Here is a 71,533-nt window from a genome sequence, read left to right on the forward strand (position 1 = left end):
GGTGTGGTGAGAACTGGGCTTTCAAAAATCTCACTTTTCCCCAAGGCAGGCCTTGGGCATTTTAGCTGACCATCAAACAAGGCATACTCTGAACAGGGTAGAAACGGCCCTATCAGGTTTTCCCCCAAGGGTTGGTCTCGCTTATGTTCTCCATGATTGCCAGGTCAATAATGAAACTTCATTTGAACAATAGGCAGCATTTTTAAAGACGGAGTATGGTCAGAGTGCTGATACCTGACCTTACAACGGAGATGTCTTAAAAGTTCGATGGAAGTAACAGTACACTAATATTCAAAGATAATGAGATGTGAGAAAGATCCAAGCAGAACTAGTCATACAGAAGTGTCAATAAAAAACAAATATCATTTTAGTTTTGTTCCATAGCATTTTTTGGCTGCAGTTTGTGTGCACATCATTTGTTTAAAAATAACATTGACAATCAAAAGAAAAAATAAACCATGAATAATTCGTTTTATTCCCTGTGTCTTTGGATGTAAATATCACATCTTTTTTAGGATCCTTAACTGTTCTATAAAGGCACTGTGACCTCATTAGAAAAAGTCAGGCTAAGAGGCACGGCCGCAGGAGGTGCAAGAAGTTGCTGTTAAAGGCATGTGCACTAGTGGGGTTTTTAAGTGAAAGGTTAAATGAAAACTAAAAATAACCTACAGGTAGCTGGACGGATTTGTGCATTAAAAGTGGTTAATTATGTAACACAGTGGAGAGGGGGGTTATACCAAGGCCTCTTGGTAAGTAAAAGTGTGTGTAAGCCTTTTCTGTTGGGATTTTATCATGTGTGGGTCCTGGGGGGGAGCTCAGCTAATCTTGGATACAATTGTGTGTGTGTGAGAGTGTGCGCGTGTGTGGGGGGGCAGATCTTTTTATGGGTATTTACTGGAGGAATTTTATAAATTAAATTCTCTAGATAACACACCACCGTACTATATTTGGGCTTGGGCCGGAAAGGATAGATCACTGTGTCAGTGCAGAGAGCTTGCTCATGCTTCAGAGTGAAATGAGGTGACTCTTCAAAGTGCCCTTTAGCCGACATTTAGTTTATTTATTCATGTGCTTGAGGGCTGTGTTGGTCTACATCAGAGGAGGTCCGAGGAGACCCTGTAATAAAGCTAAAGACCCCACTAACTAATCAACAATCGTTAATTATATCACACATCATTTCTGAATGTGAAAAAAAAAAAGATACAAGTCTAATGACTCATTTCTGACATTTCTTATTAATTTAAATACTTAAACTCTCATCCCATTGTGAGATGTAGAATCACTATTTTAAAGCTGAAAGTGTTGCGCAGTCCTAAATCTAGAAAAACTTGACTTGAGCTGTAAGGATTCTGGCAAATCTAACCTAGGGTGAGAAAGGCAGAAGGGTTGGTGAATGAAAATGAAAAGCCCCTTAAACTCTAATCAATAACTTCAAGGCAGCCTAAAAATGCATTTTGACAGAGGAGATCCACTGTATATGCACACATATTAGTCTTTTCCTACATTATTCTCAGGACCACAATCCTGGTAGTGTTTTAGCTGTTATTTGTATGAGAATGCCAGCAAAATGTTATATAACTGTATAACTGTTTTCTTTTAGATATCTAACATAACAGCAGTGTGGTCACTTCAACAGTAATTGCTGAAAGAAAGAGAATAGTAAAGGAACAAAGTATAGTATACAGGTGGATAGTTTGGAAAAAATGTTGGAGGTACACACCATTCTTGGGTTTTATCAAGCGGACAGCTTAGAGCAAGAAGAAATAATTAAGGATCTGATCCACAGTGACCTGCTTTCGATGGTCCTCTTCAGACCATTCGGGGGCAGGGAGAGGGCACACTCCCACTAATACAGGTAACAGAGGGTAGAGAACTGGGGAAAATGACAATTCGAATAACAGAGAAAATGGCGCAAACAAGCACTATGACAAAATGTGACACAAAGAGATTCAAGATAAGATGTTGAGGTTTCAGAAGATGTCCAGTGGTACAAGGTGTGAGAAGGTTTTTAATTTTCAAAAGCTCCTACTGACAAATCAGACTGAAAACTATTACATGAACCTTTTGCCACACATGTTTTTATGCAATTAATTAAGAGTGATTTTTTTTCTTATCCAAAAACTAATAACACATGCATGTATTAAGTTGTCTTTTACATAATTGATTTTTTGATGTATGAACTTTGGTGCTTGAGTAAAACTTGTTTTGGATGTTTGAGTAACTCAATCCTCAAACCAGGTTTCATGAAGGTTGTTTTGTAAATTAATAAAAAAAAGCAATAGGCAGAAATAGCTTCAGGCCATTAAACCTTTATTATTCACCAGAAATAATGTCCAATATATAAAGATTTCCACAAAAACAAATTATATTTTTCACAAGAATGCTCCCCTGAATTTCTAGCTTTTCTTTTATAAACAATAGAATTTAATGTAAACATCAACACATTTGCTTATCAAAAAAAACACACAAAAGAAAACATGAAAATATGCCCATTGTCCCTCCCTCTGCATTGCCCAGCAGAGCTCTGCACTTGAGACAGTAGCGAGTCTGTCTGCTTAAGTTGTGTCTGTATGAAGGGACTTAGAGGAGGGGCCTTATTGATCTTCTTCTATGAGTGAAGTCCAGGCATTAGTTCCAGCAGGGTGAGTAGACAGCTGTCTGTGAGCCACTCTACTGGGCCTACATAGCAGGGCTGAGTGGAGCTGGGATGTGCACTTTTGATTTTGATCTCTCCAACATCACTTCTATTGACCGACGCACTGTCCTGTGCTTTACTTGCTGAGAGAAGCACTTGCTGTGGACTAGCTGGAAGCCCAGGCACAAGCCACCATTGCATTATCCTGGTTTCTGTTGACAACCTTTGGATGATGAATCTTCCATGGTCTGCTGAGGCCTAGCCCTAATCATTGCTGTCATCTACTAGCAACTTCAGTATCCACTGACCAAGGCAATCACGAGTCGAGTTATCGTGGTACACAGGGCTGAGAATCCCGTCGTATGTTATCTAAGTGTTGATGGGTGGACTGGGCTCTCAGAAGTTAGACACAAAGGTCAATCTGTTCAGAGAGCAGCCCACTTTCCCATCTGTGGTCAATTCTCTCAAACATTTTTAAAGAACAGAAACTTTTTTGGCAGATTACTTTGTCCTTTAAATGAGTTGAAATAAAGTCAGTGCAAGTTAGCATTATTCCTGAAGTCCAACATGAAAACCAAGAAACTGTACAGCTGTGAAGCATTAATCCTCATCTGTAATGGTCTGTTTGTATTTAAGAATTTTAAGTGCCATGTTGGAACAGTTTATGCACAATTTTAGACAAAAGTTTGATTAATGCTTAATTAGGAGACAAGTCTTATCCTGGCCCACTAAGTCTATTTACATGTGTATGTTTTGAAAACACATCCTTGTCTATGAGGACATGTGCCAATTATTTGTGGAAGCCCAACACTTTAAACCTTATTTGTTTAAAATTGTTAATGTTATGAAAGGCTTACCACTTGATCTTTAGGTACAGGCTTGCTCACTCTTGTTCTCACTGAGACTAAGAAGAAAACTTGCTACATCCTGTCTCATCCTGGTCTCCTAAAAAGTAGCACCTGTGCATGAATCCAAAAAGGAAAACACATTGATACATACATTTTTTTTTTTACATTACAAATATTGGTAACGTTTGAACAAAGGAATGACAATTTCTGAAATTGTAAGGCCTGTTATGAACACAAAGAACATATGGTAAGTGCTGACACCTAGTGGTTATTGTATGGATTGCAAATACAAAAAGTGGCTTAAAAAATCCAAATTTGCATGCAACCATGAAAATGAATAGCATTGACTACTATTGCATTATTCTAATTTAATATAATACAAAATCACAGAGAGTCTTATAAGCCTATAAAGCCCAGTAAGTCTCTGTGCGCCCACCATTACAGGATGACATCGTTCTCCCTGTTCTCAGTAGCCTCCGGCCCTCCTCATAGTCATCCTGGTCCACACTGATCAGGAGCCGGACACCCTCCATGCCTGCTGCCATCCTCAGGGAGTCGGTGATAAAGACTCCCTTCAGGGCCTCCAGCAGATTCCCGCTCAGGTAGTCCCCCCAGAAGGCTTCCAGGTTGTCCAGCTCTGTGAACTTGATGTCGCAGACGATAGAACCCAGGTCTCTCGCACGAAGCAGCGAGTTGGCTTGGCTGAATAACTCAAACTGCCGCTCCAGGGGCTGCTGTTTGTCGGAGGAGACACCATCACGGAGGGCCGACTCATGCTCCAGGTACTCAGCCCGGACACGCAGGCGGATATCTGATAAAAAGTAGGGGGGGGGAGGAAGCAATGGTGGGGCGGTGAAGGGTGGGGTGAGGTGTAACATAATGGAAGGGAGAATAGGGCAGTGAGTGAATGATAAGGGAAAGAAATAGTGGAGGGTTAGGAAAAGGAGGAAAGGTTAAAGAAAATTAGAAAGAAGTGAAAAGGTAAATTGGAGAGGCCCACGTAACAGACAGAAAGGGAGGGGTCATGAGGTCAAAAGAAAGGGGAAAAGAAAAAAATACAAGACAACGGCATTAAAACACTGTTCATTTAGCTCATCTAAGCAAGTGCATTATATTAAGAAGGAATTCTCAAAAGGAGTTCAAGAGGAAAGAGCTTTAAAGGAAAATGTGATCCAGTAGACGGAGTACTTGGTCTGGAAATAGGACAGTGAAATACTTCTGGACCCCTCTCTTGATAGAAGAGGAAATACAATGTTGCAGCAGACCAGGGACACTGTTATTAAGTGGGGAACTTGCGTTGGACAAACAAAGATTTTTGTGTGTGCATTTTCTGTGTAGAAAACTGCTGCAACCTCTTAAGTCCGATTGAAATTGCTATTTTTGAGCATCAAGAGAAATACGAGTTATCAAGCAGTATCGTTCTTTTTCTTCCAAGGTAATACCAGAGGTTTAAAATGAACATTGACGGTTAACTTCGTGAACGCAAATAAGAAGTGAGCAAATACTGTGGTGGCAGTAATAAAAAGCAACATAGCAGTACGTAGTCGTGGAGAGGCTTGTCGTTCCGGCCTTGTGTTTAAAAACGGCACATGTATTCTAATCAACGGGCTTTATGGTGGCAATAGATAGCTGCTGGAATTCCACAGTAACAGGATTGGCGGTCATGCAACAGCACAGCGAGAAAGATCAGAGGATACATACTGTACTTAGCAAAAGCACTGCTGAGATCGTCCCCCATGTCATAATTCCAGAGCTTCGAATGGAAACAGCTGCTGACGACTTTTGCTGCAACAAAAATTCATCTCTGCCACTCAAACCCCCTTTAGCAGAGGTAAACAGTATTCACTATTAGTGACATCCATTTTACTAGAACATTCTACTCAGTGACTCAACACAAAAGGGGATTTTTTTTTTGCACTCCAATGTTCAGAAAGGGACTTAAAACAGGAAATATTAATATGGAAAAAAATGAAGCCAACACATGATTTATTCAATCATTTTCCAGTAAAATTAAGTTTTTTTTCATACTAGGGTTGACTGGAATTCGTTCGCAGAACTGGTAAGCATGATTACACAAGAGAAAATGTTTCCATATGGTTCAGACCCAGATTTAATTGGGTAGAGCTCATTAATGGTGAATCAAATTTGAAGACAAAGATTGGAGTCCAGCCATGTGTGGATAAAGTCTCAGAATCATTACAAGAAAACATCAAGGAACAAATTTAAATACATTACAAGAGCTATGACTTCACAGATAAGTTTTCCAACTCAAGGGTCACATTTACCCTCTTTGTATTCAGATTTTGTTTGGGCCTATTGGGAGTGGCGCTAGACTCAAGGGGGATGATGTTTTGAAAATGCCAACAATAGAAATGCAAATGTTGGATCAGGACATTGATTTTGCATGTCTTTAACATTTGTAAGAGAGCAGTGACCCAACATTGTTCTTTGCATTCAGGCTTCATCAGGCTGTAATTAGATTACTATAGAAACACAGTGGATCAAAGGGGACAATTAATCAATGAGCTCAGAGAGACCTTTGAAATATGCAGGGACAAAAATAAGATCCATTCATAAATATTTAAGCTTTCACTTTTAACGTGGGTTGTTTACACAAAAACAAAACAATGTTTTTTTTTTGTAAGGCCATAATTTACACACATATGAAACACATTTAAAATGAATTAGACATTCGATTATGACAAATAATCAACCTATGTCTCTACAAGTCTCATAAATAAATATAGTAAGCATGTCTTTTGTTTTTTCAACCCATTGACAATACAGATAGATTCAAGATTCATACTGTACTCTATGGTCAGAAAAAACGTTGCCATACTACAGATCATAACTGTCCTCAGAGTGGAGCAAGTGCAAATCCCAATTATTTATGTCATTGTTTTATAACAATGATTAGCAGTGGACTGATGACAAAGGCAATTTTGTTCATGGTAAAAAAAGTTCAGTTGTTTGTTGATTTGAAACAAAATCTTTATGATTGGTTAATGATAATTATTTTGAGTATTGGAGCAACAGCTAGTTAGGAAGGCATCCAAAAGGTCAAAGAAAACTGAATCCAAGTCGGGAGATATTACCCAAGGGCTTAAGCAGCACCATGCTACAGGGGTGCTTCTTTACAGCAGGACCTGTATTGCATGAGAAGGTAGTGGGTAAATTGAGTGTAGCAAAATGCAGAGAAACCCTCAAGGGGAAAAAATGTGCTGCAGCCCACCACAGAACTCTTACAGGTTTATTTTTTCAGCACAATAACTCACTAAGGTGTGCAGAAAAAGTGTTTATCTTTGATCAGTGTCAATAACCATCCACTGTGATTCAATGTTGCAAAAACAATTACACTTAAAAATCTCCAAGGTGTCTGGTTGAAAAACACTTTGTTGTAGAATATCCTTGGAGGTTTAGCGCCATGTCAGCAGCGACAGAAGGTCTCCAAAACATTTATTAATATAATTTTCACAAAATGTTAAACAGGGCAACGATTTTTAAACAAAAGGGAAAACAGAAACTGTCCCTCTATCACTTTGCTGTTACACAATGTGCAGTATGGACTGGTGAAATATGAAGTCAAACCACCGTTAACAGCAGACCTTTGGATCATTACACTGCATGATGGCTGTGGCTATGATAAACACCTGCCCTTCATGCAATTACTGTATTTATGGATAGCCTTCATTTTTGCCTCCCCATTTCATACTAAGAGGGATGGAGGTAGAGATAGGGCCACTGAGGAGGAGGCCATTTAAAACCAGAGGAACACAATGATAGTCATTTTGTTAGGGTTACAGAGCACTTCACGCTTCATCAGACACAGAGACATCCACTTAGACAGGACATTAGGAAGCACAGCTTTCATTTTCTCACTTTGAACACCAAGCCCGTTTGGCTTCCTTCATCCCCCCCCCCTTTAAAAAAGTTTAAGTACCCATTTACGAGGAGTCACTTGGCACGGAGAGCTTCAACTCTTTATCGATCCGTTTTTCTGCTGAATGACTGACCAAGAGAGTGGAGAGTTAGGGGAGTATTGAGAGTCAGTGGACAGAACTCTCTCTCCTCCCCATAGACTCAAATCCCTCTCTCTACCATTTTGCGTGGTTTGAGCATTTAGTGTTCGTTCTCTCCCTCTCATTGTGTGTAAGGATACTGTTTTCCTGACACACAGGTTGGTCTGTTTAGAACTGCGAACATAGAGAAAGGAGAGAAAGAGAGAAAGAGACAAGCACAAGTGGGTTGGATATGTCGACTTGGTCGTTTTTTAACATCAAGCAGGCATGGCACAGCACTCACTTCTCTAAGTTGTAATGCGGTTTGATTCAGGGCAATCGTTTGTACAGACAAGGTAATCAGTCCTGCTATGCCTTAACTTAAGTTCTACTATATTGAAGTGTCTAAGTGGGATGCTTGGGACTTCTCTTACCTTGACCGATCCCCTTACCCTCACCTTCACCAGCCCATTATTTAAGCTCCAACCCTAACATTACTGAGGTACCACCATTTAACCAAGTAAGGCCTTCACAAGCACCCCATTTAGAAAGTAAAAAGAAACTGCTGGTCTGAAGGTATAGATGCCTTATGGGCAGTTGTCAGTGTCAGAATGCAATTGTGACACTTCACTGAAAATGATCTGAGATGAATCATGACAAGAGGAGTATTTGAGGTCTGTTTAAATGCTAGGGGCCAGCGTTGGGCTGAACTGCCCTATCTATCTCTGCCCCCTCTCTTGACAAAACACCCGCCCAGGTTTCATACGGGGCACAGAGATAAGATACAGCAGGAGCTTCCATCATCAGAGCCCTGTTGGGTTATTTTCCTCAGAACTGCTTGAGTAAAGGTTACACTGGCTCTTCTTTTATAGCCATCTGTTGGCAGCCATTTTAGATTCTCTGAAACCAAACTTATGGCCACTCCTTATAAAAGGATGAGTATCTTTGCCAAATCAGCATTTGCATCGTTTTAAACTACAGAGTTGGTCTGAATGAAGTTTTGATTATCCAGATTCAATTAAGGTGACAATCAAAAAACCACTTTCTGAATATTCATCTCCATTACTTTTCATTAAAGTGATCTCTTTGAGATTATTGTTTTGACACGATTGCCATTTACATCAGCTGAAAACTTCTAGAAAACTAAGGACTCGGTGCGAGTGTTTCACAGAACTAACGACCCATTCCAGAATAGAATAAGGAGGACTCTAAAAACATAAAATATCTCTCATCCACAGTGCACAACATTACAGGAAGGTCTTTTAAGAGCAAATCAGGGAATAGGGTAGGGGTCAGCTACATTGTGATACACAAGCATCGAACATAGAGTAAAGTGGCTGCAATAACCCCTGTTGTAACAGGAGGGGAGAGCCTCTTTTACCTTAGGCATCGGCCCAGACTTGTGAGAGAGCGCATGCCTGAGTTGATCGCACACACGGCTGAATGTATGGACAGAGCGGGGTGACACACTTTATTTGTTTTGTTCCTCAGACTCCCCCTGTGTCTCCACGATCCTTTGTGTCTTAGGTTATCCAAACTGAGTCACAATCCTGAGTCAACCTGGTGGAATCAAATGTGCAGTCAAGACAGCAACATGTTTATAGTAACAGGCACATCACTCATCCTGAACAGCTAAGAGGGGCTGTCTTAGTTGTTAGGTCTTGTTTGTTTTGTTTTAATGTCAGAATTGAATTATCATTCGTTTGTTGAAGTACATATTTCTGACCAGAAGGCAATTAGGACATTCAAAAGAAATGTGTGAGAAGCTCTGCATGAATGAAAAAACCAAATGTCACACAAAGGCCAACTGATGTTAGAGTCATCTTAATCTTATTGTGCAGAGAGCATCTAGCCTTGATTGATTAACAGGCAGGCAAGATTTGAAATGTTGAACAGGGCATTGATTTCATAGTGCAGCTTTTAGTGGAGTTAGAAAGTTTTGAACAATTGCTCAAAAAGATATGCAAGGTTTGAAAGTTGACTATTGTGACAACTCTGTATCAAGATTGACAAGAAAGCAAACAGGAGCTGCATCTAGCGTTGGCTGGCCAGCATCTTTCAGTACATAGTGAAAAGAAAAAGAAAAGAAGTACAGGTGAATTCCTACCAGTTGGATTCTTATTCACAGCAGCAGCTGAACCTAGTCCAGTGGGTTAGAGTAGACTTAAGGTGAAATGAAGGGCAAATAATGTGAAAAAGAACACATAGAGAAATGGATAAGACAACAAAATCTCCCTAATGTTTGTTATGTTAAAGAAAGACAGTTAAGGAGCAATTGCATGTCTTCACATAGCGAGACAATGGAAACAAACACCATGAGTGATAAGGAGATACCAGTAAACCCAATTTAGGATGGCATAGTATTTTTTGTCCCACAGTTGAATTGATTGTTGTAAATAACTTTATGTTTAAATTGTTATTAAGACAAAAATGGAACATCAGAACAAGTGCACAGACAGTGAAAGGGGGTTGACATTCTGAAAAAACATAGTTGTATTACCTCTAGCAAGTAAATTTGGTCTATAGTGCATCAAAAAAAAAAAATAGAGCCCAACCGATTAATTGGGCAGCTGAAAATATTGGCCAATATTACAGCATCCAGTGACAATCTGTAATAATAGCACTGGCACAACTAGCAATCATTTCCTTCATATTTATTTTGTGCAGTTTATGAGTGTTTTAACAGTTTTTTTTACATTCTGTGAGCAAATTCCTTCTCTAGTGTTGATGCACTGGTTGCCAGCTGATATTCATTACTTGGGTCAACTGGATTACAGTATTTCTAATAATTGAGTTTTGGATTCATTTATCCTCAAATTTACTTTCTCTGACAATTGAGGTATCTAGTCGGGGATCTTGTCAGGACAATATGTTTGTCTCACATTTTTTGGTAATGTGAGGAGCTTATTAGTTGAGCCCTAAACCTCCCAAATACTCATAGACTCATCTGGGCCTCAAAGAAGAATTACCAGTATGGAGACAAAAAAGGAAATGTGGTCATATTGGACATACCATAAGTATATCAAAACTAAAACTATTATACAGATAAGTAAGAGATGTGAAAATGTTTCACAAACGAAAAGGGCTGAATGAAGATAGAAGGGCAAGAGATGAAAAACTAAAAGGGCAGAAAAGTAAAGAATGCTGTGACTTCACTTACCACATGACACCTTATGCAGAGGTGGTGATGGAGGTAGAGGTAGTGGTTGGTCCTGTCGGTGGGTTTTCTTAGGCCTGCGGCTCCAGCAATTTCCCCTCTTCTTCCTCCTCCTCCTAGCAGGTGTTCCAGGCATGGGAGGGTAGATGCCTGAAAGAATATGCATTGAATTTATTTCAGAGAAATTGCAGATATTTCTGTTCTTATCTTTGGGACATCTGTGATTTGCTCGATGATTGGCAGTTTTTGATAATAGCTGATGAAAAATATACCTATAATTCCCCAAGTGTATAGCATGTAGCAAGGTGCCATTCATCAAGTAAAACTATTGTTTAATGTTTCATAATTATGATAGAGGGAATATGGTTTTGACTGTTGTGAAAAAGAAAAAAAAAGATACTCTACTCAATTGTACATACCGGTTCTCAGTTGCTGTGTGAAAGATGGAAGAGGTATATCTGTCTGTCTGCAGCTGTGTTGTACTCCAGAGATGCACATCAACTCCCTATTCTCAATTCCATACCTCTGTCCACTTCGTTCAGGAGATACTGAAAATCATTAAGACAAGATTATTGGTTATGGTTGACAATTCGGCCAAAGCACCATACATAATTCCAAAAACTCTTAATGAGCTACCGATGGTTCATCCTTACCTGTCCTTCTTTTCTTGTGGGACACTAAAGGAAGCAGATCATGACGAGTGAGGACTCTCAAGAGTTGCAGTAGTGGCTCCAGGTTGCCATCACTGAGGTGACCCTGCTTCTCTAGCTCTAACAAAAGCTCAAGGCCACTCTTGGGCTTAAATGAGGCCTGTATGTGAGCCCTGGAGTTCTTAGGGTTTAACTTCCTCCAGGCCTTTTGCAGTTCGGGGCTTGGGGCTACGCCCGAGTCTTCTGGATCACCCTCACAGGGCTCAACTGTCCAGCCTGCTAGGTCAAGAGGGTGTGAGGCATGACAGGTTTCATTCAGAAGAAATGACAAGACTTCAATGTCAGTCTCTGTCAGCTGAGAACCAACTATTTCAAAGACCTCATGGAGAGACAACATCCCATAGTAGTTGAGACACTCTGCTTCTTCCCAGTACAGAGAGTGTCTTGGTGGGTATCCTGGACAATGCATTGCAGCCACTGGTTTCCCCTAAAGCCACTCTCCACCTGTTTCAAAACAGATTATAAACATCACACTGAACAGAAATGTAAAGCTCAAACTTTGTCACTGTAATAATAAGAAATACCTGAATGTTACCAACTATATTTTAACTAAAGTTTCATCTCAGCTTAACCCATTGTAGGTACTGTAATACAGTTCCATATAGTTAATTGTTAGCTTGGTTATGAGCTCACTTGAAATGCTTACTCTAAAAATTGCATGAAAGACCTTAAACTACATTCCTTTCAAGCTACGAGCTAGCACAACCCGACAGTAGCCCGTGTGTGCTTTAGCCAATGTTATTTTTTATACTTCAGCGTCAAACCTTTTCCCTTAAGTTAACTTTATTTTACCGTGTTTAAAGGGCTTTGTTTGCAGCAGTCCTACCTTGTGGTTGTCAGCTCGACGCTTTAGTGTAAAATGCAAAGCAGAGAAGTCAGCTGTGAGTTTGTGTTGTCGTCGTTTGAAAGCCACAAAGACTTCCTCTCGTTGAGCAAATAACCACCTCGGTACGTTACGTAACGACGTTTCTGTGAGGGGGGGAAAAACACAAGAAGCGTCGCAAAATCAGCAATTCAGACTGTTGTTTTGTTCGCTATTTTGCTCATATGCTAAACCAGCATAATACCTGTCGTGTGTAAAACGTAGTCTGTTCACAACATGTCGCACATAAACATGACTGTGTGTCAACTTTAACAGATATTGACGAATGTTACCAACTACGGTTTAGCTGACATGAGCTGGCTACATACGGGCACCACGACCGAACATATAAAGAGGTGATATCTAACGCGTTTTAAACCTTTACACTGCAGTTTCCAAGCTACAATAAACGTTTAAACGTACCTGTAAGGTCGTTTGCGGAAGGGTGGTATGGGAACTCCCACAGTGCCATGCAGGACAGAAGCACAATAACAAGGAGGAACTGACCAATCACATTCCCCCGCCTGCCCGATGACGCCAGCTCACGTTCTGTATCTACCGACCCAGGGTCAGATTTTCTCAACGAGCTGTTAATAAAGTCGGACGAGCTGTAAATCAGACAACTGATCTGCAGTCTGTATTTTACTGGAACGGTTTCAGTCACATTTGTATCGAGTTTGGTTAATTTTACAAATCGTTTTCCACCACACATTTCACCTATTTTGGGAGCAGACTCTCACCAACGATATACCGACAAAAGAGCATATTATTATTAAACGATTGGGACACGTTTGTTACCAAGAGATTTTTGATGCGTTTGTCTACAAGAAAGGAGATGGAAAGCACTAGAAATATTCGAGAGAAGACAAACACCATAACATCCAACAAATAGGGAAAATGTCATGTTCACAGCATGAATATTTAGCCTTATTTGCTATGAGTATAAACTGTGCTGCCGAGGCACAAAGAAAGTCTGCAAGTTGTGGATGCTGCGAGACGGGTTGTGGATATAACAGAGAGGATTCAGGTCTTCTCAGAGCTTGGGTTGAGGAGCATTGTTAGTGGGAGCATAGACTGTAAAATATGTTTGAGAGGTAGGGAGCTTTTTTTTTCTCATTTATTGTTGAAGTGGCATATAAACTGTAGCTTTACTACAAATCCAGATGTAGGCGGTAATGTAAGTCTTTGGCTGTCAAACACCACCGAAGAAGTAAAGAAGGCATTTCCCTGTGCGGTCATAGGGTGGCGGTGTTTTTGTGTTTTCTGCCTGGACAGGAAGTTAAAAAAAAATCCACATCACATCCGTGAACAAGAACAGCAACAACAAGATCTGAGGCTATCAAAGTTTAACTGTAAGTACATTTTCGACACATATCTGATCAATTCAATTACTTAAACCAGTTTGTAACATCCTCTTATCGGCATGCGCAGTTTTTAGGGTTTCTAAATGATCTGTCTGCCTGAGCCTGTTAGTGAACATGGACGTAAAGCAGAGAAGCTAACTGAGTTACACTCTTCTTAACAACCAGCAAAGTTGTATGAGTAACACATTTTTTTTTTTTTTACTATACAACATTTCCTACCGCTATTTTACGCAAGCTTACTCGATAAACGAGCTCTTAAATGATATTGGATTGCGTAAAATAATTTCCTTGAATTTCCTGTTTGGTGATGTGGCAGGCCTGTTGACTAAATCTTTCCACTTCATAATTACGCCTCTATGGTACTACAACTATGACTTTAGTACTACTCCATCTGTGCTATGCATATGCAGTATTGTCAGCCTGTATGAATATGAATTTAAGAAATCTTTACTGTTTTTATATACAAAATAGTTAAAACACACTTACCTCTGACACTAGCTTAGTTTTGTTTTAAATGTTTGAATTTCCCAGTGAAAAGATGTCGCCCTCTTCTCTTTACATCTCTTGAAATTGCATTTCCAATTAATCATTCATGATTTATGCAATTATCAGTTAAATTATTTATGAAGTATCTACATTTCGAACAACTAGTCGTCACAATTGAACTCATCCAAAAGTGATGTATTTGTATTGTTTTTTTTGTTTTGTTTTGCAGGCAATTAAAATAAACAATATGTATTAGCTACAAATAATTAAATCAACCCTTTATTATTATGCTGAGACTGCAGAATGTTTGTAATCTTTTACAAAAGACAAACTCAACTTTGCATTAATAGACCTGGATGTTTCCCTTCACTCACTGTCTGAAACAGTTTCATTATTACCTTTTTGTAAATAATAATAAAAATGTGTGTTTTTTTGTTTGTTTTATTTACAAACTTTGATGACCAGCGCTATTTGGCTGCATTTAACTTATCTAATGAATCTGTTGGTGTCGGATGACAGCTGATACATCCTCCCCCCATTATGTAGACAAAAAATGAAAATCTACGCACACATTTCTATTTGCAGTTAGAATGCTATAAATGTTTTATGTCTGAACTGTTTTCTTTTGCCCTGCAGCAGGAAGTCTGTAGATGCCATCTGGAGCTCCAAAGGGGGAGAACTGTCTTGTAGACATGGACAGCAAAGCTGGAGATCTGTTCAGCGCCGAGGATGCTCATCCAACCGGAACAGGTGGAGCCGGGGTCCTGGCAAAGTAAGGGTCTAATTTTAACTTTTTAAATTATTAACAGTTTTTTTTTTTTATTGCTTTACATATTCACATTCACAACACTTACACAACCCCACCTCCACCCACCCACTACTTATTATTTTACCCACTACTTTTTATTTGTTTGTCGTGTAACAAGCACTGAATTCTTTACATAGTAGTAAAAAATAATGCAGTCTACAAGTGGGCGGGTGACTCTATGTCGCCCAAATGTACTTTCTTGTACCCTACTCTTCTGCTGCTGTTGTGGATTTATTAGTCTATGTTGCATGCAGCTTATAAGAGGAAGTCCATCCTCTAATATAAAGCACATAATAGTCACGTGCTGTGTAAAGCTAACATTAACACTAGATATCCTCTATGTAAGCCTTTTTGCATTCTTCATTTATTATTGTTATCAAACACTTGTTTACATTTTCTGTTATTCATTTCTTTGTCCAGGCTTTGGCTCCCCAAAGGCTTCTCAGTCAGTATGGCCAAAGAGTGGATGGACAAGCGCAGAGCGTCCATTCGACCTTGGTCCAGCTTTGTAGACCAACGCAAGTTCTCGAAACCACGCAACTTCGGAGAGTTGTGCCAGAGAGTGGTGAAAAATGTGGATACTTACAACAGCAACTATACCTTCATCTTCATGGGTCTCATCCTCTACTGCATGTAAGGCCAACGGAGAGGAACTCATTTTAATGTATATATTTTTCAGTTGGACTGCTCTTCCTGCAGACTAGCTCTTACTCACACAGTCTGTATGTGATGCACACAGGAAGGGTTTGGCCACTGGAACCATTAAAGAATGAGGAACAGAACAAACTGATTATTGACTAAAAAGATACATCATACAGGTGTTACGATTATAACTAAGCCTGAAGATTGATTGGACTCTTGATGTTTCTTCTCCTCAGTATCAGCTCTCCCATGTTACTGATTGCCTTGGCTGTGTTCGTTGGTGCCTTCTACATTATTCACCTCAAGTCCCAGGAGTCCAAACTGGTCGTCCTCGGTGAGAAAAGCTGCCGGCTATGCTTTGCAATCCATCAAATCAGTACCTGCTAAACACAGTGAATCCTTATAATAACCTGTCATACTGAACCCATATTTCTAACCCATAAATTAAGCATTTAATACTCTGAGCATATTTAATGTTGGTATGGGTCTTGTCTTGGAAATTCTTACTGTTTGATTCATTTTGATAAACTATTCCAACCATACTCATAGGTTGGTGCAAGCATGGATATGGATACACACACATTACACAGACAAAAGAACAAAATACAAACATAGAAGCTAATGCAAGAAAACATCTGAAGTGATAAGTGTTGCAGGTAATATTTGTAGTTTGCAACTGTTGAAACTTTACCCATGCACACCATTATTGTGTCCTATAATAATTATAGACTAGGCTGAGCATGTACATATATCCTGTTTATCCTCCACCGTTCTATACTTTTCAATAGTCAAACTTAACCAGACCTGCAAAAGGGAGAACAAGATCCTATCTGTGTAAATAAATCTGTAATTTTCATACAAACCAGGCAAGGAGCTGAATGTCCCTCACCAGATGAGTCTGGCTGGAGCTCTTTCTCTACCTGTGTTCTGGTTGGCCGGAGCCGGTGCTGCCGTCTTTTGGGTCCTGGGTAAGCCTGACAATTTAATGTTTTCCCTCATTCATTTATATTCAGGACATTTAGGAATATATTTTAAAAGACTTTTCATGTCATTTGTGATAAGTGGGTTTTGAAAGCACATCCTGCTGTAAAATTCAGAATTTGTAGCTGCAAACGGACACCGTCTGTTTACAAACCCCCTTCTCTCTTCTTGTTTTTCTCCTCACATTCCCCCTTTTTCATTTGTCACGTCTCCTCTCAGGGGCAACGCTGTTTGTGATTGGCACTCATGCTGGTTTCCGTGAGCTGGAGGGATCTGACATGGAAGAGCTCTTCATGGAGCCTGTGTGAAGAACAGGCTGAACTCTCAGCAGGTGCTGCTCAACTATCAGTCATCACTTTGACCCTGTAATAATGTAAGCTCGGAGGGGTTGAGGAAAAAAACTGCTTCTAGATCTGTTCCTTATCTTTCTGTGCATCCTGTATTCCTAGTATCCTACCTAGTGTTTTAAGAATGCACCTTGTCTTGCCTCTGAAGTCGTGGCTGTTACAGACTGTATAGCTTTTTCAAACTTATTCATACAGTTCACCTCCAATTTGCACAAATGAATTGTTAATGAGTATTTAAGCACATTTTCATGCCTCTCTCTACATATTTTCTAACTTGTATGCCTCTGGTTTGTGTCAAGCAGACTCTTAAACTGTGTCATATCTCTCAGCTTACGACTCTCTGTGCTCTTTCATCTGCTGTAAATCTAAAACCATCTGACTCAATTGCAAACTTGTTATGCAACAATTATATAGGTAATGCAATGTTTGCTATTCTTAACAATTGAAAAAAATAAAGATTTTCCAAAGCAAAAGTGCCATTTAAAGCTTTAAAAATATTCATCTCTGATAATGATTATGTACAAAAAATAAGATTTAATTCAAGGGAATCGACAAAGGAAACCCTTTGGTACTTCAGGAGGGGTCATTAACATAGCTAGCTTGATGGAAGGACATCTTAAAAGGTTAATGTATTATGGGGGATTGCATTGGGGTTTGTACTGTACTTTGCTGACTGTCTGTGTGCATATTTATCAGCTTTCCTTTCTAAAGGTTTTTTTGAAACATTTACTCATTTGTTTACACATCGATGTAAGTTAGGTGTTTTTGTATTTCAATGACATCATGGAAGTGCAATAAACCGCTGATGTTAATTTGTTTGTTTTTTGTTGTACCCAACTTTAAGTCTTAGATTTTACCTTTATTATGCTCTGGACTGAATACACAGTGGAATAGGACAGTTGCAGCCCTCGTCGCTCTTCTTCTCTATCTCCAGCACACCAAACACTGCAGCACTCACCAACCCCCTCTTGTCCGCCCTGTGGTCCCCCCTTTTGTCCCCCTTTTTCATGTGACCCCTGTGACCTCTTGCTCTGTGACAGCACAGTAAGAGGACCCCATGCTCATGTTGCCATGGCGATGACCTTGGAGGGCCCCAGTCAGACACAAACTCGTCCACAGACACACTGCGGCAAAGGCGAGCGATCGATATTCTATTATACGGAGGGTGGCAAGGGGGAGGTGTGGGTGGATGGTGGGTGGGAGGGGGATGTCTCACTGCAGTGAGCTCACTGCAGAGACACAGGGGAAATTAGAGAGGGTGAGAGCGTGTGTGTTGGTCAGTGTGAGAGTGTCAGAAAGTGGGTGTGCATGTGTGTTTATGCGTGTGTGTATGTATGAGTTGGAGACACTGTATTTGTCATTGGTTGATACTAGAGCAGTGAAAGAAAGTTTTTGACTGAAAGGGACGTGTCCTAAATTTTCACAGGAAATGGCAAGGTTAGCTTTTGGAGCATAAAATCTATACCTCTCACATTATAGAGCGGCATCTTTTAGTTATAATATGCTTGATTTGTGTACTAGGTGGGCAATAAGAGGTTCATATAAAATAGATGACCCTTGTGGCACAGAGAGGCAACACAATTACAGTCTGCTCCCTTAAGATTAAAGATATACTACCTTGCTTGATTTCAAGAAATGTTTCTTTTGGAAAATAACTTTAATCAGAAAATCAGTTCCTACTTACTGAACATATGATTGATGCACAATTTATTTTTATTATAAGTGTATATTTATATATATGTTTCCTGCCATCACCATCATCGCCATCAGAACTGACAGTCCTGTGATCCACGTTTATAGAATTGTTGGGAGGAGAGACTGGGGGACGACATGCAGCAAAAGGGCCGCTTTGACTGCAGCTTATGTATATGGGGCCATCCTGGGCTCAAATTGATGTCCAATTTCGGATTTTTTTTTTTTCTTTGAAAGATGCGTTTATGGGCATTTGTTCTCTTTTTCTTCGACTCTTCTCTTTCACAGTGATCCCCACGTCTGTGTCAGACAGGGCTGACATGTTCAGAGTGGTTTGGTGCATCAACATGGGATGCTGCCAACTCTCGCTTCCTGCTGCCTCTTGCTAAAACAGTTAAACATTATGCAGTTTGCAGGTAGGCGTGCTAATAAACTCAACACTAGGTGGCATCCCATCCTCATGTTTCTAATTTGTGTTCTGCTATTGCGCACACTGCTATGTTGAACAAATAAAGCCTCACATATACTGCTAATCAATAGTTTTGGATTCAACTTTAATTTACTTTGACCTGAGTGACTTGGAGCCTACATAGAGATGTCAATGTGCATAATATTCACAGGTGAAATTAAAAAGTGTTGGACGTTGTATCCAACATAGTGTTGAAATGATGGACTGATATGTAAGATCACTGTATGCTGTATACATGAGGTGAGATAGGGCTACATAGTATACAGCTCATTATTTATGTTTTTATAGCTCAACACATACTTAATATTCAAATTTTATCATAGGAATGAATCAACATCTATTGTGTAAAGTATTTAAAATGTAACAGGCTTAGCAAGAGCAGTATTTGTTGCAGTTTATTTTAAGAAATGACAAAGGGTCCTTATATTCTATATATGTTATGTGTATGTAATATTCATGTGGGTAGTGCATATTAATCATGTCCAAGAAGGAGCATTGAAGAAAAAGAAAGACTAAGGCATGTAAAGATTAAATAGAAAAGTATTCTGTTGTCTGATTAAAAAGAGTGAGTCATAAATGAATTGATAAAAACAGAGATAGAAAGACACACAGACGGGTCTAGGTTGTATTAAATGTTCTAGATGTTTTATTAGTGTTGGTTTCATTTATTTGACACACATGTTCTACTAGTCGTGTTTTTTTTCTCTTGGATTTCGACTCTTGCAGCCATCTGAGACGGACCCAGCCAGAGACCGCTGGCCCTTCACTGGTCTCCAACACATACATGCACACAGACCCGGGCCAGACCAGGACCTGGACTGTGCCAGAGCTGGACCTGATCCGGTTATAGACCCCCAGGCACGTGGACTCATCATCACCACTCACCACACCACATCATACCGGCACACCTGCAGTGACAGGAACCTGAAAGCCTTGGTTGGTTTCTTGTGTCTTTAGGTAAAAACACAAGCGAAAAACCTGCTCTGCTGTTACAGTATCAGAGGAGCCTCCCGAAAAACCAGCTAAATAACTGAAACCAAACAAAAAAACAAAAAGAGAGACACACTTTTCTTTTTTTTTTCCCTCTCTCACAAACATTGGTGAAGTTCTTTATGAATGTCTCTGTCGAGCTGTTTTTCCAACATGTGTTTTTTTATTGTTTCATTTAAATTCAGTATAGAATTATATAGATTTCCTAGAGCACACAGAAAGATTGAGTTGTATTTACCAACTTGGGGGAGGGGGATTTGGGGGGTGTACTGTAATAGTTATTAACAAGGACAATGTTTCACACAGTGCACACAAACAGAGACAAACGGGGCAGGAGGGCGGGGAGAGGAGGTGTGTGAGAGACAGGCAGACAGGGGGAGAGAGGGGGGCACAGGACGCCATGGGGTGTGCTTTGTCAGACCTAAATGAGGGAAAAGCAGCTCTCACATTCCCCCCCTCTCATCTTATAAATAAAAAAGACAAGTAAAATCATCGAAACCCCCCCTGTACCCCACATATTAAAAAACAACAACACTGTGGCCGTCGAGAACATAAGAGAAAGAAAATGGTCGCAGCGAGAACGACAGGAAATGACCACTCCACTGGTCCTCCACAGACAGGAGACAGAGGCAAGAGGTGGCAGTCGAAGTGGTGTTGGTGTTGGGATCTCACTGTGTGATCTTTGTTTCTGTGTGTGATTGGAGGACAAGCAAAGGGTTGGCGAAGAGGAGGATGAGGGGGAGAAGAGAGGAACGAAGGTATAGAGAAATACGAGGGGAAGAGAGCAGGGGAGTACCAGGGAGGGTAAGGAGCTGGATGGCCCTTTTTTGCAGAGCATAGACACTCTCTTTGTATCCTTAGCTCATTCAAATCTACATACACAATATGCAGCTGCCGTTTGGTAGATATATTGGTTTATGTACACAGCAGTGAGAGAACACATGCAAGGAGTATCATAGGAGATGGGGGGGGGAGGGAAAGGGGGCGGTCAATGTAGAAAGTTGTAAAGGTGCTTTTGCTGTTTTTAATCTTTGGGGAAGTTGTGATGAAAATTGCTTCAAAGCCATTTTTGTCTTTAAGGGGGCGGGCGTCTGGAGGTGTGTCTTGCCAGGGATGGAGTGACAGGGGGGAGAAATAAGTGGAAGATGGAGGGGGGGTTGAGCAAAGATGCTCCATCGATCAATAATATGTCTCCCTCTCCACCCAACCTGGAGTGCACATGAGAGAAAGAACAACACAGGGAAGTTCACTGTTAGTTCACAAGTCACAATTGCCAAATGATTCAAAATAATAACCATACGTTAAAATAATACGATATAAAGCTGAGGCAGCAGCACGTTTAGCTTGCAACAAAAACTGAATACAGGAGAAAGAGCTAGCCTGGTCCAAAGACAACTAAATCTGACTACCAGCACCTTTAACACTCACTGATAAATGTGTTATAAGTAGATGTAAAATCTACATATTGCATATCTTTAAAAACATTTAAACATTTTCTTAATGATTATTTGCTAATTGGGGGAAAAAAATACAAACCTCCTGGGTGTCTGCGAAGGAGAAGTTTTCGGACTTCATCATAAACAAAGATGAGGAAACTGTATGGGAACGCACAGAACCACCAGCTAGGCCTGTGGGCAAAAACAAGAAAAAGACACGATTAAAATAGTCATGTAAATATGCTACATCACATGTCTTAATATCATGGGGATTCAATATGATACATGTGGTAGAAGCACTCACTTAAGAGGATACATCCTGAGTGCCACGTCCATGCCTGGGCAGTAGGACAGGAAGGCAGCCAGGGCTGTCTCTTCAAACAGGCCGAAGATCAAGATCTTGTTCCTGGGTTGAGAAACACAAGAAATATTGAAAGGGAGAACTGACAGTGCAGAAATAAAAATACTTGAAAGTCATTCAAAATTAAACTTTGCAAATGATTGCCAGCAAAAGGATATTATAGTACCGTATATAGTGTATAGGTTAGTACAATTGTATCGCCGCAGAGATGTTGGACTCACCTCATGCCCTGCTGGAACACAGAGTTACGCCGGGTCTTGCAGATGATGACATCAGCCCACTGCACAACCACAATACTGACAAAGAAGGCTGTGTGGCATGTGAACTCCACTATCTTCCTCTGCTCATATGTCTGAGGTTCAGGAGAGGATGAACAAACAGTTACATAGTGAACAAAGTCAATTCTGAAATACACTTAGAAGGTAACAAAAAAAAACGACACACTTACCCACTGCTGGCCATAGCTGTCTTCCAGGTCGTTGACTGAGCGGTCGTCCCAGTTGAGCCTGATGCCCACAAGTATACTGGGCAGGAAACCATTTTCGGCCAAGATGACAAAGTAGGCGAAAAAGCCTCCAAGAGCCTGGATCATACCTGGAGGAAAAAAACAACAGAGAAACAGATTTTTTGTTTAAATCTCACTTACTGTAGTTGGCCCTAAAACATTGCACATTGGTCCAAACATAATTCTGCTAAAGTTATTTGGGAAACTTCCCAGGGGGATAAAGTTAATTCTACAGCAAAATTACTTCCAGGCAACCAAGATCAAACTTCAATCTGGAACAAAAACAATTCATAGCCTGGCTCAGGGGATGACATCTTCATTTCACCTACCGATTTGTCCATAGGCAATGCTGATAAGCCTCTCATTCACCAGCTTGTCCCTGAATGGGTTCCTGGGCTGACGCTTCATGATGTCGCTCTCAGCTGCTTCATAGGCCAGGGAGATAGCAGGTACCTGAGGGAAGAGCGAGGAAATGTTGCATCTTGTGTCGACAGGAGCTAGTTCAGTTCAGTGTTTGTGGGTGTGAAGCTGTGTTTGGCATAAAAAAAAAGGCAGCAAGAGTTTGATTGACTCTCACCATGTCAGTTCCCAGGTCGATACAGAGGATGGTGATGGTTCCAAGAGGCAGGGGGATGTTGACGATGATGAAAAACAGGAAGGGGGTGATCTCTGGGATGTTGCTGGTCAGAGTGTAGGCAATGGACTTCTTCAGGTTATCAAAGATCAAGCGGCCTGATGGGAGAAAAACAGACAGGTCAGTTCGCAGTTCTACCGTCTGTCTCTTGTGTCAAAGAGTATGTCTCTCTAAAGAAGACATTTGTGTCCCCTTGCTCTTTATGTGTGTCTGAATATTTCTTAAGGTTAATCTTTCTAGGCCCTAATTGTTTGTTCTTGATCCTTCTTGTTGAGGAAATTTACCAAACACCCTTGCAGATATCAGGAAAAACAGTTGACACTCTCTAAGCTGTACTTGGTGTTCTCTGTCAGGTCTGACTGACATTAGAGAACAGTGAATAAACCTAATGACGTCTGTACATTATAATCTAAATAACTACAGAAATTCCACCACACTTCTCTTACTAAATTTTCTGTCATACTCTTTCATCATAAACTGTTATTTGTGTTAAATGTTCTCTGTCCTCTGCTCCTGTCCCCTGGGTCTTCTCACCTTCTTCCACTCCTGTGACAATAGAGGCGAAGTTGTCATCCAACAAGATCATGTCCGCAGCCTGTTTGGACACATCTGAGCCGGAGATCCCCATGGCAACACCGATGTCGGCCTTTTTCAGAGCAGGTGAGTCATTCACACCATCACCTGTCACAGCTACAATGGCACCCTGGGTGAGAAAAAGAAAGAGGTGAGTTTATCGAGCATAAATACACAGAAGAAAGCATCTATTCTTTAGTCAACAATGAATGTATCCACTGTATTGGTGTCATTTAAGAATAATCATGAGAACCATGACAACTAGGATAAATAAACAGCCTCAATGTTTATAAGATGTCTATCTGGGGAAACGGATTTAAGGGGCCTTCTGTCACATTTAAATGACATTAATAAGTATTCAAGTTTTAAAATAAATGAGTTAACCTGTAGTGAATCAAATTTAAAGAAATGTGGTATTTAAAAAACACTCTAAGCAGCTCTTGGAGAAAAGATGTATTTTTTTCTACAAGTCAGGGAATCCTCCTTCAGAAGACAACTAGCGCCATCTGCTGTTCAAAAGGTAAAACAGCTCTTTAGAGTCTCACAGTCCCATATAGAATTTCCAGCAGAATAACCATTTCCTCTATTCAGGGCATCTAAGATGAGAGATTTTTAGTTTACGAGGCATTTCATTCAGACCATCTGAAAATGTTCTCACCAGTCGCTGGCAGCCCTCTACAATGATGAGCTTCTGTTGTGGGGAGGTCCTGGCAAACACGATCTCTGTGTGGTTCCTCAGGATGTCGTCCATCTGATCTTGAGACAGATCTTTCAGGTCTGTACCGTGGATCACACACGCCTTGGCATCCCTGAACAAAAAATTAATAAATTCAATCTTTAGTTACCGTTGTTTGTGAGTGTTCATGTCCTACTTTTGTGTTTGTTTTGGAATGAAGCTTCTTCACCTGGGGTTGACCTGGCTGACAGGAATGTTGAGGCGAGCAGCTATGTCCTCCACTGTCTCGTTGCCCTCGGAGATGATGCCCACGCCCTTGGCAATGGCCTTGGCTGTGATTGGATGATCTCCAGTGACCATAATGACCTATCAGCAATAATAAGAAAAACTGAATTAAGTGAATGATATTACGAAAAGAGAACTTTATTATTAAACAATAAAAGGTATACAGACAATGAATAGTAGGCTTTAAATAAATCTCCCTCACCTTAATACCAGCAGATCTGCATTTACCCACAGCATCAGGCACAGCAGCACGGGGAGGGTCAATCATGGACATGAGGCCAACAAAGCAAAGGTTGTCTGTCTGGAAGTTGACATCATCTGTGTCAAAGGCAAAGCCCTTGGGGTACTGATCCTCTGGCATCATCACATGGCAGAAACCTGGAAGAGAATAAATGAGTGATTTACTTAAAGATTTGAGATGTTTAAACATCAACTCAGATCTTTTACCCCTCTTCCTATCTCACCTCCAACATTCAACGCAAATCACATTTAAATAGCGTCTAGTTTACCTATCAAGCATATATGAAGTTGGAAAAAAAAAATCGGTGTATAGTTATTAGGAAACTATGGTCACCTGCAGTGTAAGTAAGGGATTTTCTAGCTAATGCAACTCATGTATAGTTATTATCCAAGGAAAACTATGTTTTATACAGTACATTTTGATTAAAGTGATGTAAAATCCTCCTACTGAAAGATCTTTGTTTTAGACTTAAGAACATTCTTCACCTCCTATATGAGGCAAACTGTAAAAAAAAACACTAGATACTATGAAATATGCATCATAATGCAGGTGATAGCAGAGCTGTTGTTAGAGACCTTTTAGGAGATATATGATGTTCACAGTGGCAGTTGAAGAATAAAGGCCAAAAGACTATTTAGAAATGAATAAAGGTACTGTTTTCAAGAAGTGAAATGAATGAATGTAATTGTTCTGACATATAAATGTATCAGTGCATGGCGAAGTAAACTTAAACCTCTCTTCATCTATCCTTACCCAAGACTCTCTCTCCCAGTCCTCCCAGCTCCATGTATGCATTCTGGAAAGCTTCTTTCAACTCCTCGTCCATAGGCTGCTCCTTGCCCTGGATCATGATGGTGGAGCATCTGTCAAGGATCCTCTCAGGTGCTCCCTTCATCACCAGCAGGTAACGGTTGTCGTTAGGATCCTCTGTCTCATGTACTGAGAGCTAAAGGAGAAAAACAGTTATGAAAATCAAGTTGATACAGTCACTAGTGTGTGTGGATCTATGGGTGTGTCTTTTGAACACAGCTGTAATCCACCAAGTTTCTTACCTGATATTTGTTGGTGGAGTTAAAGGGAATCTCAGCCACCTTCTTGTTCCTGTCCCTCATAGCTCTGACTGAGCCGCAGGACAGCTCGATACACTTAAGCAGGGCAGACTCTGAGGCATCTCCAGCAACGTCTCGCTTCAGGATGGGCAGTTGGTCTTGTCCTGCTTTGAACTGAGCACGGTTACAAAGACCAGCGATGCGAGCCAGAGACTGCCAGGTCACTGAGCTCTTGTCGAAAGAAGCACCTGCAGAAGGAACAGAAATGTATATATTACTAACCTTTGTCATTTTCAGAAATCATTTGCAGTGGTAAAATATGTCATCAGCACTGTCTGCATCCTCTCCGCTCACTCACCAGACTGGTCCTCTGTGGTGTCGGCCTCGTGGATCTGGTTGTCAAACCACATATGGGCCACGGTCATCCTGTTCTGGGTCAGGGTTCCTGTCTTGTCGGAGCAGATGGTGGAGGTTGAGCCCAGGGTTTCCACAGCCTCTAAGTTCTTCACCAGGCAGTTCTTCTTAGCCATACGCTTGGCAGTCAGGGTCAGACATACCTGCAGAAGAACATTTATGATGTCAGCAAGATTAGTAAACGTTGTGTTTGGATGAATCGACAATAAAGAAACACAAGTCACAGGTTCTACAAAGCTTTTTTATTGGTCGAATAATTAATGAACACCCTGGAGTGCAGGATGAGTCATCAGACATTTGAAACTTTTGACAGGAAGAGGAAATAGAGTTATTTGACGTAGAAATACTCAGATAAGGCTTTATTGAAATATATTTGGCAGAAAAATTAACATTTTAACACAGGAACGCTGGATTAAGATCTGGAAAATGTTTTTTTTTTGTCATTTCATGGGAACTTTAATGCTGAATAGTTAGCCTACATGACAATTAAATCTTTATTTTCACATTATATACAAAATGAATGAGACCAAACAAGCCCTGAAGTGATACTTTGAACAAGATTTGATCAAATGTAGAAACAAACACTATTAGAATACATTTAAACAAGATAAACCCTTAATAAAATAATAAACAAAAAATTCAAAGACAGAAATTAACTTAAAGCATTTTTAACATAAAAAATAAAATGTGCAACAGTGACTGGTTACATAAATACATAGATATTTATGACACCGTAGTATGCTTATTTAGGAGAAAGTATTGAATTGTACTTACGGTGACAGTGGCCAGCAGACCCTCAGGCACATTAGCCACGATGATACCAATGAGGAAGATGACAGCCTCCAGCCAGCTGTAACCCAGGATGATGGCCAGGATGAAGAATGTGACACCAAGAAACACGGCCACACCGGTGATGATATGGATAAAATGCTCGATCTCCTTGGCGATGGGGGTTTTGCCGGTCTCCAGGCCAGAAGTCAGAGTAGCGATGCGACCCATGACTGTGCGGTCTCCGGTGCAGATAACAAGGCCACGAGCGGTGCCTGATTTGGAGAAAAGACCAGAAATATAATGTTGTTCAAATTATTCACAGGTGCGCCTGTGTCAAAAGTTCTCAAGACACATTTTTTTAAAAGATTTAAATTACATTTTAGTCTGAGTGAAACTTTTGTCTCAGTTTGTATCCTTTAAATCCAACCACAGACACAGATGTTAATAATAGCATGTTACACTATTACCATGGTGACCATACCTTCTACACAGTTGGTGGAGAAGAAAGCAACGTTTCGGGTCTCCAAGGGGTTGTCATGGGTACAGTCAGGTGACCTGCTCTGGGGCTCTGACTCGCCTGTTAGGGAGGAGTTATCAACCTACAGGGCAACAAAAAAAATGAACATGATGTTTGGTTAAAGGCTTTGAATGTGTGTGCATACAAAACGTGTGTGTGTGTGTGTGTGTGTGTGTGTGCATACAAAACGTGTGTGTGTGTGTGTGTGTGTGTGTGTGTGTGTGTGTGTGTGTGTGTGTGATTACCTTGCAGCCATGAGCAGAGACCACCCTGATGTCAGCAGGGATCCTGTCTCCTCCCTTCACTTCAATCAGATCTCCAGCTACAACTTCTTCAGCATTGATCTGTACCTTCTCACCCTCACGGATCACCAACGCTTGCTGCAGGAAAATATCAGCGATGGTTAGAACCATTTAGCTCTGCAATGTGTTCATTGATGACAAATACACACATTAGGATGTAAAGGGACACTAGCTGGCTACTTGTAATCTATCATTTGTAGTGTACCTATTTGTAAGTGGTAGAAATATTAGTTTTCAAGGCTATATTGTCAGAGTCCATTTTCAAAGGGGTTTAAAAATAAAGTTTCACAAATTCTGCAAGTAGATGTCTTTCAGGAAAACTATATTTACCTGAGGCACCATGTTCTTAAAAGACTCCATGATTTTGGAGCTCTTGGCCTCTTGAAAGTATGAGAAGCAACCGGTAATGACGACGACAGCTGTGAGCACAATACCTAGGTACAACTAGAGAGACAGAGAAGAGAACATATATTAGACATTGTTATATACGTCTCTTGTCAGAGGTGTTACCACAGTGTAAATGGGCCAGATGTGAATATGTGAGAGTATATGAGTGTAAGGATGGCTTACATTGTCTCCTGCAGGATCGTCCTCAGTGGCTGCCTGGATGGCGTAGGCCAGGAAGCAGAGGATGGCGCCAATCCACAGCAGGACTGAGAATCCACCAAACAGCTGGCGACAGAACTTGACCCACTCTGGGGTAGTGGGAGGAGGGGTGAGAGAATTGGGACCGTCCCTGATCAGAAACTCTGCAGCCTTGGCATTGGTCAGTCCCTGTAGGAAACAGAGAAACGTCAGGAGAGAAACGTGAGGCTGACCTTGTGAATACAAACAAAGACACCATTTTTTTCTTAATTATTTTTCAATTTCTTTTCTATTTTTGTTTTTAAAGACCAGGCAGGGTTGAATCAGCAGAACCTGTACAACCAAAAAAAGTACTCTTATGCCATCTAGTGGCCAACTACTGAAACAGACCCTAACCACAGCTGAACGCAGAGAAATTATCCACCCACCTGGACAATGTCAGTCTGGAATTTCCTGCATACTTCCTCTATAGACATCTTATGTTCCGTCTGAAAAAAAGGTGAAGAAATAATCAGTGCTCTGCATGATTAAATATGTCTTTTAGTTGCCACTATTTGCATGCATAAAACATTTAAGAAAGTAGTTCAAAACTATATAACAATAACTGAGTGATGGAAAAAGAGTTTTGAGAATATAAGCATGTAAAGAACTTTATGAAAGTTGGAAATTTAGTCCATGCATGCAGTTCACCTGAGAGATATGAGTATTAGGTCAGCCAGATTTGGCGACCCAGGTGTCTGTTTCTTGCGCTGGGATGTTCGATCAAGGTGATATCCTTTTTGATAACAAGTCACCACTCTTACCAGCAAAAATACAATTTTGTGGCCTGTATGAGAAAGAATTCCTTTCTCTCCAACAGAGTCTGCATCAATTCACTTTATTTGCTATAAGCTCTAGGAGGTTTTTTTTTTTCTTCCAAAAGTTGAAAAAACTTTATATATCCTTAAACGCATGGAAGGTGAAACAAAAGAAAACTTTTGGAATAGTGCTTGAGATAAATTTGTCAAATTGATCCGTTTTTGCTGATGGAATCAAAAGTGAATTGGCCTCAAACCCATATATGTCCAGATTCAGGTCCACAAGTATTTAGAGATCAAAGAAGACTTTTACTTACAATGGGCACTTCCTTCTTCAGGTCATCCATGTCCTTTCTTCCCTCCGCCCCCTTCTTCTTCTTGGGGGATCGGTCATCTTTGTCCTGTGTGGTGGCAACGCGGTAACTGTCTGACCGCCCATACTATAGACACACACATATGTTTTATACATGCCTTGGACTAGAGTTAAGGAGATAGTAGCCTTAGCGCCCATGTATATTATCCTTACTGTTCTCTAGGCTTTACATTTATAATTATATTACCAAAAGATATACTGCATCTCTGAAAATACTTTTAATTCCTTCATTGTTCAGAGGGCTATCTTGCCAGACATTTTTACAGTATTTACCAGTCACTAACTGTGACAGAAGTAAAGCCTCAGCTTTAGTAAATTATCCTCGAGGGTTCTCTCTTTTATTATACTGTAAATGTTGTTGTAACCTTGTGAAGTGGCCTTGTGAGGTAGCCTGTATTTCTCAGCAACTGATAACATCAAGTATTCTCATTTCATGAGGACCATTACAGAGGAAAAGCAGTGATATATAATGCCTAGCATCAAAAGACCTATAGAAGACTCAAAAGGTAAATGCACTACCCTGGTAGCTTTGTCTTTCCTGCACAGAAACATCAATATTAAGAGTGCACAACATTAAAGCTGCTGCCTGCTCTGATCTTCCTTGATCAAATTACTCCTGCCACAACGGTCTGATGGAAACATCAAACATCACCAAGTGCAAGAGGTTTAACTATTGGCTTAGTGGATTTTGTAATGATCTGGCAGGCAGCATTAAGGACATAAAAGAGGTTGAAGTAACCGACCGAGTTTAGACTCATCAAAGACTTTCTGAATAGATTCTAGTATGTTCCACATATGACAACACAAACCATCATCCTTCCCTTTCAGCCTGGTACCCTTTTTACTACAACTGTCCTCTCACAAATTGGCTTATGTTGTTTAACTAGACATGAGTAGACTATAAATAACGCCCAGAGCTGCACATTCTAGTCTTTCTAGCTCTATAAGTGTAACCCTAGCTTGTTGTCCCAAAGGAGAGCAGCATGACCACTGGGACACATCAATACAAATGTCCCTCATCAAAGGTCAAAGGTGGCATAAAGAGGCAAGAATCCCTCGCAGTAGGTGGTCCGAGGGATGTGCCTCACACTGACACAACCGAGTCATCAAGGAAAATGCACATGGAGGCAGATCAATACAATCAGATAGACGACGATGACTCATGCAGAGGGGCGGAGTCCAGCTGATATGTAAGCCCCATCATATACACTGAATCAGACAGAGACGTCAATACTTATCAACTGAATATAAATGACAACAATGAGGTCTAAGGTTTGGCTTTTATTGATTCATTAAATAAGAAGTACTGGCTGTTTGTTGCTCAAAGCATATCAAAATCCAACTGGGTGCTGAACATTTTTGAAATCAAAACAGCACCCTCTAGTGGTGAAACCATGTAGTTTCATTTTAATAAATGCAAAATGCACATGTAATAAATTCAGACAAAAACTATTTTGGAGTCTCAAATTAAAATACTGATATAAACTTCAAAGATGCAAACTGTTGTGTCCTTGAATATCATTTGTCAAAGTTATTTTACTTTGAACAAAGCTTTTGAGTTCTGTAGTCCTCGCTGTATCTCAGTTGACAAAGTCACTCAGTCAAACCACCCCAAAACACACACACCTGCAGTGCGACAAAATGTGACTACCAACCACAGATCAACTTCCTATTGCATTTCCCACTTCGGCTGCCCTTGTGAAAAACAGTTGTGAAATCACTTGTCTGTACCTGTTGGATTTTAACGTGATAACACAGACCTGTGTTTCTGGTTTTTTGTCATTAAAGGGGGGGAAAAAACGGCCTCGTGAAAGAACATGTGGATGTACAACTCTCACTCACATAATTAAGTGTTGAGTATGGGCGGCTCAACGACCACTTCTGAATTTGAACAATGAAAGCCTTCGCTCAAGCATGTTTAAGAGGGAGGGACTGCAAACACACATGCCTACATACACACAGAGAGAGTTCTGCAGCAAAAGAGCAGGTGAGCAAATTTCCTGCCGCAGCAAGACCAGGCAGGCCTGGTGGGGCAGAGGCTGCATGAAGCAGACTGATGCAGTGGAAAAGTACTGCTGCTTATCCCCTTATGAGACTGGCCCAGGATATATATATATATATGTGTGTGTGTGTGTGTGTGTGTGTGTGTGTGTGTGTGTGTGTGTGTGTGTGAGAGAGAGAGAGAGAAAGAGATTTAAAACAGGGCGTTTTTATACATGTATTTATTGTCTCTATTTGCTATTAAGGGTTCAATAGGTTCAATTAGGATTCAATAAGTGAATGATGGCTCAATAGCTCCTTGTAGAGATCAAAGGTGTTGAATGAGATGGAAAGTTACAGATTTAGCTCCTAATCAGGTGTCGAAAAGGTGCCACAATCTCACAGATGACAGACAGGCAGGTGTGTGGGTCTGCATTATTTGGTATAATGTTGTTGTTATGGCTAGTTTCTCTTTCTCCCACAATGAGGAAAGCTGTCCTTGTGAGCATATGCTCACTTAATAATGAAAATATAGACACACACACAGGTCCATCTCTTCTTAAAACAAACACACACACACACACACACACACACACACGCACACACACACACACACACACACACACACACACAAACACAAACATGCACATATGCCCAGACAATAGTAGCTGTTGGCAGGGAGAGGGAGAACAGTGCCAAACAAAGCGATAATAGGCTATGTGGTGAAAAGTGGAGTCACACAGAGATGGACGTTAAGGGGGCGGATGACAGACAGGATTGGGCACATGGAAAGAGAGACAGCAGTGGGAGGTGAGAAGCAGGGACAGATAAAAAGTGAGAGGGCTAGGTGCAGAAAGGGACAGATAGAAATAGAGAGTGTGGGAGAGAGAGAAAGAGCTGTTGTCAGCCCCTCTCCCCCGCTTCTAATTAGATATTGACCAGCGGTTTTTGTCTGCTGGCTCTGTGTCAGTGTTTGACCCACAGTGACCCCACTCTATTACATTACACAACCACACTTATGGTGTGTGTGGGGGTGTGTGTCACCTTGAGTATGTGTTGTCATGTGCTACTAGATTATAGTCTCACTTTGGGTTGTCTGTGTGTGTGACCTGAAGTGTGTGTAGGTTTGAGGATGTAGTAGTAGTAATCAGCATGACTAAAAAAAAAAACAGAAAGGTCGATGATTTTATGGTTTGTTTGTGTTTACAGTATGTCAAGCGTGCAAGTAAGTGTCTGTCGCATGGTGTGACTGTGTTTGATACTCAATCATTAATTCTCTCCTTCTCATCCCATATACATACCCTGCTTCCAGATAACACATGTTTTCAATGCACCTAAAGTAGTCTGCAAAAACATGAAACAAGTTCAATTATATTAGCTGAAAATGTATATTTAAATCTGTTGCTTTGGTACTTTGGGCCTCTGTTACCTCCATTTTGACCGTTAATTATTCAAGTGTATTTGTGAAAATATACAATGTGTGTGTGTGTGTGTCCAGCTGTCTCACACAGCTCAGGGTAATGTGATGAACCCCTCTGCTCTGAGGAAGGAAACAGAGACTTGTGGCTGGAATTACAGACGCTCGCTCTCCCACGAGCACACAGATGGACCAACAGACTGATGGAGAGACACATCTCTGACATCATCAGGAAATGGAAACATCGGATGCTCCTCTATGGATTACATACTTTAATTAATCGGCTCCAGCTCCATATTGGCTTATTAAAATCTCATTACCTTATCAATGATTCAGTGAAAAAATGCTTCATGTGTCTGGTTGTGTGTTTCATTTGCTCATTAATTACTCTGCAGGCTTACTATTGCTAACCGAAATGAACCTCCCATTTTGTTCTCCTGATGAGTGAGTGTGTTTTGAGGGCAAGTAACCATGGTGACCGGCAAGGCCATTGGCTTTGCGCCGAAGCACAGCAGTGTTCCGGTGCTTTGAGGATCCCCTGATGTGGTCAGTGCAAGCAATAATTGATGCATCTGTAACTAAACACTGTATTCACTGCTGTATAACACAGACAGGCCACTCAAGGAATGAGTGTGTGTTTTTGTGCACTTGTGTCTGTGTGTGTATCTATGTGAACAGCGGTGAGTCATTGTGTTGGCTTCAGTCCGTATGTGCAGCGGCTACACCCATTGCGGCAGAGAGAGACCTATGATTGTGAAATAATATGAAAGACACAATTTAAAAGGGGCCGTTAGAGGGAAGAGGGAAGGGATAGTTCCCTTAGAAGGAAAGAGCTTTTTAAAATCTTCCTGAAATGTTCAGTGTTGAGTAAATTATGTACTATCAAACTTGAAAAAAAATGTGTGTGGGGGTGGGGTTTCTTCCTCTTTAATGGCACGCATGAGGAACTGGCAGGCAGATGCAGAAAAGAGCAAGACTGCTGTTGTTAACTGTAACAGGAAGTGGTCTGTATGGGAGAAATGCCTCCTTTACAACACAATAATCTGGTTCTTATTTTGTCTTCCTGCCATCACCACAGTATTTTCCATGGTATTTTTACACACACGAGACTACACTTCCTCTTTGTACTGGATAAAAGGATCCCATTGACTCCTCTGCACTGACCATGTAAGAGCTGCATTTTGGACTGACATATTCTCTGCTAGTCTGCTAAGTGCATTGTAACATATTACAAATACATATTGTCTGTATCTTACTGTACAGAAGATCATTTCACTGGTTCAGTTTATGAAAAATGCCTCTTGAACACAAATGGTCTTTTCCATTTTCCATCAAGGAAATCAAAGAAAACGGCAAAACTTAACAGTAATATAACATTTCAGGCATTTTTATTTGTGAATAATATAATTATTTTCAAATATATTACTATGCAATATGGTGTATTTATTGGTGACTGGCATACACTAAAACAGCTGTATGTGTTTGTGTGTGTGTGTGTGTGTGTGTGTGTGTGTGTGTGTGTGTGTGTGTGTGTGTGTGTGTGTGTGTGTGTGACCTTGCAAGGTCATTGGGCCATCTGCTGCTTCTTGCAGCAGGATGGCAGGCCTGGGGGTCCAAGGGACATAGCTTTTAGGATTAGCTAGTCTGATTACTTCACTGGATTAGCCCACTGTGTGTCTTTCTCTCTTTGTCTCTCTGCTCTTCTATTAATGCCGTTCTCTCTCTGGAGAATCAAATGCATTAATGCCAACTTCACTTTTATTTTTGTCAGGTCCTCTCACTTGAAAAATAATGAGGTGAATGTCTTTGAACAGTGCTGAGTAAGTGAATAGTTTAGATGGTTACTTTTTACCTTTGATAAATGTTGATTGCCCAGTAGAAGAGATTATGAAGGTATTTGTTTCATTTATCTGTAGCAACCAGAGAGTGATTTGTTTGTAACAGTAAACAGACATCAAAAGCTGCAGACTCCAGTTTCTTCATATCAATGTATGAAGAAAGAAACAAAATAGCCCAAATAGGTTTTTTTGGAAGACACAGACAGTGCCTACAATTTCCTTGCTATCCTCTGTCAGCTAATGTTAAACACTACAGATACCAGCACAAACAGATTGATCTGCTGGAATTGTGTGTGTGTAAATAGATCATAGTACTGTAAAAAGATTGTCTGCTTAAGAGCCCTAATCTGTTAACCACACAAACACAAAGAGACAGAGAGAGATTAACTCTCTTCAGCTCTCAATCTGTTTTGTCCACTTTCCAAAATAAATAAATAAATCAAAGCAAGAAACACGGTCCAAACGGAAAATCTCAAATAGTAACACCCCCCCCCCCCCCCCCCCCCCCACACACACACACACACACACACCCACTCTGCTCCAGTCTGTCCATCCTGTCATCAACTTCATCTGTTCACTACAGAGACAAGAGTGAATCTGTTCATCTGCTTGTTATTTGTATTACAATGTCCACCCCTGTGAGCTTTTGTGTGTCCTTCTATGTGTGTGTCTGTGTGTCTGCATGAGTGGTACTGGTCTAGATTAGCATTGTAAATCTTGGCTTCTTTGGCACTTGTAGCCAACATGGCTTCATGCCATGGCGTGAGAGAGGGCACCTTATGACTCCTCCACTAGCAGCTGGACACACAGAGATGTGCAGATGTGCACGCAGGCAAGCACATACATCTATTCACGCAGCTGCTTACACTCAACCAAATTCATTTTACATGTCAGGTTTTCAAGCACTAGTGTTGTTTTGTGAACCCCAAAAAGAGTCTGTTATGTTCAGAATGTTCGACTAAAAGGGAAATCGTCAACTATTACCGTTAGAAATATATCTACTGTAACTCCTGCTTGTAAAACTTGCTTGAAAATTTGTATAACGGTTTTTACTTTCACTTCAATTATAGCAACGCCTGGGTTTAGTTTGAACAAGTCCTTGTCCATTGTAGCTGCCCATTGTTATATTTGTTCTTTGGTGTATTCACACAGCCCCACTCACACTACACAAAGTAACACACACTTCACAAACATACACACATCTCCAGGACAACACCCTGAGTTAGTCATGTCATTGTAGTCAGGCAACCTAACCCCTCTGAAACTCTCTCATTATGGGAGACTGAAATGTGAATGTTGGAAAACTGTTCAGAATCCATCACTGTGTCTACTGTAATCCAATTCAACCAATTCATGAAGGAGACAGCACTGACCTTTACATTTTATTAGCATTACACAAGCTGCTACTAAGCTAACCACCCAGGCCTTTTCCTTTAGCCTCAAATTAGCATGGAGGCTAACTCTAGAGACATCTGGACTCTTTCCTTCATCAATGCTCGCACTAAGGACGTTTTCCTCATTACGGTGGATATTTATTGATCCAAGACCCTGAAGAGGCCTGAAGGGGAACAATGGAGAAGAATTTCAAAAGGGTCACCATAATGACCTTAAATGACCCCTAAAGGCCCTAAAGACCAACGCATCCCAGCAGGCTCTGCGGTCCGAAAGATCATGTGGTTGATCTGTTCCTGAAAGAACGTGCTTTTCTATTGGTTCCTGCAGAGTGTGGGACCGATGAGTTGTGGTACAGTGCAGCCTATCAGCATCAGGCAGCAGGTGCAGTGGGGAGGGATGTGCAGCACTCTGCACCAAAGTGAGGGCTGGGCCTCTGCAGAGGCCACACACATCCAAACTCCTGAAATACCGCTTACAAACACCTTCTAACTTCCTCACTGTCACTGCACACGCTCGCTATTACAAACATTAAAGCACACACTGTTCTTAAATCCTTTATATTATGACACAGCTGGTCTGGTCTTTTCCTTAGTCATGCTGCATTCAAGGAAGCTGAACCACACCCCTGCCCCCTGCCTGCATCACCTTCTGAAAACCCCTCAGAGCTACACCTTCAATTCTCTTTTATCCCACATCTTCCCTGGGACAGCCACCCACCTACACCACACCTTGCCCCACCAGCAGGCTCACCATTCATTCAATATTCCTCAAAGATCACCCACACGACCACACCTGTCCTCTCCCTATCCCATCTGCCTCCTCTCCCCTTGATAACCAATCCCACTAGGCACAGCGAGAGGAAACAGGACCCATGGTAATATGAGCCTCAGGTCATTATCCTGTAACAGGATATACTACCACGCAGCCCTCCCCCAGCGTACGCCTCATCATTCTCTTTAAATCCCTCTCTCTTTCTCTCTCTACACCTGCAGACCAGTCACTACTTATCTGCCCTTCTCCTCTCTATCACTGTTCCTCTTGCTCTCTCAGCAGTGGCCCCCTCCCCCATCTGTGTCACGTGTCTGAAGGTGAAAACCAGCAGTGGATCCATGTGCAGCCCTTCATCAGCATCTCACTTTACATTCCTCCTACAGCCTCATCAGCATCAGAAAATAAAGATAGAAGAACAATGAACAACATGAAGGTGTGTGAGACATCTCAGACATCTCACCAGAGGTGCTCTGTCAAATTAACTATCTCTGTGCCAGACTCCATGTGCCAGATGTTCTTTTAGTTTTCCTGGCCCTTGCACAATCGTTGCTCTAGTGCACCACCGCTGCCTGTTAATTCAGTTCTTTCTGCGTGGATCATCGCACCGGCCTATCACAGCACTTTACAGGGAATTTCCACATCACAGGCCCCGCCCCCAGTTTGACGCAGAAAGCACGTCGCTAGCGATGCACCCTGCGGCCTTGGGAAAGGACAGCTGGTTGTGCCATCGCACAGTGCGCCAGTGCAAAATTCGCAGAAGAACGACAGCTCAGGAAAGGAAGAAGGGTTGTCGACCGGCGAAGCGTGATAAAAAAAAAAAAAATGCTCTGTACACTGATACATCCATCACCCCATCCCTTTCATCTAGCTATCGTCCTTCTTCCCTTTCAGGGTGACCCTTAGCGCTCACCGGATGAATCGTCATAGGAAACACCCTTCACAGCTAGCCAGGGACGATCATATTATCTTGTATAACACCCAACCCCATTATAGATATGGCATTTTCCGAAATGACGAAACACTTCTGCTCAGCCTCTCTCTCTCTCTCTCACACACCGCATTCCCAAACTTCCTCACAGCAGCGCTACGCGTAAGCATCTTTTGCACTGCCATCACTTTTGACGCAGTGCCCACTAAAGCTGTGACGGACCGGAGGCTCCTTTACCTCCCTCTGAATCCTTCATTTTCATCCTCTGTCCCGGCAGAGAGAAATGTCAGATGCTGCGTGGGCCATACATCAGCTGGTGTAACTGCGATGACACCGGCCTGCACCGCCGCATGCTGCCCTGTCTGCAGCGTCACGCCACCGCATAATTCAGCAGACAGTCCGCGGATGGAGATGAAAAACTACAACCCTATTCCGCAGGATGATGATGATGATGATGGGGAAGAAATTGCGCAATAGCTCACACATCACATCTGCACTGGGAGCACTAGTATTTTTCCACTAGACTGTTCTGATCCATTTGCATGACTAATGTGTTTATCAAATAAACAACAGATCTGGTGCTTTTAATGCTGCGACAGCACATGGAAACGCTCTGAAGTCATACCGACAGATTTTAAACACATCGTCGTGCTCTCGATGCACTGCACGCATCGCTCCTTTAATCCGCACTGTGTGTAAATGTGTTCACTGTTAGCGATTATCGAGTCCCTGTTATGTCACAAATTAAAGGGGAAATAAGCTGGTGAGGCGCTTATTCCCGGTAACCGCATTATGACGCATGGGTCATCGAGGGTGTTGAGAATGAGACTTCTCCTCCGCTAGCGTTCCACTGAAGGACGCGGAGGGGTTCAGCATCTCTCCGGTTCAACGCCAGATGATTCCCCCCCCCCCCCCCCCCCCCCCCCCTGTGCGGTGACAGACCGCAGAGAGGGCAGTGCCAGCGGGGTTTAACGCACGAGAGGAAGGGGGGGGGGGGGGAGAAGGGGGGCAGCGAGGGCATAGAGGAGGTCATAGCACACAATGTTCATCTACCACTGGGAAAGTCATAGAGCATCACCATCTAATATTCAGCCTTAAAATGTATTACAAATCTTTTTTTTTTTTTAAATGACAGGTAAATTATGGGGTGTCACAATAGATTTCTAACACATGTGCCCTCCCCCCCTCCCTCTCTCTCTCTCTCTCTCTCTCTCTCCCCCTCTCTCTCTTTCTCTCGTCACACCACAGCTCGCGGTAAGAATAAACCGATTAGGCCTACCGTGGATGGCAAGGTTATAGTCAAAGTAAGGCCTATCATAGAACTGCAGTGAATATGACACACTGACAACCTCTAAACTACACAGACCGCCTCTACTTGACATTTTAGCATCACTTTCCATTCATATTCAAACTCGACATTCAATTAAATTGACCGACTGAGTCAGAGCTAAGGACACTGTTCACGTCAAAACGGGGCTAAAGTCAAATCAAAGTGAGCCGTTCAATGCCGCTGTTTTCAATAGGTGCATTAGACAGAAGCTAGTGGCTACATCAATTTGTCGCAGTCTAGGGGAGCAGGATAAAAACACGGTTCCGCATTAGAGTCAATGTCACTCAGACAAGCGGGATTTCCATGAAGGGAAAAAAAATGACATCATGGATCATTTTGCAACCGTTCCTCACCAGAAGAGGAACACTAAAGGCTACCGCTTTACTCCTCAGGCCACTTCAGGTGGGCTACAACGCAGTTTAAAAAAAAAAAAAAAAGTTGGAATCGTCAGTCTTACCCCCATGTTGGCGCAGTCACTCTTCTCCTCTCAGGTGATGCACGGCTTGAGAGGTGTCAGCCCCTCACGATGAGTAATATCAAAATGCCTTTGCCTTTAAGAATGAAAGAGAATATACTCAGTTTTTCAAGGTTTCGTAAATGAAAAATAAGGGAAAAAAGACGTCAGGGACGTTCTCATTTCGTTTGATAGAAGATTTTTTTCTAAGAATTCAATAAACTGTCTCGCAAACCTTTAAAAAGATTAGGCTACAATCTTCCTCTCCGTGAGACGTCTTTTCAAATGAAATGTTGCGGTCTCAAGCGGAGCATCACGCGGGGATGCGCTTCCGTCCTTTGCTCTCTGATACTTGCGGTGAAAGACCGGTGATACTAACGAGCCGCACTGCTACCTTCTCACCACTTGATCTCCCTCCGCGGCTCTGCCAGCTGCCGCAGTACTCCACTCCTGAAGCTGCACCACTCCGCCGGTTGAACAAGCGCCGCCTCAAGCAAATGAGCGAACCGAGGGGAAGACTACACCCGCCCACCGCTCACGAAACTGGCCAATAACACCACGGAGCGTCTCATCGTCGCTGAGATCGCTGACCAATTGGATTTATCTTAGTCTTCAAGCCGGCCAATAGCAGGCCTATTCTGCCCCTCCTGCTTTACTGCAGATTTCCGAGGCTTGCAGCCAGCAGCAACGCGTTTCTAGGCTGAAATTTTATATAAATGGACGCACAAGGTTGGATTCTAGATGTCGTGATTGTGTTTGTTCATCATGTAATGTATGTAACGTACAGAAGTGGATTTGTGTGCATTATTGCATGTAATAAGCACCCTGGATATCTCATTGAACGTCTCGGTCTGTCATGAGCATGTTGTGCACCTCCTCATGTCAGATTAATAGAGGGCCTGGGCGCTGCAGACAGACAGGAAACAGCCACACAGTCATAGCCTATTTGTGTGTGTGTGTGCGTGTGTGTGTGTGTGTGTGTGTGTGTGTGTGAATGTATGACAGTTAAAAAAATCACTTAAAGAACATAAAGTGGATTTTTTTTTACAGTGCAGGTGTTGTGCATTCTTGCACTTTGGTCAGCTGCAGATTGCAACCTGATTGCCAGTGCATAAGCAGGTGAACTTTTTTGACAATGCAGAGTCAGCTGTTTCAGCAGATGTGTAGAGTGGCATTCAGTAGCAGAGGTCAAACACTGACCTGGGTGTACCTCAGTGGAGGTAAAGAATACAACCTTTCTACTGATGGCATGTGGGATGGGCTGCTGCAGCATGTCTCCACACACTGAGACAGTTTAACTAGTCTAACAAATCAGACTACATTCTTTAAACACTGGAATGTCTGACAAAAGAGAGAAATTGTCTAAAAAAGAGAGATAATAAGTTATACCAGGGACCGTCCTTAAAGAGTTAATCTTAAAAATGGACAGGGTGTGTATTCAAAAATATTCAAAGACACTAAATGTGAAAAAGTAACAGGCAGAGGACACGCAGAAGTGAGAGGATTCTTTGCCCATATGGAGCAGTGAGCTGAGTTGCATTTACACACATATATACATGCAGAGCTGTGCCTTATTTGCAAGGGAAAGCTGGTGCCCCTGCAGCAGATTGCTGCCATGCCTCACTGCCTTACTTGCTCTGGGCTCCAACAGTGACCACGCACATGTGAGACCCCTGGGCATCAGATGGGGTTAGCTTTGGGCTAATAGACAGTCAGATACAACTTTATGCAAACATGCAGCCAGTGCAGTTGGTTTTTATAATTATCATTATATTCTTATGAAAAACAAATATTCAGTCTGAAAACTTTGATGATATGAATGACTAAAAAACAAAAGAATTAGTCAGTACATTGTGCATTTTTATGTATTTTTTATAGTATAAGCAGGGACATTTCTAAGTGCATAGTAAAAGGTTAACAACCAGCATTAATCTCTGTGGCTGATTTTTTTTAAAGAATATGTTAAGTATAGTGTTGAAACAATACGAATGTGTCATCAAACTGAAAGCCTTTTTTTATTATTATTAATAATCGGTTCTTAAAAATGTTATTTCCAAATTAATTAAAAGAATTACTGATACAACATAGTGATTTTATCTTCAGTATAGTAAACCAAATGCAAATGTAAGAATTAGATGAAGCTTTAGCTCTGTACAAAATAACAGAAACACATTTATTTTTAATAACCTTTGATTTGTAAAGAAAAAGTTTGAGAGGCTTTAGAAGTGCATGTTCAAATCACTAGTCAGTTTAAGGCTGCCAAATCACAAGAATGCCATTTAATTTATTTTTTCTTGATATTTATTGCAGGGACAAACATCTGCAATATTTATCCCATGTGATTTCCTCAGATGACTCTTTCTATCTCATTATAAACGTCTTTACTCATTTCTTGGATACATGAGGAATATTGTATCCTCACAAAATCCTTGAATACCTGAGGTACAAAGACACGTAGAAAAAGTACAGTAAGGATTTCTAGATGCAATCTGATCCTAAAGCCCATAGAGCTGCACACGAGGGTGACTTTGTCAACGTGATGCTGCTAATAAAGTTATTTTCAATCTCATTTCAACCAAAATGGCTGCCAGTACTATCCTTTCTTAACCTCTATCATACCTTCATGTTTTTCACTCCTTCCTACATCCCCATCCCCCCCTACTCCACCACACACCTCACTGCCTTGCAGTACAAGAAAGGAGAGAAATATCCCCCCCCCCCCCAATTCCTGGTCTCCACAGCAACAGCAGTCAGATGACCTTGTCTCCGACTTGTTCTGCTGAGTCAGAAATGGAAGGATGGGTGAGGGGGATGTGATGAGGAAAGAACAAGAGGGAGAACGAGAGAAAGAGAAAGAGAGAGGGATGACAGAAAAAAAGGTGGTACTTATTGTTATTCTAACTGATTCTAGCTTTGAGTTTTGCTCAGTGCTGTGTCATACTCATTTACATGAAGCTGATTGTTTGTCTGAAGGTGTAGCCATCCATACAGTGTCTTGTTAAGGTGTGTGCTTATTTGCATAGTCAGTCATTTTGAAAAATATGACTTCTAGGTTTAATGTATGTGCCAGAGCTGTAGACAAATATTGCACATAATGAGGTTTAGTGTCACTGCTTGAACAGGTAGGAAAAATGTGTGAAAATATGTGTTAGCAAGACTATAGTGCAAGTGTGTGCAGTGTTTTTTATTGCATAAACAAACATGATATGATCAAAAGTATGTGTTCCAATTCCAAAATTGTGGGCATTAATATGCTGCTGGGACAGTCTCCTCTCACCCAGAAAGGCCTTTGACAAGACTTTGGAACCAGGCTGTCAGGATTCAGTCCAATCCAGGAACAAAAAGCCCTTGCATTGATGTTTTGTGATACTGCCTGGCTTGTTGTCACCATGCCTGTTTATCGCAAAGGTTTCTAAAGGGTTAGTCATGACTCTGCGGTATAAAGTCTAACTATTCCACTCCAAATTCCAAAGAAATCATTGCTTTGTGGACCTTGCTTTGTGCATATCAAAATTTGTTCAAAAATAAAAGGAGATTAGCCCGACTGATCGTTTGCAAAACTGGGATCACATAATGCTAATATGTGTTTACATATGAGTACGTAAACAGGCCATATTAGCATAAACAGTCCAAATTAAGCTCAGAGTTGGCGTATCGTTTGTATTTGTAGGCTTGCATGCATGTTAAAGTGTGTGTGTGTGTGTGTGTGAAGGTGATCCGAGCTAATTTGGTATTTAAAACTGTCTGACATAATCCGTGTTCCACTCACAGTGTCCAGAGCAGAAAGAGGGGAACAAGAAGTGACAGTTGGGAGGAGAGAGAGAGAGAGAGAGAGAGAGAGAGAGAGAGAGAGGTGGAGAAGAGACTGAAAAGAGGAGAGAGCTGGGATCACGAGGACAGGTGATGGACAAGCAGATGGGGTAAAAGAAGAGGATGGAATTGAGTTTTAGAGACAGAAAACTCAAATGAAAAAGAGACAGAGATAAAAGAGAAAAGAACCGGATGGGTGCTGGAAAATTCCTCTGGGATTTGGTGTGAAAGGAGTGACCCAGGACAATCAATGAAGTTTGATTTATCATGGAATGACAGACGTGTGATAAAAAAAAAAAAACAGGAGAAAAGAGAGGAGGGACAGAGGGCAAGACAGAGTGAGTTATCAGGAATTGATAAGGAATGCAACAAAAGCAAAACACTAATCTGTCAATAGGTTTGTCTGAAAAATCTTTACAAAGGTGGTGAAAATACAGGTAGACGGTCGTTGACAAGAAATAAAGAAACAGTGAAAAGTAGCCTAACTCATTTCTTTCTTTGAGAGATAACTCCAAAGAATGACTGACCTGCTGGGGGACAAAGACTGTTTCCTAACACTTGCTCCTCCTGCCCAAAAGCACCTCCATCAGTTTTTGTTTCACATCAGCGCTTCCCATACATATGGGGGAAGTGCAGGATGTCGAAAAATGATTTGGTTAATATGCCTGCAATATTTGCTGGTTATATTGGGACACATAAATGATACAATCTCAGCGTTGCGTGTGTGATTAAAAAGTCAATGGATATAAAACTAGAATGAAATCCTGTTGCAGCTGCAAGTACTGTTCCCAGAGGCAGCAAGAAAGAGAGAGGCAGACAGACACTGGCATGCAATAGACTAATGAAATAATCAACAATTGTAGCTATGAGTTAGGGAAAATGTAGCCAAAAGAGTGAAGCATATTTTACTTTAGCCTGCATGAGAATGAGAGATGGTCATATAACCTGGTGCAGTTATGAAGATTTTGCAATTGGTACACCTCTACCATTAATCTCATGTGCTATATGTCACCATATGTTTTCCTCATTAAACTTTACAGTGTTGAAAAGTACACTGAGACACTTTGGTCAGGTTTTTAACACCTGTGGGTAGTTAATATCAGACATTTAAACAACCTACAGACATGGAACATGTTATGTATGCTTTTAAAATTCAGATTTGTTTACGTGTAAAATTAAAAGATTTCATGACAAATGCCTTGCCTCTCTTCCATTCCCCTACAGTATTAACAGTATACAACACTAATCATTAACACATAAACTGTAGCTAATGTTAGCTTGCACACAAAGACAAACACATTTCTAGCTAGAAATATAGCTACAGCTAGCTATGCTGAATCTATGCAACATCGCTAAATTAGTTTGCTTGCTTACTCATCACTAATAAAAGACTGTTTACTAGACTAAGTGGATAAGTTAGTTTGCTAGCTTGCTATATTAAAGGCCGCTTCAATAGCTCACTCAAGTAGCCTATGACAAATTGTGTAGATTTCAGGTTACAATTGATGTTGCAGCTAATGCTACAAGGTGAACGGGAACAACTGACATGATGCAGGTTCAACATATGCAGTCTTATGAATCTGTTAGCCACTGCCAAAGACATGAGGGCATAAAAAAATGGATACTGATTTCTGTTCACTTTCATCTGCTGCTGTCATTATTTACAATTGGGCCTATTTTTGGTAGACTTATTTAGACATTTCATTTGAAAATACAATTTAAATTGAATGAATGAACAGAAAAATCTGAGTAGCCTAAACACATTCTTGTGATGGGGTCATATGTAGAGGCTTGTTTGTTAGAATCATGACAACAACCAAAGGAGCCTTGAATCTGCATAGACCTTTTTCACAGCAGGTATTTCAAAATGTCAAAGCAGTCAAAGCACATTGGTTACTAATAACATTAAAGATAGGTCCATGCCAGGAGAGTGTGCCAATATTCCATGCCAGCTAGCCAGCATGGACAACACAGGGGCTCAGCTTATGTAGTCTTTAATTATGTTATTAATTAAACCTGGGCTTTTTGCAACTATGATAATAAACAATACATTAATGAAAAAGGGGCATTTTGGATTTAACCATGTAAAGGAAACGTATCAACGATTTCAATATAGGAAACATATAACGAGGTGGAATGGTTCATGCTGTCTTTGTCCTTTGCACTTTGAATTTTGCACACAAAAAATGTGTATACAGAATATTAAATGTATGTTTTTTTCATGTGGTGTTCAACTCCATTGCACAAATGGATTCAGCTCATTCCTAAAATAAATGATTTTTTAGACACTCCTCTCTCATTTCATCTGTACAGCAGCTTGTGAAGCATTTCCTCTCCCCGTCTGTCCTCCCTGACCCCTCCCCCTCTTCCTCTTCCCCTCCCCCTCCTCCTCCTCCTCCTCTTGTGGTAGCTGTCCTTTCAGCACCACCGCCACTGCAGCAAAACCCCGCTCCACTCTACCTTTTTACAGCATTTTTTCTTTTTTTTTTACTCCACCTACATCTTCGCTACATAATACCACTCACACGACAGTCTGAGTAATCGCTACAAACAGCGGACAACTGGGAACACCATGTTTCTCATGTTAAATCGCAGCTTATCTGCACGGAAACGTTTAAGTGGATTTGATTGTTTGAATATGAAATGCTCTCTAGGGGATTTATTGAAAAATTCCCCATAAGATCATCAGCTGCTTATTTCTTGTACTCAGCAATTGTAATATAACCTTTTCTTCATAAACCCAGCACAATGATTGAGAGACATCTGAAAGAAACTAAAAAGCATTTAATGCAGTCCCTCGGTAGGCAAGACCATTAGACAGCAAACATCCGTCTGCTTGTTCTCCAATTTATGTAACAGCCTTTATTTATTCTCAGTATGCACTTAAACTTCCATTAAGCCTTCTAAAATGCTAATAACCCCATATTCTGTCATTAAATCTTCAAGTTGTTTCCATATCACTCTTTCTGAGTCATCTGATATGTAGGACTGTGTTTTGACAGCAGACTCAAACGTTAAAAGTGGGCCTTCTGTTAAGAATTAAAGGTTGTCAATCCTTAGTGAATGTTCAGTTAATGTGCACACTTTGTGTCAGATATATTCTGTCTTTTCATCATGTTCTGTCATTACTTCAGCAGCTAAACCATGTTATCATAATGTGCTTTATCACAAATGTTGTACTCATTTCTCTCGGTAAAACAAAGATACATGGCCTTTCTTATTGACAAGAAGACATGATAATCCGATGATATTTTCCTTTAAGTATTTGCTGCTAAAGTGGCCATACGCAACATATATCTCTTTTACACTTGTAATCCCCAAACTACCCTATCCGATAGAACATCCTCATGACATATTTCATAACTACGCTCTAATCTATCTAAAAAAAGATATTTTCATCAATATGCACATTTAAATTTAAGAACTACTCTCTGATCATGAAGCTTTATGAACTGTTTTCGATTGCTCATCTAATTGTTTCTTCATTGTATCTCTAAGGTATCTGGGTATTTGACCATGAATGTTCCTTTTTCCATGTCTCTCTTGAGCCTAAAGTTCTCATTAAAGAGTTCATACTCAGTAAACAGATCGTTTCTGTGATGTCTTTTGTTTTAACTGAAGCCTCTAAGCAAGGAGACGAGCATTTTAAAATTCATAGTTCACAAAAACTCAAGGTAAGGTTGGTTGAGCTGCAGGGTATAAGATGTCGCATAACTCCTCACTTTGTCCACAGAGGGCACCAATATCAACACAATCCAAAGGTTCTTCACCTTAATCTCAATACAATGGGACCCCACCGTGGGTCATTTGACTGATCAAGTTGAAGGCACTAGGATTCATATTTTTGGCAGCATGTTTCTTATACAGAAATTATGTTCATGATGAAATAAACTCTTGACAGAACACAGTCAGCTGTATCTTAAATCCAAATGTTACATTACTTAATGAAGTATGTTTTTAGGGGGACAAAATGGTTGTTGAGTAATATGATCATTCAGTAGATTTGAAGAGTACTCTCATGGAATTGTACTCTTGTTCTGTTTCATCAACCTTTCCTTAAATCCTTTTCCTATTTTAGACAGCACATTAAGCTAAATTTGTCCACTCTGGCGGCCATTTTGCTGACTGCTCATCTACTTTGAATGTGTTTGCTTTGTGATTTTCAGGTCTGCTGAGCTTGTAGTGTGTCACGCTCACTTATCTTTAAGAAAAAAGTTTGCTTGGTTCAGATGGTGCTGGCTGTTTGTTGTCACAGGTCAAGTGTTTTTTTTCTTCTCTGTAGCCCGTGTACAATGACATATTCTCAGGCGAGCATCCTCTTTCATCCTGATAAGTGACCTGTCATGTGGAGTACAGCAAGCAGCCCCAACCTGATTTAAAAGACAGCCTAGTGGATGTGAATGCGAGTATGTCAGATAATTTGTCAGCATCTTGTGTAAGCTGAGTGTGCCTTTGGATTCACTGCTGCATGCACATGTGAGCTGCTATACGTGTGTATGTGTGTGTGTAGTCAGTACAGTAAGAAGCCTGGAGAACAGTGAGAACGGTGACTGTGTCGAAGCAGAGCTGGAGCCGAGCCATGTGCTCAGTGGGGGTACTGGCCCTTTAATAACCATCAGCCAATCAGGCAGGGGATGCTGGGAGCAGGCCGTCCTTGGGAACGACCTTGCAGGGGGGCCGAGGGATGAAGAGGAAGAGCAAACAGAAGGGGCAGATAAAGGAGAGGAAGAGAGGGGTTGGTACAGAGTGTTCAAGGAGGATGTAGGAACTCTGGTGTTATGAAACAGAGAAAATGTATTGCAGGAAAGATGTCAAATTAATTCATCTTTACCAAAAAGGTAAATTCAATACAAGAAACAAACAGATGGGCACCGCTTATAGATAGATAGTAAGATGCAGACGGATAGCAGACAGATGAATGAGAGATAGTTGAGTACACTAAGAAGATTATAAATTCAGCTGTGTAGTTCTGCCTCTCTCCTCCCCTATCTTCCTAGCTTTCTCTCTCTCTCTCTCTCTCTCTCTCTCTCTCTGACAGACATTCAGACGTCATGCCGTCCAGATTAAATTAATAGTGTGCCACGCTCTTACTCTTACATAAGAATTTTTCTGAAAGGGATGAATGAGAAAAATAAGAATAGAGCTCAGATTTAAATGTGTGGTTAAAGCTTGAGGGAGAAGATAAAGGTCTCTAACTGTGATTGCTTGAGACTCTTCTTTTGCATGGAAACTGTAACTGTCTTTAAAAAGAACAAAAAATGTCACCAGTATGTGTCAATTTAATGTCTGAACAGCAAGCAGAAGGTTAGCTTAGCTTAGCATAAAGACCGAAAAACATGGAGCACACAGCTGGCCTGAAACAGCACAAATAAAAAAAAATATATAATTCCACCTTCTACAGTACATCACTAACTGCAGCAAAATATATCACATAATAAAGATAAAGAAACAGAAAATGTTAAAGGGAAAAGATAAAAGGTGGCACTGTTTATGTACCACCTTAGACAATCTGTTTTATACAGCTTCTTGGACTTGTACTTGTTTTGTGAACTTGAAATCTCTTCATCTCTCAACTTCATTAACAAATATTTTTGGATTATTAACTTTGTAAATTTAACCTTTTTTATACTTCATATAGTGGATACTTGAGATCTTTTTTAAAGCTTATTTCACCTTCTTCAATTTATACTCATTTTATTTTAAAAAAAACCCATAAATGTACCTTCTTATTTTTTAACATTTGTTGAAAAGCATTTCTTAAAATAAATGATTAATGTCTTTTAAAAAACATTTTTTATTTTCTCTTCTTCTTATGCTCCAAAATACTATGAGGATTCCTTGCATTTGTAAACCTACTTAAATATATCATATATACCATATATTTGATTTACATTTTTTTTGCAGGGATAAAACATTTTTTGCAGGGATAATTAAATCTGTAGGAGTGTTTTCCCCTTATTTCACAATTTTATCCCAATTTAATCTGACATCTTCTGGCTGAAGCTTAATTTTTAACATAAATCAGTGACATCATATAAGACATGAAAGTGGCTTTAAACTTTTCATCTGACTTTTACAGTGTAAACTGGAATGTGTATTTCAAACGGCCTCCCTGCACGTGTCTCTAAAATTAATAGGAGTAACTTTTAAGGGACAAACAAGTACGATTATGATAAAGTAACAGGATTCCAATCAATATTTCTGCATCATAACCTGTTAGTCACAACCACAGCCGGATAATGCATTCACTTGTTCCATGTAAGGACTCAAGGCCTGCTCCATATGTGGTGTCAGCAGCAGGCACAGCAGTGCAGTGGCCCCACCAGATGTGTAGCTGTGTGTGGCCTCATTCTGTTCCAGATGATAGATGATAGTGCGTTTGTGTGCGTCTGCCTTTGTGATTTAATTTTGTGGGAAACATAACTTTAAGGAACTTAGACCATGTGAGTCGTAATATGCTGGTGTCTGTTTGAGTCAATGTATTTGTGCATTCACGATGTGTACCATGAGTTCTCTAGCTGTTGGACTTATGTTTATGTGTGTGTTTGTGTGTGTGTGTGTGTGTGTGTGTGTGTGTATCTAATGCTGTGCCAAATTGCCAAATGAGTCAGTGAGATGGAGTGATGACCGCCCGCAATAGCAAAGCAACCTCAGCAATGTTGTCATTATGACTGCACCAACCACCTCAGACATGGTACCCCACCCATCCCCACAGTAGTGGACCACTCAAGTGGCATAGAAACACCCACACACCCCACACACACACACACACACTGTGTGCAGTATATAATGTGTGTGCGATTGTAGCTTTATGTGTCTGTGTCTGTGAGAGTGTCCGTGTCTTTCTTGCCCTCGGCCTGTCCACTGCATGCGTGTTCTTGCCTTAATCCTAGCTCTGTTCTGACAGAAAGAGGCTGCTGTGTGCTCGTTACTGGACGGCTCTCACAGACGCTGTTCCCTCAGTGGGAGTGTGGAGTGTGTGTAAGTGTGTGTGGGTAATTGGCTCTCCAGTGGACACTGCTTCGTCCCCTCTGTGTGCACTCACTTGTGCAATCACCATCTGCAGCCTAAATGTTGGTTTATGGTCCATGTTGCGGTAAGACTCATACAGTACTGTACAGAAGACGTTGACTAATCTTTCAACAAAGAGAGAACGGGTAGTATTCATCATATTCATCATGGCGGCCATTGTCCTCTGGTGTTTGGCTCAAGGTGGAGACTTCAAATGGTGGTATAATGTTGTAATGCTATGTGTTTTTAAGAAACAAACTAAATCTCCTGGTTTTAAGACAAATACATGTAGGAACCTGACATTTTGCTAAATAAATTGAAAATGTATTTTGGTAACAGTAGCCTATCAGATGATAACATCAGTTTTCAGTCTCTTCCTTGATAAAAGTATTTGCTGTTGAGGTGAATGCTAATGATGGCTTTAGCTAAAGTGTTAGCACTGAAGCCAGTGTGGTTCCTACTTAAAATGTGGCTCATGTTAGCACTAAACATCCTACTATAGCTAAAATGACATTACCAAGGAGTTGTGCTTTTCCTGTTGTATCAATTTACACTACCAATTTATATTATTAGATTTTAGTGTTATACAGTGCTCACAGGAATATTAGCTATTCTGATGCTGAATGCTAACATTAGCTGTTATTGGACCTAAAATAAAGGGTTACTATTATGTGGGGTTTAACTTGAAATAAGGCTAATGTTAGCATTTCACTTACTACAATTATTTGCAAGAATATCTACTCCTTTCATGTTGTAACAAGCAACTCACTTCCATCCAGAAATTCCCTGGAAAACAGCAGTATGACAGTATCAGATTTTGTGTGTCAGAGGAAAATGGTCGCTGTGTGAATATGATCAATGGAACAGTGAAGGAAACGCTGGCTGTCAGGATCAACCCTGTCAAGTGACCCTGAAGACTGGAGGAGGTTGTCCTGGCAACTACTAGCCCTCCTCCCTCCCTTCTCTTCCCTCCCTCATCACATTACTCATCTGTCACGCATGCTGCACACACACACCCAGGCAAGATGCTTGGAGTAGGGGCATCTGTAAGATACGAGTAAGTTATTAAGCTTTTAATGAAACTGGCAGGGCGGAGACAAAATTGTATTCACTGTACAATTCCACCTGCGGGAGTAAACGAGGGAAAAGAAGGGATAGGAAAGGAAATTAAAGTGGTGAAGGCGATGTTTTATGCTATTCCCATCAAAGATATTTGTACAACCTTCTTCCAGCATCTTAAGAACATAAACTACGTCCTGTTTATCCCTCCCTTGTGCAGAGATAGTGGCCCATTCATCTTCTCAAGGCTGCACTAATGCTTTGTACTACACCTTTGGATTTCAGCCTGAAGCCTACTGCTTGGATACTAATAAGAAAGAGGTTACACCAGCAATTTCCCTTTGCTGACTTCACTGTCTTTGTACCTGTCTCGCTCTCACAGGTTTTTAAAATTATTTTCCTAAAAAATCTGTGCATTTTATAAACCTGTCTAACCCCTTTCTGTTTAAATATATCATACCACGTACTATTATGATTATTTTAATCATCGATTCATCCTAAGGCTCACTGAATGTCAGCCGGGCAAAAATGCTACAACTAGATCTGCTAATGGGGAACAATAGGGTTAAGTTGCAATTTGCACTTCTCTTTTCCATGTGTCACCCATCCACATGTCCTCTACAGACTTCTATTTGTTCTCTTCGTCCTCACCCTTCTCCCACACTCAGCTCCCTCGTCCTTCTCCCACCTTTCTCCCCTGCGAGCAGACTCAATGCTGAGTCTAAATTTAGCTATTACACGTTTGTTAAACTCCACTATTTTTGCTCTAGATATTTTACGTCTTACATGTATTTTCTTATCGGACATCTTGAGTTTGGGTGTGTATATATATATATATGTGTATGTGTGCAGCACTTGTGGATGGATGAGTTATTTGATGAGTGAGATGAAAGGGGGGGATGGAATGCAGCAAGTATCCAGGGTTATTTGACTGGGGTGACCCTAACGGCTGATTGGCTAATTCCCTGTCCTCTGAGCCATCCCATGATGCGTGGAGGAAGGATAGCTCCCAAGGTTATGCATGCCAACACATAGGGGGACATGCAGCAAGGAACACAACCACACACACACACACACACATACATACAGACAGAAGCAGAGCCTTATCCTTGGCAAAGCCTGGGGGATTGTCACATTTCCATTTAAACTGCTGCAGACATGTTACAGCAGTAAATCTCAGGTCGTTCACTTCCTCAGAAGAGTAAGGTGAGAGAGAGACAGAGGTCACTGTGTATACACTAAAAACTGATGCTCTTCTAAGCAAATCTGTTAAAAAAAATAGCATCTTAGAAACACAATTGTTTTCTATTAAGCTAATAAACACTGCTACAAAAGAAATAAAAAAGACCAAATATTGTAAAAAGAATGAATACGTGTAAATAATTTACTCATGGCAGTCATTATGAAGTATGTAGTAGAAATGTACTGAGACAAAGTCATTTTGATGTTTAACACTCTCAAGAACAGGCTTTCTTACATTTTTAAATATCATTTTAAGATTTTTAAGAGATTTATTTTTGAACTGAAAGGAACATTTGACATTCCCTAATTTTCTCTCTTTTTTTCAAACCATTATTTTAGGTCAGAGGGCATTATCGCAAATAGACAGGGAACAATGAATGACTATGAAATGAAATGAATGATGGCCATGCTTAGAAGAATGACGATCAGGACTCCTGTATTTGTCTCTGTTTTGTTCTTGTGGTTTTTGTTTGTGGTGTGCTAATGGTTTGTGATGTGTTACTAAAATGTTTGTGTATTATGTTGTTTTAATGGGATAAAAAAGTAATAAAACATGATTTTAATTGACTTGAACACTTAACCAAATTGGTTTTGGACTTTTTGTTGCACTTAACCCTTTAATCTGAGAATATGTTCAACAATTTTCTATCATTATGAGAGAAAAACTAAATCTAAAAATGCTATAAAAAATACATTAAATCAAATATAAGAAAAACGATTTTAGCCATTTATTTTTACATGGCAGTTTGGATTTAAAAATGAAACCCAAGGTTCACTTTCAGAGAACCTTCAGCCACAATTCACAGCTTAAAACAGAAGACAAAAATGGCCTGTTGTCATCGTGATGATCACATGACAGCTGTGGAAAAACTGGACATAAGCCATCTCCTTGATATTTATATTTAGCCAGTTATTTTGATGATGACTATGAGCAACAACTCAAAGGTCATGGAAACAAATAAAAGTGTGGAGCATGACTTTATATATATATTTTTTTAAGAAGGAATCTTTGCATTTAGGCCAATGTAAGTGACTGGGGACCATTACTTCAGACAGATTACCCCAAATGCAGCCCTACTTGTAAGCTGTGTCCAGCTGTTAGAGTGTTTCTGATGTATTAGCCACATTATTCAGCCTGAGGATGCTGGCAGTCATAGAGGTCAATGGGGATTAAATCCTGCCATATTACATACTGTTGACCTGCATGGAAGAGGAAGAGGTTGAATTAAATCTGTGTGACTATAAAACTGAAGAACGGTGAGGATTTTAATTACGATGGACATCTTTGTGTCCCTGTGACATTTGCCTACACTGAATGTCGATTTCCTTGATAAATTCAAACCTTGACATGAAGTTTCCCTGTAAATTATGAAGCTCTGCGGGTGTGGCTACAGGCTTGATCAAATTGAAACGAACATCTGGACACACCCTGGCAGAATAACAGGCTATAGGACACACACATGAAAGCACACACAACTCATTAAGTTGAGTAGCTGTAACCCACAAATAAGCCATGATTCATTAGATTATTCCATGTTAGAACATGCTACAATTACGTGCTACTAAATCAAAGCTTGTTTACTCTGACTGAATGATCAGTTGGGCTATTCATCACTCTGTAAAAACATGTTGTTATTCAAGTGTTGCCCTGGCAGCCATCTGTATGTAGTGGTGTGTCTGTGTCGGAGTGTGTGTTTGTTTATGAGACGACAAGGTTGCACGTGTGCCCAGAAATGTGATGTTTGAATGAAACGAGGGATGAAGAAGGGGAGGGAGTCTGGATGAGTACCCAAGAGGCACTCAGTCGTTGAAATGTTGTGTCATCACTGGAGACTGAAACATCTGGTGCTGTGTGTTGGTGTGCTGGCCTTGACTGGCTGGTTATACTCATTTATTCACTCAGAAAACACACTGAATATAGCACAGAGAAAGCCTGTCTCTCTCTAAGTGCTGCTGTAAGTTGTTGTCATTGCCATTTCATTGGAATAAATAGCCCTTTTGTATTCATTAGACAGTGGAGAAAAGTAGATTTCGGTCTGATTGAAGTGGCTTTTCTTTTGATTATCTGTTTATATGTGTAGCCACAGGAAGGTGAGGAACTGAAGAATGAATGATTGCAGACACAAAATGAATGCAGATGCTTCCATATAGCATGTGGAGTCATGAATAGATTCATGAGAATGAAAATTATGAAAATGAAACTGCATGCAAATACTTTCACAGACATCATATCTCACAGCTGTCCATCTGTCGGAGACACTGAGGGCTTGAAATGAATCTTGTTATTTGGGGGCAAGGCGCATGGGTGCACATTTGTGCCCATAGACTTCGTTATGACTGAAACCATGAAATATAACCAGGAGACACACATGTTCTCATCACAAAAAAAAAATGCTAATATAATGCATTAAGTACTCAAAAAACATCTAATGGGAAAGATCCCCTGGGATGGCCGAACTAGCCTACATGACCTAAACCATGGTGTGTTTCGTGTTCCTCTGATAATCTGCTAAAATCCCAATTGTCCAGACAATGCTGAGAGATTTCAATACACGGTAGCTTGTTTGCTACTTTGACTCCAACTAGAGCTGGTCAGCTAGCTTTGTGTTACCATTAGTTGCCAAAGATTGAAGACGGACTGCCACAAATTATTATATTGTTTTCCTACCTTGCCTTTCAATTTGCAGTATTTGTTGTCTGACTGACAACCAGGTGATTGAGGTCACTAATCTGTGGGTTTAAAACAACTTTGGAGCAACTGACAGAAAAAAGGAAGAACACAAGTTATGATATTTGCAAGTTCTAATATGTACTACTTTTAGCCTTCGTTATCTACACTTTCAATGAAATTGTGTTTTAGTCTTTTTCAAGTGATTAAAACAGATAAATCTTTAATGTACAGTATATGTATTATTCAATATGTGCAAAGGGTTTATGTACTGAGGCTGAGCTACAACAACCAAGGCCAAATGAAAGCCCTGAAGATACTGATACTGGTAATTTATGCCAAAGAACATTGAGTATGTTCTGGCAGCATATGGTTAAATTTATCACCCAGCTGGATTCCCTGGACAATAATAACCCTCCTTTCATTTGTATGCAGAACAGTGAACCAGCACAGGGACAATAAATTCAGTTAAGGCAGTTGATGGCCAGTGTTTAAAGAGCAAAACAACTTCTAATGCAAATTTGTAGGTAGAAGACATTTGAAACTAATGATCAAACTCTGTATTATTAGTATTATTAGCCTTATAAGTTGTAACTATGGTTAGTTAGTTAGTTAGCTAGAGAGAGCTACTTCTGGGAAAGCAGCTGCAAAACATCTGGACCAGAGGCTATTATCAAACAACAACGAGACAGGAAACATGTTTAGACAAGTTACCAAAAACCCTCAGCCAGAAACAAATCAGATGTTGCAGTTATATGATATGCACCCTAACAAATTGACATTCCAGACATTCTCCAATCCAGATATGATCCCAAGGCCAAGAATAAACCTTTAAGCTCAAACATGACTAAATAATTTATTCACCGTTCATAAAGCCAACTCATAAAAACTTTATTAACACTGCATGACTGTTAAGTGTTACCCACCTATTTATTTAAAGCCACTATTCAAACCATCCTCCACCCTCTGATTCATGCTGTTCCAGCGCTGTGTCTAATAAGTATGAATATATGTCACTTTTTATTGTTCATCATCATACAAGCATGAATTACCTCAGAGTAAATGAAAACCTAGAGGGTAGTTTTATGACCCCCATCATTTTCAATCTCATCATCCTGATTGAAGCACATCTCTCCTCTGATGGAACACATTCAAATATTACAAAAGACATTACTACATGACGAGTAAGATTATATAACCCTGTCTCCTCTTTGTCCTTCTACCTCATCTTGTCCAGGTGGAGAAACTGCTTTACAACATAACAAGAAACATCTGTGTACAGTGTAGACCTAAAGTCTGGGATGGGAGGAGAGAGAAGACACACCCGTTTTGAATGGACCGGAGACTCTGCACAACATGGCTGCATTAAAGGGCTCTCGTATTGCTGGTCATGTTGACATTGAGAATAGCTAATGTAAACGCATGAACAGGAGGAAATGAGGAGAATCACAGTGGAGATACAAGACAGTTCTGTAGGCAAAGGTCATAACAGATCATTAGAGGTGTGAGTTAAAGAATGAGTAATGTCACAGCGTCCTCACACTCCCTCTCTTTCTGTCACACTATTCTTTCACACACAGTTCAACACAGGAAGCACATTTTCCTGAACAAGTCAACAGCCCTCTACTGAACATAGCAGAGTAAGTATTAACGACCATGTTCAACAGAATTATCGGGATAGCTGTGAGCTCAGAGAGATTTTAGCCCACCAAGGAAGACTTTAAAAGGCCATGTTTGACATCCCATCCCTCTGAATGAGAATCCGTTGAGACACTCAGAGGGAGTCACTCAGCAGGTACAGAAGTGTGATGCAACTTGAGCTGATGGCATTAAAAATTAAAATGCCATTTTTAACCGAATGGCAGCACAACTGCCCCAGGGAAACCAGCTGCAAATGTCACACACGCAAACATATATGGATGCTCCCATGCAAACACATTCACTTTTCACCTACAACACCTACAACATACAATACTGTGCTTAACTTGTCTTTGACTCACTATTTATAACAAACACTAACCTATTAGCCTTGCTAACTTTATTTAATGTGCTTTCAATCTTTAATATCCAATTGATTTCCTACCCCAAAATGTTGGTGCTTTGAGCATTTTTAAAAACAAAACAACACGCTGTTCTTTTGAAAAATTAAAGGGGAATTCATTAACTTTAAATACATTCTTGCTTTATTCAGTACAATCAAAGGTCTTGTTTAGGAAGGCTTACTTGGGCGGGTATGACCTACAGTCTGTGTACAACCGGTAGCTAGTGTTAATGTTAGCAACCTTAAGATCGCATTTGAAAGCGATATTACTATTTCACTGACATCACAGAGTCGGTTTAATGACTTATCTATACTTGTGGTATCGTTACAGGAAGTTTTAGCCTAAAAAACAAACAGATCTGTAAGCTCATGTTTTATTTGGAGATATGTCTCCCCACCTCTCCCCGTTCTTCTCAGATAGCTTTGTTTATCTGATTATGAGGCAGGTTTAAGCTGTTGGGGCATTTTCATAAACAATAAAGATGGCTGCCACTGATATGGAGTGTTCAGAATCCCCTATTGTGTTGGTACTAAACCATGGTTGATGTTATAAAGGGTAGGTGATGGCTTTTTAAACTGTGAAGCCAGCACAATTTAGAAGTGTGCATTGTGTTAAACTAGAAGTCTTAGAGTGCTTTCACACCTTAGGTGCTTGGTTCTGATCCTAATGATAAAATGCCACGTTCTTGTGTTTTTCCCTTGGCTATTTTTTCGTTCACACTGCAATATTCTAAAGCGGGCCAAAGCACACACATATGCAGGGCTGTCTTATGTCAAGGCCTCCCTTTGCCACTGCGTAGATACATCAATGCTATGGGTACTGGTCGCACTTTGCACTGTAGGAGGTCTCCAAGACGCCATCTAACATTAGGTAGTTATCTTACCGACATTATGAGACGTGGGTTTAAATTGGAGCAGCAAGGAGTTCAAATGCCTCATCAGCTTTCAGGCAGATGAGCATATTTTGTCAAATTTCGGACTCACAGAAAATACAGAAGTTTACTTGTGAGTCAGCACGTTAAGGAGAGGAGCTCAAATGTGGCGGTGAAGGCCAAGAAACTCTGAAGGCAATAGGCTATGTAAAGGTACGAGACCAGTATGGTACAATGTAAGGTTCTAGTGATAAGAAGGATAAATTCACCAAGAACTGAACAAATTTCTCTGAATTCAACCAGTTGTTGAACCAGTAGTAGCTGCAGCTTCCTGTGATGTTCGTCTGATGTTGATTGGGACGCATACGGTGAGTAACTTAAACTCAACATTGTTTTTATGCTGATTATCAATCATATTTGTAATTGTCTAGTAGCTGTATAACTGCATCTATTACTAGCACATTACTACTATGAGCAACTACACCCTCTACTACTACTAATGCTACTGCTACTGCTTATACGTTTGCTACTGCTAACACCTCTCACTACTACTGAGTCAAACAGTTATTTGTCTGGATGCTCGGTTGATTGCGTCCTCACTGCAAAGGAACCGATCAAGAAAAAAGCCCCTGATTTGTAACAACCCCTCCAAACATTCCAGGTGTGAAAGCACCCTTAAAGTATTATGTTACAACTAGCTACATGGCAAACCTATTGCAACTTCACATGCTTTTTATGTCCTGACTGGCTGTAGCCTCCTGAGACATTTTGTTCTATGACTGTTGATAACACTCTTTGGAAACAAATGAGGCGTTCTGGCAAAGTTCATTTACTCAGATATTTTAGTCTGTCAATATTGCAACACTTTCTTGACAATTATTTTGAGTCTTGCTTAAATCTATGTTAATATAAACTTTCTTATAGACGTGAACTTTTCATAGATTGTTCATATTACCCAACTTTTATACACTAAACTATGTTGACATTATGGCCGTTAACTGAGAGATCTGAAGGACCCACTGTTTAAGTTTTCAGAGAACATTTGGAAACATACTAATGTTAGTTACGTACTAATTTGAACCAATCCAAGCTGAGCTCGGCCTCCCCCAGCTGTCCACTGGCCTTGTCTGCCCTCCACCTTCATCTCCATTTTAATCCCCAAAGCCTCTCTCTCTCTCTCTTCCGTTTCACAGCCTGGGCCCCTTATCTTCTCCACTGCTCTATCAGTTTCTCTCTCTTTCCATTCCTCCTCACACTCACATGCCTTCCCTTTTGCGAGGGCGTCTCAACAGTGTCACTCACCATGGTGCCGGTGTTCATGCCTCCCTCGTCCTCTTGCTCTCCTCTCGCACAGTGTGTCCTTCTGGCCTGGTGTTTGCAGAATCAGCCCCATTGAGACATGATGGCAGAAGGAATGAAAAAAAAAAAAAAAAAAAAAAGAAAGAGGTGGAGAGAAATGAAGGTTAGAACAGGTGAGAAGCTTTAAGAGGAGACATGACCACAATCATGGAAAATATAATCTACTTAACTTTATTTATTTAACTTCACTGTCAGCACCTGAACTATGCTATTACGGGCTGTCTCCATGGGGGTCCAGCCATGTGTCCAATCTATCCTCTCATAGGCTGCTGAAGTTTCAGATGTAAATAAGTGCTGCAGCTGAACCAAATGTATTCCCTTTGATGAGAATATGAGAAGACTTTGTCATATTTTTTCTTAATCTTTACTCTTTAATCTGTGTTCCTTTCCATCTCTTTAAATAGACATTCAAGGTCAATCCAGGCATCTTTAGGCCTGTCATGCTGAAACAGGCCTGTACCTGTATCTATAAATGTGTGTGTGTGTGTCTGTGTGTGTCTGTGTGTACTCACCAACCAAGCTAACAGCATGCAGCCAAACATGCTCATCATTGTCATACACATGATGAGACTGAGGGCCGTCCATCAGGTCAGGTTGCTGGTGTCTCAGGAAGCACTCTGAATCAACGTGGATGTGTGATCCATGTTTCTTTGTGTGCCTTTACAATGCGTACCATGCCACACTATTATTCTACTGACAGTTAAGGTCACCTGCGTTAATCCCTCCTCACCTACTTTAGCAGGAGTCAAATCAGTCGTTTCCTCCATCCCCCCATCTTGTCTGTCTACCACGATTCTCTGAATCCTTCTCCTCTGCCTCTATTTTTAACCAGCTTAGCAGCATTGAAGGCATGAGAGGTTTATTCTCTGCCTTCTCCCTCACTCATTACCTGATGGCCAATTCACAAAGTCTGGTAATCCCATAATGCTGCCACTGAACAGATAACTGGCAGTTTACAGTAACGTAACACTGGAGGCGTTAGAGAAGTGTCCCTTCAAGAATATGTTCTAATCTGACTTTATTTGGGCCTCAAATGAACATCGAACCAAAGTCCTGAATCTGGATGTCTCCTCCTTTACATTCTCTTTATGAACACAACACACCCATGTAACACTCCTTCAATCAATATACACAGAGCCATTAGAGAGAGTTTCAACTCCTGATTGATTCCCAGATCATAATTATCGATCCAGGCCTTAATATAGTAGGAACCTTAATGTACATTGTAAAGCCGGCAAACCTCGACTAAAATGAGCAAGAATACAGGAATAGATAATCATGTTCACAGAGGCCATCTTTAAGCTGAAACAGACTGAGAGTCCGAGTTTTAAGGCTTCTGCAGTGAGTCAACCATGGTGTTAAGTCCGAGCCTTTACCTAAAGGTTACAGTGTCAGCTGTAAACCTCACACACATTCACCACTACTCAGAATCCCCCATGTATCTGTGTGACCAGAATACAAGCAGAGAACAGACTTCAGAGTCATGGTGGGCTACCATTTACGCCTCACCTTCTACTGCAGCATTAATCTGCATAAGGCTGAGCACAAAAAAAAAGGACACTGCCGCACTCTTTGTAGCAATAATTCAGTGTTAACTGTGATGCACTAGTGGTTAGAACATGTGAGTCAGTGGTGCAGCAAAAGGATGGCATATGTAATCCTTGTTTTCTGCATCTCTTAAGAGTGCACATTTTGGCTCCTTTGCTGCAGTCTCAATGTAGGAAATGAATCACACTGATCTAAAAAAAGACCCTCTTCTTGTGCCAGTAGACTTTTTCGTGGACTGTGAGTACGGGATTGGAGGAAATGCAGCTTAAGATAGAAAGAGATGAGTCAGACTAGAGGAGAGGAGGCAGAGAACAAGTGCCTGCTGCTGTATCGGGAGAGCTACAGCATCATGCAGTCTTTGTATTTTAAATCTAGAGCCCTCTGCTGGGCATTAGTGGGTACTGCAGCTGCAGTCTGATAGCGCTATCTTTTGCCTTTACTGCCCGTTATAATGTTTAGATTTCTTTAGACAGATATATCTATAAGGTGCTAATAGTAACTTGTAACTGAGGCATTACATTTCCCCAAGAATGATGTGTTTTCTGTATCAAATGTAGGCATGTATCTGAGTCACGACTGAAGCTCTCTGGTGGGTTAAGCCCTCCTTTGCTTTCAGTCCATACTGCTACCCTATGGCCAAATGGTGGAAATACAACTCAACAAATAAAGCTGCACAAAATAAAGAAATGGATAAATCCAGGTAATCAGCTTTAACCAGACCACAGTATAAATGTTTATTGAATCAACATCTCATAGGATAATTTACAACACAGTTCAGGAATAAAACAGATTAAAACCAAATAAAAAAAATCACTGAAAAAGAAACGACATCACATTTCTCGAAAGGCTATCTGATAATAAAAGAAAGTGGTTGGCACTAACACGGTTTGGGTGTATGATAAACAAAACTCTGACCTGTTTAACCCCTGACCCTGATAATGGACACACAAATCAGTATACTAGCAGGCTCTGTGTCAACCTCTTGGAAGATGAGAAAGAACTATTTAATCCCCCACTAGGGAGATGAACTCAAACAGATTCATGGGCTTAATCCAGATTTACCCTAATCCATCTGGGCATGCTGGACGGACAACGTGAATAATAGAAGAAAAAACACAAGTTTTCAGTTCTTTAAAGTAACAGATAACCCCAAAAATACAGCACTTTGAATACGACAAAGAAGAGCTTCACTGTGGCTCTAATGATAGATTGTTGCAAGTAAAAAAAAAATATAATATAACAGCTAGAAAGCTACAGGTCAGACAAAGTTTGATCATTCTTTAGCTGTTAAGGACTGTTTCCTTCAACCTGACAGGGAGCTTTGTTACAGAGGTTTCTGAAGAAGGCAGATGCAGAAGAACATATGTAATAAAAATATTTAAAAAAAAACACTTAAATCAAACACAAACATTAACATAAATATAGGATTGCTCCAGCAATTAACCCCCCTGGCTGCAGTTTTACGCCCTGATGTCGTCACGGTCTGTGAGTCTCGTCTCGGCCTGATTAACTGCTGCTAATAGCGTCTCCACAGAGCGCCTGCTATACAACGACTCCATGCCAGCTGAGTTTGGAAACCAACATCAGCCGTCTGACACGACTAGACAGAGATAACATGCAGCGCCATATTGTGCTTCTGTTAACCAAACATGTCAGTAACCATAAGGTGTGTCACAGCTTTTCATTCCATAATGCAAGCCAGCTAAGTGTTGCAGCCAACATCTGGTTTAACTCTGCAACTGGGTACTTAAAAATGTGTTTGCGATGTATGATGTAATATTTAACAGCAGGCATATGGTATTTAAAACCTCATCAATTTCAATTATTCCACCATTCCAGAATGATGATTGCATTATATTCAAGCAGCTGTAAGTCTACAGTGCATTAGCAGCCTTTGTGTCTTGCTGGCCAAAGCTAATTGAGTTTAAAAATGTAATGAAAAGAGCAACACACATCTAAACCTGAATATTTCAGAGTACCGACTATAAGCGACATGATCACAGATGAATATTCTTTTGCAAAAGTGAAAAACGGTCTTCGCAGCACAGACTTGAAATTCAGAGCTAAGCATAAAATGTTCACATTATGTCCTTACACTCTCCCTTCACAGAGCTCAATCTATTTCTGTCTCATAAAGCCTGCAGTAATGTTCACTCACCCAGGCTCACACACACACACACACACACACACACACACACACACACTAACACACACACAAATGCACATCTACTCCTCCGTGTCTTCTTACACAAACATGGCGGGCGACACAAAGCTGTCCCCGCGGTTGACATTGGGGGCCTGGTGATAGTCCTGAGGGCTGCCATCTCTGCGCATGTAAGGAGGCGGGACCTCATTGTTTCTGGGATCATCCCAGCCAGAGGGGGCAGCAGAGTAATAATGCTCCCTGTCCTCTACACCGTCATCCTCCTCATCATGGTAGGTATCCAGGTCCTGAGAGAAACAAGAGAATAGGAAGTTTTTTTATCTGAGGTCAATGTAAAAAATAGTGTGTATCTATTTTATTAGAAAAAGAGAACAGGATCCTTTCCATTCAATGTTCTGTTTTTTTAATTTACTTTTTTTAAGATTTAATTTTGAGCTTTTTGAGACTTTATTTGAGAGATAGGACAGAGTCAGAAATCAGGGAGACAGAGAGTGGGGAACGACATGCAGGAAAGGAGCCACAGGTCGGATTTGAACCTGGGTCGCCCACTTGGAAGACTACAGCTTCCATACATGGGGCACGCACACTGACCACTGCACCACAAGTGCCCCCAATGTTCTGTTTCTACGGCTGATTTAGCAAAATGATTTTTAAAAACTTTTTTTTTCAGTTTAGGTTTTTTTTCTTTCATTTTTTAAAAAAAAGTGTCATAAATGATTCAGCAACTCTCCAAATATTTCAGATGATCAGACTTTAAACATTGTAATAATTTTAATTCATACCAAACAGTAACAACCTTGGCTTGTTGAGAGGATACAAATTAATTTCTACAAATATGGATAACTTCTCTAATCTTGTTTAAAACTACTTGATAATTAAACCACTGTTATTGCGTCATTTTCATCTTGTGTGTGTTTTCTATCACTGACACACCATTACCAGCCGTTTTAACAAAGTCCTGACAGTAGAGACTAGTTTGTTTTCATACTTCTGATTAACTTTCAAATAGATTGACGATTTATTGGAAAGTCACTACTCAGCAAAAACATTGCAGCTTGGTCTCTGTTTTTCTAATTTCACTGTTGATGTGATATTGAAATGTTGAAACTTATCCTCAATTATTCATGAATTCACAAGATGACTACAGTTGACATTAATGATTTTCTCCCACATTATGCAACAAGCACAGTTGTTACCTAAACACTGCATAATGTTTGTGATTGTCATTTGTGGATTGGTTGCATAACTTACATTTGAATGCTGCTCTTTAACAGTAGGACAACAAAGTTTAATGAGGAAGTACAGACCAGCTGTTGAGCACTGCGGGCTGTGGTTGTATTTACATAATAATTCAAACTGTTACATAATGAATATTGTTCTTACAGTAAGAGAACTGTACTTTGTAAAAAAAAAAAGACAGTTTAAAATGGTATTTTTGTTATGTACACTATCTAATAAAAACCACAGATAAGTCGGTGAGTAGGCTGGTCAGATGAAGGTATGGTGAAAGTCTTAAAGTCGTAAAAAGACCCAGCAATAAATAATGTACATCTTTGTTGCAGGATTGTGGGTCTGCATTTTTAACCAACCCATTCCCTTACTGTGACTGGCTCGACGCTCTGGGTAGAGTAGTATTGATCCGTCAGAGGTCTGTCTTCGACCACAGGGGCAGGAGCCGTGTTCACCTGCTGAGGACACACACATCAGTCAGCATGTTACAGCATTCATAATCCATTCTAGCATTTTTTACTATGAGTCAGAAAAAGTTACACAATTATGGGGTTAATAATTGAATTCTCCTGATGGTGACTCACCCTGCCAGCAGAGCTGTTGGTCTTCTTAGGGGGAGGGGGTTTGTATTTGGGTGGACCACTGCAACATAAACACAGTGAGTCACAAATAGTAACGCACACATCCATTTCCTCAAAAGGAACAATTTACACATAAAATAAAATGTAAATGACCAAAAGCACATAAAGTCAACTGATATCAAAGTAGATTTCACCATGTACTGTACTGTAGTCGCACAGATACTCACTCTTTCTGGTCACGGTGTTTGCGGTACATCGCTATGGCTGTTCCAATGATGGCCAACAGTATAATGACACCGATGATAGCTCCTATGATGCTGCCTGTAGTCGCACCCTTCCCAGGAAGACGAGTGCCTGAAAATAGTAAAGGAGAAAAAACAGCGTTAGACCAACTTGGTATTAAAATGACACAGCTTAATTCCTTTTCAAAACACAGCCTCACTGTTCTTATATTATTTAACACACTGGATCACAAGCTTTATGCCTTCTGGACACTCATATAAAGCATGACTGCTTGGATATTTTTTACAACATATTGTTATAACACGAAGCTTTGGGCAGTTTCACCAGTGATTCAGATTTTAAAATATCTGCTTTCCTGATTTTTTCAGGAAAACTATAAAATAAAGAAACTGTTTGGCAGTATGATACATATATTGAAGTTAGTGCAACATTTAGAATAAGACTTACAATAATCAGTTCTACCCTCATTTCTGTGCTTCAGATAAACTGGCAGACAGCAGCTTTTTAGCTTAGCTTTGCACAAAGACTAAGAACAGGTGAACAACCTGGCTCAATCCAATAATAACATCTATCTAAAGCTGTTTTCACATAATATGCTCTCCTAAAAATGTATAGAGAATTTTAAAGAGGACCGCGATCTGGTTGTTTACACATGCACACCTCAGGGTCGAGGCTATCCCGCTCTGAGGGGTGGGCGGGGAAATGTCCTGAGACATAAAAAGAACGATGCAGAAGTGGTGGACGAAGCAACAGAGTCCACTATAAGGTGCTATAATGAGCATATTTTCCTTTACATCAATGCTAAGTGTAGTTTGACAGAAACAAAATATCCACAAAAGAGTGGAGAAGAACATCCTGGTCACCACCCCGTTCCAATCACTCAAAGTGAATTTTCCTGATTATATCCTTCTGCGTTCTCACATCTGCTCACTTGGACGTTTAGAGGTAAAAATACAACGGGACTGGCAGGAGAAACTGTGTGAGATGCATTTATTGGCGTTCACACGTGCAGCTCACCCAACAAAGTTGAGTTTTTCAGAAGTTTTGTGCAGATGTGAAAGTCCTGTACCAGAACCTCTAAAGTGCAATAATTTATATTTCATGCTTCTTTGTTTTATTCATACAAAAGTGGTAGAACTGACCACTGCCACTTAAGGGGAAAAAAATCAGCTTTTTAAGAATACAGGGCCATAATTAAATAACTTGAAAGTCACCAAGAAATCAAGATGTATGAATACTTTCGAAAATGGTATACAGCATTGCATAAGGATAATGTATTTGTATTCAGCAAAAAAGTTACATAAGGAGCATACAGGATGTCTCTTATTGTTTGCTTTCTTAGTTTCATTTGTTTGTTCTTTATTTATGATAATGTGCTGGTTTAGACCTTTGTATGCATATTTACAATGTGTAAAGCACAATAAATATGATTATAAACAAATTATTCAAATGAAAATTATTCAAAAAAAAGTGAAGGAATAAATAATTGCTATTGTGTAACAAATGGCAGTGGTGTCAACCTTCTCAAAGACGAGTAGCCAAATGTTTTGGGGATGCAACCTTGAGTTCAGAATTCTTAGTAACGGTATGTGTCCCTAAAGTCAAGAATGACCCTACATGCTGAAAAAAAAGCAAAAAACCACAGAAGACCAAAAGTAAAAAAAAAAAAAAAAAAATTGATTTAAGTTTGATTTGACTGCCAGTGAGATAAATGTGTACCCCTCACTGTAGACCCATGACTAAGGGTGGCCTATTAAACAGTGTGAGTGTGAAGGTGTGTGTGTAACAACGGTGAGGTACAGAAAGGGTCTTGATTAGAGTGTTGAGTCACATGGGTGATTAAAACAAACCAGAGGAATCATGCAGAGGTTCCACTAATGAACCATGACCACACTGAACATGAACTGACGCACACACGCACTCGCGCACGCGCACGCGCACACGCACACGCACACACACACACACACACACACACACACACACACACACACACACACACACACACACACACACACACACACACACACACACACACACACACACACACACACTGTGTTTACTGAAGGTGCAGTTTGGCTCATTATCCCCCCTGTATTCCCAGGGGATTATGCTAATGAGGGGGCGGTAAAGGGCAGAGAGGATCTGAAGCTCGTTAGATGAGACCAAACTCTGGTCGCAGTAATTGGAAGGGTCGTGATTGAATGTTGTTAGTCCCCTAATTACAATTCTCCTCTAACAATCGACTACTTTGAATTTCCCCCTAAAATTATTTCCATTCTTTCTCACACACAAAGTGTCCTAATGATCATCTCTTCCCATTATTTGTTACAACCCAGAACATCTTCTCTCAGCAGTGACCCTACATGTTCCCTCGGCTACAATAGCTTTGCTTTTCTTCTCTTTTATGCTTTTCATTACACTGCGTGATACCAAAAGCCTGCATCTTACAGTCTGCCGTCTACACAATGGGCTTTACAAACATTCACTTTAGGTCCTGTTATTATAATTTAAGCTTTTTGCTGTGCTTGATTGAAGAATGGAAAATAGAAACCAGGGAATGACATAATCAAACACTAGAAATGTAAAAAGTTAATAAGAACCTTCAGTATGAAAAGCACTGTGTGCACCTTCATCTGCACAGTCACAACAGTAATCACTGAGCCTCCAGCTCTTTAATGTTGGGAAAAAAAAGTTCCCTAGATAAAATACACAGAAAATCTTCTTTTGATGGGGTGAACTGAGTTAATTATGTTGTTTGGATGTATTCTGTTGGGTACAAATAAGTTTCACATTGTTTTTTCCCCTGACGCAAAACTTCAGTTTGCTCCTATCAGGGGACCAGAACCAACATGTAGTGCCCTCATTGCATTTAAAGTAGTTCTTAGTGTCTAAAGAGACCCACACTACCACAGCACTCAGACAGGGAGTGAGGGTGTGTTTGATTTTTAGATTACAACACAAATTATACCGTGTCTTTGTTGAACTCCAACAGCAGCTTTCTTAGCCAAACACGTGACAATTCATTTATCTTTGCAGAAAATCCATTTCAACAGAATGCGTTTAATTATCTGTTCATATCACCCATCAGTAGATTTACTGTCAGGTCTTTAATGTTTTCCAACACTTCTGTAATAAAGAAAGAGGACAAGCAGTTATTATGCTGGAGGGGAAACTGAGGCTGAGCTGCAGGAAATGAAAACTAATTATTCATTCAACCATCTTAAAAGTGTCTAACGGGAAGCTTGTAAAACACACTTTTGTTTCAGTTCAACCATAAAATGCTGTCTTTTATATTTATGACTCTGGGTGTTAAAAGAACAAAAAAATGTAACTTTAAATGAAACGATGCTGAATAATTATAAGGACTGTCATGGAGGCGGCTGAAGGGCGTTTGCAGTCAAGTCCCGATGCTTCTTCAGAGTGAGTGTTTTGCATTAAGGAACTGAGAGGGAGTTATTTGCACAGAATACTAAATATATATACATTTCTTAAACTTGGCCGTGTTCATGAGAATTCTAGTAACAGAGATGGACTGGATGCGAAATATAAGCTGGCATATACACCCTCTGTCACACCTCCAACTGTTGCGACTGAAATTTGGCATCAGACACAGACATCTAAATCACAAATATGTATATCTATGTTGTGTCAACTGTCTGCCACAGGGTGGTGCTGTGTCTCTTTAAAAGCGAAACACTGCGCAGCTTCAGTACACATTCATTCACTCTGACACCAATACCTGCCTTGTCTTTCAAGTAGGTTTTCTGTGTTATTGCTTCCTCATTCCAATGCCATGTCTGTTTATTCTCACACCACCCCCCTCCCCCTCTTTATGCTGCTTTTTTTTCTTTTTTAAACTCTGCTGAGACCCCCGGTGTTTCTTATCTCACGGTGTCATTATCCAGGCAGAGTGATTCTCACTCAGCAGGTTTCAGGTAGAAAGCTGCTCCAGCTGCTCTGATAACCTCTGATAGAGAAGAGAAGAGTGCTGCAGGAAAAAAAAAAAGAGGCCAATTTGGAGGATTGAGGTGCGGTGCGTTTGTGTGAATGACTTGACTCGAGAGCTTGCCCTCTGTGTTGGCCCTGGACGGCAGCCATGTCTTGCGCTAATGAAATATCCCAGACAGAAAGAGAGAGAGAGAGAGAGAGAGGGAGAGAGTACGTGTACTGTACGTCTGCTAGGCCTGCTTAAATCTCTGTAGCGATTTGCCAAGGACATGTACTACACACACACAGATATTACATAAATCCCATACACTAAAACAAACTAAATACACATCCATGTATTAAGAAGCATCTGGCATCCTCCACTGTAACCTCAGTCTGACACATTTTCACAAACATGGTTGTCTGCAGCTTGCCTTTGCCCTGGTGTCATTCTTTTCCAGATAAACATCTTATGCACACACACACACACATTTAAACATTAATATAAACGCAGAAATAAAGTGCTCAAAGATAATAACACCAAATTTATTTCAGCAGAGCCCCGAGGCACAGAGAAGTCAGTATCTCCAAGCTGTTTTATTTATCTTTACCGAGAATGAGGAGACGGTCCACAATTCAAACTCAGTTAAAGGTCAGCTCGAAATCGGTCGGCAGATCAATGCAAGAGACCAACCAGCTAGATACACATCTATCTCCTCCTATATGGGAGCCTTCCATTGCTCACCTCGGTCAGTCAACCATAGACCAGCGCTCTCCCACGAGGCACAGAGGAGGAGGAGGGAGCGGGGGACGAGGAGATGAGGCTGGATGGTTGGCTGAAACTGTCTTGAAATTACTGCAGAACCATTTCAGCGAGGTTGAAAATACCACCAGAATCTCTAGAGCTTTGAGATGCATGGCTCAGTACAGGCCAGTGGCGTGACTTTCTTTTTCTTTAGTTTGACTTTTTATCACTTCATTTACTGTCTGCTTTCAGAGGAAGAGGAAAGGAAATTCAGTAGACAGATCAACGCTCTTTTTCAAACTTGTGAGTCACTGACAGGAAAAAGCTGAAATGAGGATAGAGTGCTCAGCGAAAGAAAGTTCTTTGACAGATGAGTCAAGTTGTGGAGCCGATCAGCGGAGTTTGGTTGAGAATGACATTGAGGGAGAGAGAGAGAGAGAGAGAGAGGAGGTGAAAGGAATCAAACAAGAAAAAAAAGGAGGGTGAGGCAGCAGGAAGAGCCCAGTGAGATGAAGGCTGTGATTAAGACGCTGGCTTCTGAAGGGATTTCCCGGCTGCTGCTGCCGCCTCAAACTGGCTGATCACACACTGAGGGGATGAAGGCGAGAGTGCTGAGACAAAGATCTCCCATCCCGCTCTTTTCCACTCAATACCTGTTCTCTCTTCCTGTGTGTTTACGCTGCTCCCTGAAGGGATTAAGGTTAACATGCTTGGCTATCCTCAGCTTCCCTGCACAGGGCCATGGCTTTTGCTGCATTTATCTCTGCCTCCTCCCTCTCTTTTCTTCCATCCATCCATCCATCTTTTTTTTCCACTTCCATCATCCCTCTCTCCTGTCATCCTCACTCCGTCACGAGTGTAATTTGGTATTCGCTTGTTTGGCCTGGTAATACGACAGCTCAAATCTGCAGCGTCTCCCTCTGCATCTCTTATCTGCTGTGCCTAACGAGAGGAGATAAGCCTGTTTTTATTACCCTCCCTGACCTCTCCTACAAATCTGAGCAAACACACAACATGTGCACACACACACACACACACACACACACACACACACACACCTGTGCAAGTTTTTGCTACCCTGAATACCTGCTAGACAACCTCCAAAAATAAAAAATAAAAATCTGCTGTAGGTCCAGTGGAGTAGAGGTTGAGATGTACATGTGGCTGGTCTTGGCTTAAGAGATTAGTAGGCCGCTGGTCACTAGGAACACAATCCCGCTGCAGCAGCTGATCAAATTCATTCCTAATGGGTTAGCTCGACTCTCTTAAAAAGGGACAGTTGACCAAAAATATCCAAAGCCAGAGGCAAACGGTCAGCTCAGGGGGTGGCGGCCTTAGCCATGTGGTGCTGATGTTGTGGGATTGACCCGCTTGTGAATTTCACTGCGTGTCATCTTTTGGCTCTTTCCCTC

At 40.7% G+C, this 71,533-nt stretch overlaps 4 protein-coding genes and 1 long non-coding RNA gene across 7 annotated transcripts in view; 1 reads left to right on the forward strand and 4 right to left on the reverse strand.

Annotated features, from left to right (window-relative positions):
* Positions 1-2,289: 2,289 nt before the first annotated feature.
* On the reverse strand, positions 2,290-12,729 carry dedd1 (death effector domain-containing 1). 2 transcript variants are annotated; one of them, XM_061049295.1, is made up of 6 exons: positions 12,634-12,729; positions 12,175-12,317; positions 11,292-11,792; positions 11,058-11,186; positions 10,642-10,788; positions 2,290-4,294 (listed from the first exon to the last, which is right to left on the reverse strand). In XM_061049295.1, exons 3-6 carry the CDS (start codon positions 11,755-11,757, stop codon positions 3,888-3,890), a joined length of 1,149 nt encoding a protein of 382 aa, XP_060905278.1. In that variant the 5' UTR covers positions 11,758-11,792; positions 12,175-12,317; positions 12,634-12,729; the 3' UTR covers positions 2,290-3,887. The 2 variants fall into 2 exon arrangements, with proteins under 2 accessions (XP_060905278.1, XP_060905277.1); XM_061049294.1 differs by lacking the exon at positions 12,634-12,729 and having other exon boundaries at positions 12,175-12,360.
* Positions 6,990-10,635, reverse strand: LOC132983100 (uncharacterized). The gene is made up of 3 exons (XR_009674778.1): positions 9,589-10,635; positions 8,863-9,041; positions 6,990-7,676 (listed from the first exon to the last, which is right to left on the reverse strand). It is a non-coding gene; the product is annotated as an uncharacterized LOC132983100 (long non-coding RNA).
* Positions 12,730-13,413: 684 nt separating the features above from the next.
* On the forward strand, positions 13,414-17,650 carry rabac1 (Rab acceptor 1 (prenylated)). Its single transcript, XM_061049332.1, has 6 exons — positions 13,414-13,562; positions 14,697-14,832; positions 15,289-15,501; positions 15,747-15,844; positions 16,377-16,478; positions 16,711-17,650. The coding sequence occupies exons 2-6, from the start codon at positions 14,711-14,713 to the stop codon at positions 16,797-16,799; spliced, it is 624 nt and encodes a 207-aa protein (XP_060905315.1). The 5' UTR covers positions 13,414-13,562; positions 14,697-14,710; the 3' UTR covers positions 16,800-17,650.
* Positions 17,651-21,001: 3,351 nt separating this feature from the next.
* atp1a3b (ATPase Na+/K+ transporting subunit alpha 3b) lies at positions 21,002-40,012 on the reverse strand. The gene is made up of 23 exons (XM_061049204.1): positions 39,857-40,012; positions 39,625-39,718; positions 29,453-29,575; positions 28,767-28,826; positions 28,324-28,527; positions 28,084-28,197; positions 27,697-27,831; positions 27,416-27,533; positions 26,938-27,206; positions 26,108-26,306; positions 25,753-25,997; positions 25,454-25,646; positions 24,662-24,837; positions 24,404-24,540; positions 24,157-24,307; positions 23,460-23,628; positions 22,869-23,023; positions 22,621-22,744; positions 22,235-22,380; positions 22,008-22,138; positions 21,730-21,831; positions 21,526-21,617; positions 21,002-21,197 (listed from the first exon to the last, which is right to left on the reverse strand). The coding sequence occupies exons 2-23, from the start codon at positions 39,628-39,630 to the stop codon at positions 21,169-21,171; spliced, it is 3,078 nt and encodes a 1,025-aa protein (XP_060905187.1). The 5' UTR covers positions 39,631-39,718; positions 39,857-40,012; the 3' UTR covers positions 21,002-21,168.
* A 21,939-nt stretch (positions 40,013-61,951) lies between these two features.
* Positions 61,952-71,533, reverse strand: part of LOC132983041 (nectin-2-like) — a 78,237-nt gene continuing 68,655 nt past the window's right edge. The window contains exons 7-10 of one of the 2 annotated variants that reach the window (XM_061049258.1): positions 65,434-65,560; positions 65,210-65,267; positions 64,997-65,080; positions 61,952-63,682 (exon numbers count right to left, since the gene is read on the reverse strand). In XM_061049258.1, coding sequence (XP_060905241.1) covers positions 63,476-63,682; positions 64,997-65,080; positions 65,210-65,267; positions 65,434-65,560 — 476 coding nt within the window. In that variant the 3' untranslated portion in view covers positions 61,952-63,475. Of the gene's footprint in view, positions 63,683-64,996; positions 65,084-65,209; positions 65,268-65,433; positions 65,561-71,533 lie in introns of both variants that reach the window. The other variant, XM_061049257.1, reaches the window with a different exon arrangement.

This window comes from Labrus mixtus, chromosome 11 (genome assembly GCF_963584025.1).
Source record: "Labrus mixtus chromosome 11, fLabMix1.1, whole genome shotgun sequence".
Lineage (NCBI taxonomy): Eukaryota > Metazoa > Chordata > Actinopteri > Labriformes > Labridae > Labrus > Labrus mixtus.

What these genes read in the sequence shown, in the direction of transcription:
- atp1a3b (XM_061049204.1), bottom strand. An exon ending in TGAAGAAGGAAGTGCCCATT is followed by an intron (nt 28,827 to 29,452) that starts GTAAGTAAAAGT and finishes CCTTTTTTTCAG; the next exon opens with ACGGAACATAAGATGTCTAT. An exon ending in GTCAGCCAGGTCAACCCCAG is followed by an intron (nt 24,308 to 24,403) that starts GTGAAGAAGCTT and finishes TTTTTTGTTCAG; the next exon opens with GGATGCCAAGGCGTGTGTGA.
- rabac1 (XM_061049332.1), top strand. Translation starts at nt 14,711, where the DNA reads ATGCCATCTGGAGCTCCAAAGGGGGAGAACTGTCTTGTAGACATGGAC. An exon ending in GGAGCCGGGGTCCTGGCAAA is followed by an intron (nt 14,833 to 15,288) that starts GTAAGGGTCTAA and finishes TTCTTTGTCCAG; the next exon opens with GCTTTGGCTCCCCAAAGGCT. An exon ending in GGTCTCATCCTCTACTGCAT is followed by an intron (nt 15,502 to 15,746) that starts GTAAGGCCAACG and finishes TCTTCTCCTCAG; the next exon opens with TATCAGCTCTCCCATGTTAC.
- dedd1 (XM_061049295.1), bottom strand. Translation starts at nt 11,757, where the DNA reads ATGCATTGTCCAGGATACCCACCAAGACACTCTCTGTACTGGGAAGAA. An exon ending in CCACAAGAAAAGAAGGACAG is followed by an intron (nt 11,187 to 11,291) that starts GTAAGGATGAAC and finishes AATGATTTTCAG; the next exon opens with TATCTCCTGAACGAAGTGGA. An exon ending in TCTGCATAAGGTGTCATGTG is followed by an intron (nt 4,295 to 10,641) that starts GTAAGTGAAGTC and finishes ACTTTTTATCAG; the next exon opens with ATATCCGCCTGCGTGTCCGG.